The sequence below is a fragment of the Gallinula chloropus genome (genome assembly GCF_964237585.1).
Source record: "Gallinula chloropus genome assembly, chromosome: 4".
Lineage (NCBI taxonomy): Eukaryota > Metazoa > Chordata > Aves > Gruiformes > Rallidae > Gallinula > Gallinula chloropus.
In genome coordinates this window covers 81,552,162-81,620,440 of record NC_140088.1, presented here as the reverse complement: position 1 = coordinate 81,620,440, position 68,279 = coordinate 81,552,162, and the positions used below count along the sequence as shown (strand labels likewise).

At 40.2% G+C, this 68,279-nt stretch overlaps 1 protein-coding gene across 1 annotated transcript; it reads left to right on the top strand.

The window, feature by feature from the left end:
- Positions 1 to 32,821: 32,821 nt before the first annotated feature.
- Positions 32,822 to 52,874, top strand: NAF1 (nuclear assembly factor 1 ribonucleoprotein; the record flags this gene model as incomplete). Its single annotated transcript, XM_084264097.1, has 8 exons — positions 32,822 to 33,129; positions 35,338 to 35,473; positions 38,958 to 39,051; positions 42,396 to 42,478; positions 43,495 to 43,655; positions 47,141 to 47,192; positions 50,009 to 50,114; positions 52,284 to 52,874. 8 exons carry the CDS (start codon positions 32,822 to 32,824, stop codon positions 52,697 to 52,699), a joined length of 1,356 nt encoding a protein of 451 aa, XP_084120223.1. The 3' UTR covers positions 52,700 to 52,874.
- Between the last annotated feature and the right edge of the window lie 15,405 nt (positions 52,875 to 68,279).

The following is a 68,279-nucleotide window of genomic DNA, read 5'->3' as shown; positions in this document are numbered from 1 at the left end:
CCATCCATGATTCTCCTGAAGAACATTAACGACAACTTCGTGACACAAGTGATAGATGAGCTAATGAGAAGAAATTATCTTCTAAACCTCATATTTGCAACAGGGAAAGGCTTGTCAGGGATGTGAAGACAAAGGCAGCCTTGGCTGTAGTGATTGCTGTAGTTCAGGATCCTAAAAAGAAGGAGGAGGGCAAAAAACATGATCACAACCCTGGGCTTCTGGAGAGCAGTCATTAGCCTCTTCAGGGATCTGCCTGAAAGAATCTGATAGGATAAGGCCCTGGGGGGAACAGAGGGCCAGGCAAGCTGGTTGATATACAGGGATTGTCTTATCCATGTTTGCAAACAGTTCATCCCAGTGAGCAGGAAGTCAAGCAAAGATGCCAGGAGAAGCGTATGGATGAACAAGCAGGTCCTGGCAAAACTCAAACATAAAAAGTAAGTATACAGAAGGTGGAATAAGTACAGGTAACATGGGAGGAACAGAGACACTGCTTGAACATGTGATGATGGGGCTAAGAAAACCAAAGCCCAACTGAAGCTGAATCTGGTGAGGGACCAAGGCAACAAGAAAGCTGATAAGAAAGGCAGTGGGAAGGGCTTCTGTAAGTACATGAGCAGTGAAAGGAAGACAAGGAATACGTGCATCTGCAGCTAAATGGGGCAGAGGTCCAGTGACACAGAACATTGAAAAGGCAGAGATACTGTATGCTTTCTTTTATCACTCTTTGCCCATTTGACCAGCCTTCAGAAATCCTAGGCCCTGGAGACCAGGGGAAAGGCAGAAGGAAGGAAGGGATACCCTTGGTGGGAAAGGATGAGGTTAGGGAAGACTTAAGTAAACTGGACAAAAATAAATGCGTTAGCCTGGATGGGATGCAGTCTTGCCACATGGTGATTAAAAACTAATCCTGGAAACCATTTCCAGGCTCATGAAGGACAGGAAGGTAATGAGGAGTAGTCAGCATGGGCTCTCAAAGGGGAACTCATCCAACCTTATAACCTATGATGAAGGCTACCTTACTAAGCCACGTACTGGATTCATGAATGAGGGGAGAGCAGTGGATATTTTCTACCTTGACTTCAGTAAGGCTGTTGACATGTTATCCCATAAGATTCTTATAGACAAGCTCATGAATTATGGGCTGGATAAGTAGGCAGTGAGGTGGGTTGAAAACTGGGTGAATGGCCAGGAACAGAGGGTGGTGATCAGTGGCTCTTTTCAGTGGTGTCTAGTGACAGGACCAAAGGCAACAGGCCTGAAACATGGGAGGCTCCCTCTGTACATCACTTTTTTATCATGAAGGTGACAGCACTGGCACAAGTTGCCCAGAGAGGTGCTAGTGTCTCTCCAATTTGAGATATTCAAACCCCATCTGGACAAGGTCCTGGGCATCCAGCTGTAGCTGGTCCTGCCTGAGCAGGGGGATTTGGACTAGATAACCTCCAGGAGCCCCATCTAATGTCAACCATTCTGTAATTCTATGAACTGCAGCATCAGAAAATTATTCACAGAATAGAACTTCTCTCTTCAAGTTAAACTCGCAGAGAAGCTGTTTTTATCTCCAAGTTACGAATTATTACATATTTCTATTTCTAAAACTTATCTATTGGCAATCATATTTACTACATTGTAGCTACTGCTAGTTTTCCATTTATTTTACTCCAGTGTTGTAACAGAATGTTCTCAAATGTCAATTCTTTAGACACCTTGAAAAACAGCCTCTGATTTCACTGATCTCTTAAAAGACACCCGGCTCTGGCAAGGTCTTGTTACTTACTTTGAAAACATTCAAACACTAACACATGTATTGCTTTTACTAATCCATTAAGCAAGATCCAAGTAACCTTTCATGCAGGTGTTGCCATTTACTTCATTCTGATAGTAAACCCTTAGATAGATCTGTTAAACTATATTTGATTTATACACACACACTGGTGGAAAAGCACTGAATATGAGAGTCAATTCGTACAGTTGAAGTCTTACACGTAGGGTAGGAAGGCTCTGCAGAAGGATCTGGACAGGCTGCATCGATGAGCTGAGACCAATTGTATGAGGTTTTAAAAAGCCAAGTGCCAGGTCCTGCACTTTGGTCACAACAACCCCGTGCAACTCTCCAGGCTTGGGGCAGAGCGGCTGGAAAGTTGCCTGGCAGAAAAGGACCTGGGGGTGTTGGTTGACAGCCAGCTGAACATGAGCCAGCAGTGTGCCCAGGTGGCCAAGAAGGCCAGTAGCATCCTGGCTTGTATCAGGAATAGTGTATCAGGACTTGACAAGTGATTGCGCCCCCGTTCTTGGTGCTGGTGAGGCCACTGTGTTCAGTTTTGTGCTCTTACTATAAGAAGGGCATTGAGGTGCTGGAGTGCATCCAGAGAAGGGCAATGAAGCTAGCAAAGGGTTTGGAGCACAAGTCTTATGAGGAGTGGCTGAGGAAACTGGAGTTTTTTAGCCTGGAGAAGAGAATGTTGAGGGGGGACCTTGTCACTCTCTACAGATACATGAAAGGAGTTTGAAGTGAGGTGGGTGTTGTAAGTAACTAGCAATAGGATGATAGGAAATGGTCTCAAGTTGCATCAGAGGATATTATCAGATTGGATATTAGGAAAAATTTCTTCACTGGAAGAGTGGTCAGGCATTTGAACAGGCTGTCCAGGGAGGTGGTGGAGTCACCATCCCTGGGGGCATTCAAAAAATGTGTAAGTGTGGCACTCCAGGACATGATTTAGTTGACATGGTGGTATTGGACAGACAGTTGGACTTGGTGATCTTGGAGATCTTTTCCAACCTTAAAGATTCTAGGATTCTGTGATTCCTTTTGGGGAAGACCAGGAGCTACGCAAGTAAACAATTTTTATCAATGTCCAAGTAAGAAGAACAGAAAACTCACTCTTGCCTGCCCTACTTGGCAGCAGCCAGCTAGCCAGTGTTTATAAGGGGCACTGTTAGGCCCGAGCAAGGCCGCGCAACATGGGAGCGAGGACCATGGGTCTGAGAGTTGTGGGCCACAACCAAGAGTTGTGGTGTTAGTCTGCATGGGAATAGGAGGGGACAGCTGAGGCAATTTGGTGGGCTGAGCAGCAGATACAGGGAATAGAGGCATGGAATCCAAACCTTAATAGTTTTCTTTTTTAGAATAATTGGTGGTAAGAAATCTGTGTTAATTATCAGTTTCCAGGCCCAGCTATAGTACACGTTTGTCACAGGTTTTGGTGCATCTTTTTTTAAAATAAAGCTCACACTTATTTAAATAGTAAAATCTATTTTAACACAGTTCCTATATTAGAGACAGAACTTGTCAGTGAAGGTGCTGACAGTACAAATTATTCTTTTGCAGCTCTAAAGCCAGCTGAATTTGAAAGAGTTCTGATTGCTCTAATATACTTTCCTTACTTGGCATAATACATTTTTTTAAAATGCTACAGATGAAGCAGTGTTTCTGATGAATATATATATGCAATACTACTAGCTGCATAATAAAAACATGAGTGTTATTCATACTTTTTTTACTAAAAATTGGTGCTAACCCTGTCACATCAGATATTGCCATTTGATTTCTCACAGAGTTTTCTTAGAAATGTGGTGCTGTTTGTACAATGACTGTGATTGCAGCGAGGCAAAAGAAAAAAAGTCTCAAACAAAAACTCTCTGTTCCAAAGGTATATTTTTATATGATTTCTTAAACCCTCCTCCCTCTCCATCAAACACCTCTTCAACTCATGTTTTTAGTTCAGAGTAGCAGAGAAAGTTCTGATGACTTTAAAAACCTCACTGAAGGCCTCTACCCTCACTAACCCAGCCTGAAAGCTGTGATGATTTTTCAGTGCTTTCTCAACAAGGATACTTGCTAGCAGGAGCATGTAATTGGACTTTGAACTACTCTGCTACTGTGCCCTGCTAGCCTGAATTCAATAGCAGACAGGACTGCTTTAATTAGACAGAAACTGAAATATTCCTGTTTAGAAACATCTTACACACGGTACCATTTCTAGAACAACAGGAAACTTTTTGTAAGACGAGTTCCATGTGATCCTGGGTTTAAGAAGCTCTGTCTCCATTTCCTTTCAGTGTTGTGCTTGCAACTCTTTACAATGACCTTCTCTATTCCCATTGCAAGCAGCCAATATTGCAATCACAGCAATTATGGTCATGCAGACCTCTTGTAGGTATCATTCAGGATTAAGCAATCCCTCTCCCCACCTTCCTCTCTTCCCACGCCTACGCACCACAATCGTTTGTCATAGTGAAGGGTAAACTAAGCTTTGGCATTGATCAAGCTTAATAACAATAAACCTAACAATAAAGAAGGATTTGATTGAGGGAATTGGTCCAATTTATCACCTGGTTAAACAAACACTTGTTCTGGTGTGAAGGGCAGGGGTTAAGGGGGGGGGGGAAATGACTGAGGATGGGAATGCACAGTGCTTAGGCTGACAGTGCTACAAAAAGACACCAGTCAAACAGTGCTCTCAAGTTGTAATAAGGAAAATAGTTGCTAATCTATCAGTGTTAGCTCTGACCATCGATGAGGTCTAGTATTTTGGGTGGCCGTTATTGTGTGACGAGCTGTTTTTTCCAAATGAAAAGATTTGACATTGTCTAGAGCCTGGAGTGCTTTAAATGAGTCTGCGCTTTGATTTAAGCTTTGCATGCTGACAGTCATTGCCTTTCCACATAGAATCACCTTTCAAGCCCTCTACTCTGTAGAAGCTGTTAGCTCTGTTCCAAGAAACACAATAATCATGGAAGTGTGCATTTTCTAGTAAACTCTTAAGTGTGTGCAGTGATCCATGGTGTGGGGCTCTGGATGGCAAAGGCTGGTAGTTCTGTGATTTATTTTTTGTTTTCCTTCATCTGGAAGCTACATGGAAGAAAAAGATTGCTGCAGGGCTGCATCCAATGAGTAGAGAAAGAATTATGCCCTTGAGTCTGAGGAATTCTATTCAGGAAACTGCACTGGTCCAGATTCTGTTTGAGGCATAGACTAAGCCATGTCACTAGCCCTGATGCTTCAGCTTTCTCTTTTGCTTCTGGTATGCAAGTAGGTTCAAACTGTCTTGCTTAAATCAGCGTGGGATACTTTTACCAGCAATTACTGTGTTGAACCACTGTGAACTCACAGCTCACCTTGAGAGCTCTAACTCAGAATTGATTTGATTTAGCTAAGCTTGACCTATGAAATCATATATGACTCAGCCTGTCTCCCATGTAAAGTACTCAGAGCCTATAATATGTGATAATAATGAACTGTTTCTAAGTATGAATTTATTTACTATGCTCTCTGAGGCTGGTTTATCTCACATTTAAGTTTGAACAGCAGGATTTTCTTGAAATAAACAATAACTCAAACCTGAAATGTGAATTTGCTTTAGCAGAGTTTCAGAATGGTCCCTAAGATACAGTTGTGCACATTATACTCTTAATATCCAGTGCTGAGGTCTTTTAACTGACTGTATTAGCAAATGTATAGGGGTGTGTATCTGGATTACACATTACAACTTTTGCATGTAAATTTGTAAATAAATGCATACAAGCCCCTTGTTGGATTGGAGAGATCCTTTTGAATAGAAGACAAGCAACTGCAGTAAAAATCTAGAGGTTTTTAGAATACTGTTACTTCTTAACTTTTCAGAAGTTTCACAGTAAAATAGAACTTGACTTTGGCACAGAGTATTCTGTCACATACTTGAAAACTCATTTCTTAAATGAACCCTCAATAGCCTGGTGTTTTGACTAAGGCCTTTTTTCTCAGTTAATTGTTCTTCTTCATAAGACAGATAGAAAATCTAAGAGGTCAAAATGGGGTTCCTCTCTGGGTTCAGTACCAGTTTTGCCAGAGGAAAGAGTAGTAGGAGTTGCTGATTTTGCTTTATGGCCCATACCTATTGGTATTGTGCTAACATTGGCATACTCCCAGGTGTTCTCCTTTTCTTCTGTGACGTTTGTTCCATCATTTCACTTCTGTTCCATTCCTCTTTTAAAAGTATTTTCCTTTTTCTGCCCAGCCCTTCAAATGATCTTACTAGCTCTCTCACTTGCAATTTGATGACCAGTTTTCTAAAATTTAAGATAGATTTAATGAAAGTCATAACTCTGACTTACATACAATGTATGAAATAAACCCAGCACATTATTAACATAACCTTTTAAGAGAAGAAATTTATAGTATTTTCCAGAAATAATTTATCTCTTTGCAGTACCAGGGCTTTGGGTTTTTTGTCCTTATTTTTTCTTTATTCAACAGTAGTTACAGTACCTACAGGGTCCATTTAAGTTTATACTGTATCAGAAACACTAAAGGCTTAATTTTTCTAGACTTGGACACCCAGCTTTCATTAAAAGGCAGTATGCCATGCATTTGAAATTCTTTTTTTGCTACATAAACATAAAAGTAATGAAGATAAAGAAGCAGAAAATCCAGTGTCACTAGAAGAGATCTTGGAATTCATGTTTGTCACTGGGTCAAACTATTCTGTTCTTGGGATAGCTAAATGGAGGCCAAAGACCAAAACACCATATCTGGGATAATTACCCAGCTGCCCTTCCCCAAGATCTACCCAATGTTTGTTGCATTAGTATTTAACATGCAGCATAACCCACACTGTCACAAGCATGTAAAAGAAGTCAGCATGAATTGTAATCACACCTTCCATTATTTAAGCAGATGTTAATCACTAAAGACCTTGTTTATGTGCCAATCATTAAACCTTTTCAGAACTCAAAATTATATGGCTTGTCTAATAAGAGATATGGCAATGTTTACCTCCAGTCCTGTACCTTGTCTGCCATTGGGACAGTCCCAGTTATGCTGCAAATGTGTTTCAGATAATTTAGGTAACAGCTGTAAACAGATGCCTTTTGTAACCTGAGGGATTAAGATAACCAGCCTACAAACTGTCAGTGCCCAAAACAGCTGACCCATTTCTGTTCCCATGCTGTCTGTTCCTCACTGTCCGCTCCCATTGAACTCTTCATATAGAAATAAAACCTACTTTGCATTTCAGATATGGTAACTTGATGTAGGATCAGCACAGGTCTTATCCCTAGCCATTTATATCAATGGCTTAGGTTTTGCCTTGCTGATCCCCTCTGGCAAATTTTTTAAATTGCTTTGAATTTATAATTTGTGATACTGGGAGTTTTAAATGCAATTCCAGGTTACATTTGATTGGCGTTTTACTTCATAAAGATGCATTGATAATCCAGTCCTTACCCACTCTTGTAAATCTTAGATGTTACATGCAGTTTCACAAAAAGTTACATGCAATGTCACACATTTCACCCTTTTACTGTAAATGAAACCCATTTTTCTTTCATGTTTTTTTCATGAAGTATCTTGCATTCCATCATTGTGGGTGCTAAAATATTATTGTCGTATCACAGAAATTGTGAAATACAAAACTTTAAATAGCTGGGTATCCTATTGGCTTCTAATATCTTCTGAATAATGGCATGGGACTAAAAAGCCCCATTATGACAATTCTATGCAGAACGAGGCAGGAGAAATAGAAAAAAGATGCAGAATGTCTGTACTGTCACCTTTCACCTCCTCTTCCTAAAGGAGTCAGTAACTCAAGGAAAAAAAAAGCATAACCAAAGGCACTGCAAAGGAGAAATAGCAGAGAACTTTGGGAGCTTGACTTTCAGGCCACGTTCTTCTCAAAATCTGTAATAAGTTGCTTTAAAATATCAGCTTGCATATTGCCTAAGGTCAACATGACTTCGGAAAATTAGAAAAAAATTGTGATATATGTTCATTTTTCAAATCTTTCTGGAAAACTTTTTGAAAAAACTAAGGTGAAAAGTAGAGAAAGTCATAAATCCCTTGCAAATGACAGTTCTCTTTTCACTAAGCCAACTCCCGTCTTTGTATACAGCTTTTCCACAGCAATTCTCACCACACATGCCATTCACACTCTTTTCTGTGATTTTTCACAAAAAAACCCAAAGTACAGTATCTACTGTACTTGTTCTGTGGTGCTATGTATTAGAATGTTTACACAAGAAGGAATAAGCTGAGAGATGTGTGGGCGATAGCTTTGTTACTGTAGAAAGACTAAGCTTGAGAAATAAGCTCCAGTCACTATGGCAATGAACTTAAACTTGCCAGGTGCCATTGTAAGGTTTTTAAAATTCAATTTTTCCTTCCTTTTTACCACAACAATAACATACAAACAATGAAGGAACAAGTGAGTGTTGGTTTACAGCCCAATTCTGCAAACCACATCAAGAATAATGCACAGATCCTTTGGTGCTGGAAAATGAAGAAGAACTGAGACAGAAGGGGAAAAGAGGGACAGTGTCTGCACATTACTTTGACAGTTTTTCTTGACAATAGTTTTTTTAGCTTCAGCTGTATAAACTTTAAGGTCCTTTCCTTCAGCTGATACCTAACAGCTAACTCTGAAGTTCGGTGTACAGTCATGAAATTACTTTTCTACTTATTTCTTAGTTTCAGGCATGCAAGTGAATGTTATAATTCCATCATTGAATGTTATAATTCAGTTATTGAAACTACCATTCCCATTGGGACTGCTAACAGGACTATTGGTAAGCTCTCAGATATTTAATAAAGGATTTAGTAGTATGCAAGCAACTGACAGGTTGCAGAAAATTGCACTTTTTCTTTAAAGCTGAGCCATACTAATAGTGAACTGCTAGCTGAACAATGGATTCAGACATCAGTAAAATAAAGGTGGCTATGATTCTATCCATCCTCATACATACATACATACGTACATACATTTAACATGCAATGTTATAGAAGGTTTTTTGTTTTATTTTAGTCTAATAACCTTACAGCCATGGTTATGAAATTGTTCTGGGGAAGGATTTTGAAACTGTAATGATTATTTTATTAGTATCACTTACTCTTTTTGGAAATGGAATGCGTGGCAGACCCAGGTTTATTTTATTGCATCTCATTTAATTTTGATGATACCTATCGCTATCATTTAGATTTGTTTAATGACAGTGAAAAAAACACAATACAAGATTCCTAAATATGCCACTTCCCAAGCTGTTGTGCTCTCCTCTGGGCTCTTTTGTGGGGAAACAATGCTAGAAGAGACCCCCTGGGTTATAGATTCAAGTCCTCTGCCATAGCTGAGTTGCTCTTTGGTCTACATGTGTGCCTTTCCAATTGATGTAGGAATGAATTTCTATGGCTGTTATAAATCGAACAGTCAAAAGTGCTAGAAGTAATCAAAAGGAGCTAAAAGTGAAGCAATTTGCTTTTGTGTTACCAATAATTTAATTTCTGTCTGTTAGCTGCAAAGAAAAATTAGATTGAGCACTACAAGCATTGCAGTTCAGGCTGACAAGCAACACAAGTCCTCAGTTTTACAGCACTGGAAGTTCTCTCTCAGCTTTTTAAAGGAAGAGGATATGTACTGAGGGGACACACCAAAACATTAACAGGTTTGATGAAATAAATACCAATATTTTTTGTCCATTCCTGAAATTCTGGAGCTGACAGTTGGTCAGTTAGTTATCTTTGTTCCAAACACAGCTAGTGCAACATTTTGTAAGATCAAGCCCTCTAATAAAATATAGCACAACAAGTAGTAATCACATTGCTGGTGAGCTGCTGGAAGACATTCAGATGCCACAATAACGCTGTAATCAGCTCTCAAGAAGAACAGGTATAAATGTGTAACCTAATTGAATTTCAGGAAAGTACATATTTTTATAGTATTACTTTCTGCTTAGTCTTAAATGATTATTTATACAATCAGAACTGTCAGTTACTAAAGTAAATAAATGTAACTGGTCCCTCATCTCCTCTGTTTCCCTGGCTACTGTGTGTGCAGTGCGTCAGTAAGGGCAGTTAATATCTGTATGTTCAACCTACTGTTTTTCTTCCTTTTATCTCCCTTATTTGTGGACCCACAGGTGATCTTTTCCTTTATTCCATCAAACCACAGTTTTCATTATACTGGCAGATGCCATTAGGCAACAAGGAAGCTGATTGCTGAGTGTGGTGAAAATAATTGCTTTTGAGTCCATCAGGCCCATTTAGGGGAATAATTGTGTTTTCTCTGTTTATAGTGCAGAATTCAGATGGCCAATACTGAGATGCTCTCAATTTTTTTAACTGAAAAGAAATTATTGATTTGCTTATGAACACCAATATCTTTCCCAAAGTCAACCACCCAAAATCAATTTTTCCATTGGTTTTGACAGAATGACACACTTTTAAAAAGTCTAAATAAAAGAACCACTACTTTTCTTTTGAGGTTGTAATTCCTGCTTATTATTGTGTACCATAAGGATCTAGATAATTTCCTGAAAATCTTTTATTACTTAAAAATACACACCACCCACCACCAAAGCCCCTTTGAATGGAAAGCAACAAGGGGTTCATTGCAGACTGAGTAACACAGAATCTTTTTGTGATGTTGTTTTCAGGGTGACAGCTCATGAATGATCCATGGGAAGTAGCAAAATGACAGCTGATCAGGGATTAAAGAGAAGATTTTGATTTCTGTTTTCACTGTTTAATTTTAATGTAACATAAAATCCAATTGATTAGTCTAATCAAATGGTAAATTCAGAATCTTAAGTTTTTAAGTTAATGACTATATTAATGTTCAGGTAGGAAAGGGTAGAAAGCATGTTCCAAATAATTTAATATTAACAAAACTCTCAAACCCCAACACTTCCACAGGGATTCCTTCCAACTTTAAGTTATGACTTTTCTGAAAGCTTGAATAACTCATAGAAAAGAGCAAAGCTGAATTTATGGAGATAATATAACTGTCTCACCTGTCTCCATCACAAATAGATTGCATTCATCTTAGCTGCCCTCTCCTTGATTACATTTCATATTTGAAATGATTATTATTCTGAATTATTTCCTGTTTGAAGTATAGATTTTTCAAGTCAATCTGACAGGTATGCACCTCACTGAGGTGCCTAATTGCCTTTTATACTGGAAAATATTGCTTAATAAATGTGCTTTCTAAACCCAAACTGATTCATATATAAGAAAACATCTTGACAAGATTATTTCTCAGTGTTCAGCACAAGGCATGTAAGTGGTATGAGATCTGAAGACTAAAGAAATTAAATCCCTGAGCACCTAAAAATCTCCTGTTAATCTTCTAGGAAAAATACTTCTATGTTAGGACTGAGGCTATGTGTTTCAGAAAAAAAGCCTAAGGATATTATGTGCTCAGAGACTCTGTTTTGCCCAGTCTCCCCAGCTGGGACTGTAACTAGCGCAGCTGAAGAATCCCATCAGACCAAATGCAAGGCAGTCTGAATAGAGACTATGTTGGAAGTGTTACCCTTCGCTTGTTGCCATTCTATGAAAGAAAACAAGAGCTCGGGTCCAGGACTAAGATATTTTTCAAGCCTTTAGTTCGTTTAACTACTTCCAGTATTCCTCCTATTACTGAAACCCAACCACTTTCCTTTCAAAGTAACTGCTGCAGTGCATCTCGGTACTGCCCATTTCCTTTGTCGTTTGGAATAATCGGTTCTAACACTACAGCAAAATTAAAAGATGCAGCACATTCAGCCTTTTCTGACTTGCCTGTAGGGTAACATCACACAGTGTGGAGATGCAACACTCATCAGCCCAAAAGTGGAGTTAAACCAAGGATATTTACACCTCTGGAGGGGTCAAAAGCGCCCAAAGGAGAGCAGGTCCAGAGAAATACATGTGAGCCTAGGTAAGGCAGTGTATCTCTGGAAAGGAGCAGGTAGCATTAGTACAGATGCCATAAGGTTCTTGTAGTCTCTTACAAAGAGCCTGTAGTTCAAATGTCAGTCTTGTGTAATACCAAGATAAATAATTCTCAGTGATAATTGCCAGGAACGCTCCAGGTTATCTTTTAGTCCAGCGTGACCTAAGCATCTTATTAAACAGTATGTGTTTGTGGAATTCTATGAAACTCTTGGTATCTTGTTTGAAAAAAAAAAAAAAGAAAAAGGTTTTGTTCTCTAAGCGTGTTCCCTTCTCATCAATAAACATCTTTGCACATTTGGTTTCTCATTAGTTTCTAGCATTCTAGTGGAAATAAATGTCATAAGATTGTTTTTTCATGCTAAGTTAATATGCTGGTTTTACAGACTGGAGGATACTTTCTCAGCAGGGAAATAATAATACTGAAAACAATGGATTTTTCTTAATGACATCTAAATCTTCCTAAGATATCCAGGGCTTCAAGCCAAACCATCCATAGCAGGAGTTTGCTTCCATTTCATTGTGTGTGTGACAATGATCCTCATTTTACTTTTAGGTGTGTAATTAGAAATATCCAAGAGCTAGCCCAGTTAGTGTGGTGAAATAAGTCCTTCCAGATACCTACACAATACCTAGAACCAAGACAGGCTAGTTCCCATAAATTCTCAAGGTTATGGTATTTTCAGAGATTACAGTGTAACACTGGCCACTTTGCAGACTTTTGGTAAAGTGAAAAGCTAAACAATTTTGTGGAATTTTAAAATAAAAGCTATATTAGATTCCACATTCAATAGTCTTTTTCTCTGTTTCAATATCAGAATGACTTAACACACAATGGATATAAAGCGGAGCAGTCATCTTTACTGTTATAAACTTTCCTTGATTTAGTTTCCCCCCCCCCCTTAACCTGTCTTTAATGAGTGCAAGTGAAAATGCACAAGGGAGGACATGGGGCTAACCCTACATCGGTCCCATTTAGGGCAGCTTGGGGTTTTTTGGGGGGATGTGTTCAGTAGCTTTGTTCAAACCAAGTTTGACCTACATCGGTAGTTCAGGTGAGGATGCTGAAAACTTCAGAGTCTGGGATAATTGCACAATCCTGTACAGCTTGTGGACAGGCTGCTCAGGCTGTGTGTGAGCCACAGCATCCCTGCCAGGTAAGATTCATGATGTGCATGCTAGCAGACATGGCATCTTTCAGGTAGGAAGGTCGATCTTGCAGTTGTGAAACTCAGCGTGGATTAAGGCCATGTCATCACCTGCATCTCTGACTTGAGAAGCTGTGCTGTATGCCAGGTGATACTACAGGTCAGAAAAATACTGTCTGGCTTTATAATTCTAGACAACATGCAACATACAGTAAATAGGGACTTCCAGTGATTTCTTCCCAACCTATATAAATGCAAATAAATGAGGGACATCTGTAATACAACAGTTGACGTTTTCCTGTACAAGTGCTGCTTTGAATCTCAATCTCGCCTCATGCATTTAGCTGTCGGATGCTTCAATACCATTAACTGAAATGAGGTAGGTTACATTAGGCAAACAGGTACCAGTAGTTTTCAGGAAAAAAATAATCTAAAATTAGATCAAATTGCCAGAATTTAAGTTGTCTGTTGAACTTTAACTCTTAAAAGATTCCTCTTAATATGCTTTTAGAAATGGGAGACACTGGCTATGGTGTTTCAAATAATATTTATTAAGTGCTTTAAATTTAAAAATCTTTTATTAGGAATATTTTCATTTAACATTCATTGTCATTTATTCACATTATTGTTTAATGTGATTATTTAACATAACATTTATGAGAAGTTACTGATTGTAACTTCATTAAATACCCTGAATCCAGCTGGTTTCATCACTGTCAATATACTTTTATTTTTAACCCCTGAGTTTGATTGCTGTAGTTGGTAGAATTTAAAAACAGAAGTAGAAATGTTTCAAGTCCTAAATGATGATAATTCACTATTGTAAAAATATTTTTCCATGTAAAATAAGTACTATCAAAATTTGTTCACTGAGATCAGGAAAGGTGAGGCAGTATCTTTGGAGAGCCTTCTTTGCCAGAAGAAATTACTGCCATATCAGTAAAATGCTAATAAAGATTCTCATTTTGTTGAGCACTTACTGCATTGAACACATCTCCATTTTTATCTACTCTTGCCTTCTTACATAATTTTAATAGATTAGAATAATGCAGTTTTCCTTTGGGGAAAAAAATTTAAAATAACTTTAATTGATCTAAAATTTTACTTTAATTTCCTTCTTCTGCCTTCTCCTTTACTCTCTACTCCTACTCCAAACAAAGTTCAGGGCACTATAATTTGTTATTAAAAATGTAGCATTTGCAAATCTCCTTTTATTTCAGACTGTTTTTTGTGCTAAGACTTTCCTAAAAGCAGGCCCTCTGTTTCTTAAAAGGGTTTATAATCCATATTTTGATAGTGTCTCAATTTTAATGCTTATTTGGAAAAGAAAAAAACTGCTGAAAGTGAAGTAAATCAATTTTCAGGAACCATGGTTGCACCAAGAAATCTTGTTTAATGTAAGAAATATGTCCCTGTGTACCTTGCCTGGCAATAGAGAGCTCCCGGATAGGAATTGAAGCAGACAATTAATTTGATTTAGTTTTATGTTATTTTAATTATGCCAAAATGATATAAAATACAAATAAATTTGAGAACATACCTTTTTCTTCCATGGTTGCTAAACTCTCTGCTTCTCTGATACAACCAGCACATAAACAAGAATATAAACACATCCAGCTTCTTTTTATCCCCGTGAGCCTGCTGTTGCTTTTCACAGTTTACCCTCAGTTTCTGGAAGTTTGGGGTTCACACTTAACATGGCAGAGTGTATCAAGCCAGTCAGTTTTGCAAAATGCCTTCAATGCAAATTGGTGCACTCTTCTGCCTGGTAGAAGAATACAAACCCAATCATTTGGTCAATGTACTGATGACTCATATTCTTTTACTTTAATTGTGCGTCTTAAACTATCTGACATCCCTAAATGTTGGATGTTCTGATGTGTGGCTACAGAAAATAAGAATTTTTCAAGACTATGGAATCTTTTATGCCTTACCCTGCAGTAAGGTATTCAAAGGGAATCCACTTGAGAGTTGGTCTAAGAAAATTTGTTCAATTCCACACCACAGCAGACTAGGCAAGTGCACACGTACCAGATTTCTGGCATTTTAATAGTAATCTCCATACAGAGAAGTGCTTTCTGAACTGCACTCGTTTGGTTTATTGCTGTTCCTTACTGCCAGAATAGAGATTAAAGTATCCTTAGATGTATTTCTGCCAAAACCCAAATTCCAGAACTGGAAGTAATTGTTACCTATTCAAACTGGTGCCTCTGTTGTCATCACACTTCCTTCGAAATTCCCTTCTTCTGATTCTTATGCTCATGGTATAAAGCACAGTAATGAAACTACAGCATTGACAACAGAACAACAAATCATAGCATTATTAATAGAAAATGTGCCAAACAAATGTTTCTGAGGGTTTCAAAGCAGCCTGTATACACAGCTTGTTGTAGGAAGCAACATGACATAATTTACTGTTTAGAAAAGTTCCTCTTTTCCCTTCCTGCCTTTATCCAAGATGTGAATTTTTCCCAGGCTGGCTATCGGTGCAACATTTGGAAGCATTAATGTCTTTGTATTGCTTAGAATGATTGATAAACCTTAGATATTTTATATTTTATATATATATGCTCCTTATTTTACAGTGATGATGCCTCTAGAAGAGCTGATACGATATCCATGGGACCATGGTCATATAAATCACAAGTGACAAGCAATGCAGTGCTTTTTTATTGTTTTTCTAAACAAAGCAGCAGTGTTGCATATAGAGTAGTTTTTCCAAAGAGTTCTCTGGGGAAGCTCTTGCATGTTTTAAAATCTTACATCTGAGCAATATTGAATCCTGTCAAAGAGATCTTGGGCAATGTGTCACTCCAGGCTTTACAGAATCTGCAATGCGCTTGTCATCTCTAATGAATTAAAAATCACCTTTTCACCTATCTTCTGGCTTCCCCAAACTTAGAAATTAAGAAGCCTTGTTACTTTTTATTCAAAGATAGTCAACAGCCTCCAAATCCTGCTTAATGAATAGCTACCACTTTAAATGGGGTATTTAAACAGGGTATTGTACAGCCTAGAGAAGAGAAGGATGTGGGGGGACCTCATTGCAGCCTTCCAGTACCTGAAGGGAGCAGAGAAACAGGAGGGGAATCAACTTTTTAAAAGGGTAGATAATGGCAGGTCAAGGGAGAATGGACTAAAGCTAAAGGAGGGAAGGTTTAGATTAGATATTAGGGGAAGTTTTTTACAGAGAGAGTGGTGAGTGGCTGGAACAGGCTGCCCAGAGAGGGGGTGGATGCCCCGTACCAGGAGGTGTTCAAGGCCAGGTTGGATGGGGCCCTGGTCAACCTTGTATAGCTCCAGGCCTGGAGGTTGGTGGCCCTGCCTGTGGCAGGGGGGTTGGAGCTCAATGATCCTTGGGTACCTTCCAACCCAGACCATTCTATGATTTTATAATTGCATCTGAATAACAGAAAACATTCTGTGAAGTTATGCATCTTAAGTCTCTTTGGGAAGGGGAACATTTCTCTCCATTAATCCTTCAAAATGCTTTTCAAATTTCATGACTGCCATGTCGATCTTGCATAAAGATCTCTATGGGATTCCACAGATGATCCACAGATAATGAGATACACAGTTCACTGCTATTTGTACTGCACTGCTGACTGATCCGTGCTGGCTCATCCAGTAGCCTTATGTGGACAGCATAGGAGAAAATGGTGAAAATAAATCCCCGTAAGAATCTAAAAATCTGACTTTTGATGAAGAACAGCTATTTCCTACCATTACTTTCTCTCAAAAAGGAATGAGAATTGTAACTGGGCAAATAGCATGCTGATATTTCAGCATGTGTGTATTTAAAATGTGTAATGAACATTTAAATAGTGTGTAGAGCATTTAAATTTGTGTAACAAAGTGTCCATGTAGTCTTCCTAACATAGTTTTATAGTAATGATAACTTCTAGTCAAAGACTAAATATGTCAAACTTTTGTTTGTGTTTTTTTTTTTCCCAAAATGTTTGTGCAGAATTTTCATCATAAAGATTCTTGCAGCACTGGCAGGAAGATTCACTCATGCTGTCAGAAATAGGATACAAAAAAAAAAATACATGTGTTTGTATACAGAAACCTCAAAACTAAGAAACATATATTTCAAGCGTTGGATTCTCCAATTAATGCATAACAGGAAACAGTATTTTCTTCACTATTTCAAAGCTGCCAACCTAAAAAAAAAAGTAAAAGGCAACTTTAGCTCATTATTTAAGTATATATTTTTAAAAGTGTGCTTAGTACAAATCTTGTATTAATTTTATAACCCTGTAGAAGAAATAGAAATTTGCCACAGTATTCTCCCAATTCAGGCCATAATGGAACATAGCTTTCTGTGGTAGTTCATGTCATTATTGCCATTGGACACAACCTCATGGAGGTTCAAAGTCTTTCACCTGCCTACATTTGCTACAATCAATTAAATCTGGTTATTTAAAAAAATGTGTAAGGGAAAAAAACCATGCTGCCTTCAAGCATTTCCAAGGCCACAGAAAAGAAAAAGCACAATGGATAATTGCATATACTAAATTGCTGTTAAAATACAACAAAGAATTTATCTAAAAAGGGTTTTTTACCTTAGCTGAAGTGTAAGCTATTTTTCTTATGTAAAATAAGACCCCTTCCCAAAATGCCAAATCTTGAAATCCGTGGCACTCCACAGTTATTTGCCTTTTCCCAGTATCTCAGGTGGCCACCTACTAGCTTATCTGTATTTTGTTTATTAAACAAGAAACAAGACCAGCTCATTAACATGAAGTCTGTCACACTAGTGGAGGCAGTACTGTGTGGCTGGAGAGGATTGGGTCTTGGTCTTTTTTGCAGATATTTTCACTTAACTACCACGTTCCTCTTCTTGCTGATGTAAAGTGAAACGAGGCAGTAAGTATGCCAGGCAGCACTGGGAGAGGAAACTTCTGCCCTCTCTTCAAACTCCTGATTTTTTGAGCTCCACAATGGAGACATGGCAGTCAGTATATCATGACAAAAGTCCTCTGTGCTCTTCTCTGACATGCTGCTGGAGCAGCCAGCAGAATTTCACATTTTGGTCACTCAGTGCATTTTTAAGTCATAAAAGAAAGTGGTGGTTCCAACACACTTGCTACCTACACATCACCTGTTCATCTTTGTTTTGAAAGAAACCCAAAAATTTGAAAAGTCAAGCTAACTACAGCCTTCTGGGAGTGGCTGATGAACCAGCATTTCCCATTGTACTATCATTGGCATCTGAGTTGGCTTATGAGTTGTTATGTGAGGCTGTATCACACCATGTTATAAACTGATATTACAATCAGACTATATATAAGAGGATATAATGCTTTCCATAAATCTCAGGTTTCACGTAAGAGTGTGAAGTATGACCCCATATCTGTATTTGTGTAATTCAGCAACCTATTATGTCCATTGTCTGTTGCTGATGTGAAATATCAGTGTCATCAATTCTTAGAATTCCACTTGTATAATTTTATATTTTCAAGGCCTTGCTTACTTAATAAAAGCTGATATTCTCTTTCACTGGGCCAGTTCTTTTCTCAAGGACTTTATGTGTGTCCTTCTATTCAAGTATAAATTTTCTGGTATCTAAAGTGCCACTCATTTCTTCTTTTCTCTGATTTGACCAAAAGTACATGGTTCAAGGCTGTCTGCGCAGAGTGCAGCATTAAAAATGTTAACAGAAGATTTTTCAATTAAACATAGTGATTCTCTCAGGAAAAAGCTCCATCAGCAAGGCCTGTTTATGGACTTAAGGGTTTGAAGCTTCACAATGAGAAGCAAAGTGCAAGGCTTAAAGTCATATATTGTGGCAGCTGTGCACAAAGTTGCAGGTTATGCTGTTTCCAGGAGTGAGAGGAAAGATAGGGTGTGATATGTCAAAACTGTACCAACAGCACTGAATCCTCATCCCAGAATTCTTTCAGGTATATGGGACCCTACTTCACACAATTTCTTTTCAGGGAAACGAGGCCCTACTTTTCCTTGCTGTAAATAAAATTAGGAAAAGAAAACACATTAGTAGTTCACTGTATACATCTCTCTCTGCAAAAGCACAGCTAAATCCCCCACTCCCCCAAAAGCATGAGCCTCCAGAAACAGATGTCATCCTTACAAGGCTCTTGCACCTCTGACCTAGACTGCCAACAGAGCATGAAGGCCCATGAACAGAGATCTGGACCCAGATTCCTTGCAAGGCAGAAGGCCCGAGGCCCAGGGTCCTCAGAAAAGACACCCCTGAGTGACATTTGTCCTGGGAAGAGGGTCATCAGTCTCGTTAGCCAGTGCCATGACAGAGCACCTTGGTCACAGGCCAGAAGAGCAGACAGCCAAGCCCTGCCTATAGGAAGGCCACCCTGCTCCAGGTGACTAAAAAGCTCTCCAGTGTGCCAGTGAGGCTCTTCTCAGCCAGTTTTTTGTATCTCTCAAACAAAAAAGTCCAGGAAACCAGTATTTGAAAAATCTGGAAAATATATCAATATATAAATATTGTCTTTTTCCAAAAGGCGATAGGCTGGTGCAAATTTATTTAGATTGTACGTTAACTAAATGGAGATCAGAAAATGAAACACTTTATCTGTGAAAACATTTTAATTCAGAACAAGTAACTGTAATTGGTGAATTTGTCTTCTGAACATGTTTCAGATAGGACTGTACCATCTGGAATTATCATCAATTTGATGAAATGCCAAATTTCCAGTTTTTAATTCACTGTTATTACTGGAAAGTATTTGATATATTCTTTATTTTGGATTCATGACTAATATCACAATGTACTTTTTGCAGAACAAGAAGGAAAAATTGCCTAAAAAATATAGCTAGCTATTTGTATTTTTTGTATTCTTGTTTTATAATTAAGAAGCCTCTAGGAATGTCTAGCTGAGTGATTGCTGCATTGCCTAAACAAAGTCTTCTGCAGCATGGTTGGTGTTTTGGTAATTTTCTTCCTGATCCTGGTCAGCTTCATATAGACACCAGCCGCCCCTCCACCACCAGTGGTTTATTAAATACATAGTACTAATATGCAAATAAAATCACAGAATAGTTTTACTATATTGTGTAGCAACAGATGAAAGAGAAAGAAGTGAGTTTAGATTATATGTATGTGGCAGTAAAGTAGATCAGAGATATTTTTATTCCTTTTAGTATTGTCCTTCGAACAACTTCCATTTTCTTATTTTCTGTACAAGTTACTAAGAGTAAGTGCAATAAAAAAAGATTAAAAATATAGAGAGAAGCACTCAAATAATGTAGTTGCAGAATTTCTGCTTTACCTTCATACTTCAAATTTACTCAGTCCTGTGGCTACCTTTGATTTTTTAAATTTGACTTTACTATATCTATGTGAACCATTATAAAAATATTCTACTGCTTGATCACTATCCCCTTAAATAATATTGCTGTCTTCTGCTCTTGTATATTATCTTTTCTCAAACAGTTTCTTAGGTAGCTTATCGTTCGTTTATCCACAAATTAGAGCTTCATATGTCAATGTCACATACATCACAATGCTGCAGTCTGACAGCTAATGCCAGCAGTGTGCCCAGGTGGCCAAGAAGACTAATGGCATCTTGGCTTGTATCAGTGTGGCCAGGAGGTCCAAGGAAGTGATTGTGCCCCTGTACTCAGCTTTGGTGAGGCCACACCTTGAATACTGTGTTCAGTTTTAGGCTCTTCACTGCAAGAAAGATATTGAGGTACTCAAGTGAGTCCAGAGAAGGGCAACCAGCCTGGTGAAGGGGATGGGGAGCAAACCTTACGAGGAGTGGCTGAGGGAGCTGGGGATGTTTAGCCTGGAGAAGAGGCTGAGGGGGGACTGTCTGCAATTACCTGAAAGGAGGTTGTAGAGAGATGGGTGTTGGTCTCTTTGCCCAGGCGGGGGGAATGGTCTCAAGCTGCACTACGGCAGGTTCAGATTAGTCATTAGGAAAAAGTTCTTCACTGAAAGGGTTACTGGGCATTGGAACAGGCTGCCCAGGGAGGTGATTGAGTCACCAACCTGGGATGTATTTAAAAGACAGGTAGATGAGGTGCTTAGGGATATGGTTTAGTAGAGAACAGGTATCGTTGGCCTCAGTCTCAAAGGTCTCTTCCAACCTAGTGATTCTGTGATAGATTAGCTTCTTGTTCACAGTTACTTCTCTTTCAATTTTAACCACAGTCAGATTTCCCCTTGCTACCATGGCTATTGTCTTGTTCTAGTGTTTGATGTTCCATCATCACAAGTCTAGTGGTTTTCTCTATGGGAAAAAAATGCCCTTTCACTGTTTCATTTCTCTCAATCTTCTTAAATCTGTCTTTTTACCAGCCTGTTTGTCACAATGGCTGACTTGTGCCTTGTAGGCAATCGCTCTTATTCCCAGTGAGTCCAGTCAGTTCTCTCTGGCTCTACAGTAACCGATTCTGATGGTTGTGTGGCATCAGATCTGATACCATTTGTACTTGCCATTTGTACTTTCCCACTCTTGTACTGAGCTCTTCAAAGTACAGATTCCTACCTCATTGTCAGAGAGAAAGGATCAGTACTACTATTAAGTTAAGGCACTCTGTTTTGAGTTCTAGAGACTGGAAAGACGAGAAATCAAATCAGAAGCACCAGTTGCCTGAATGAATAAGATGTAGGTTGAAGACAGAAGGAAGTGAATCTGAGGAAATGGCTCAATTTATAAACTTACTATTTGAAGTTTCTCTTCTTTTTCATCTGCAACTGAAACTCCTTCCTCTACTCTGACACTGAACAGAAAGGATGGCTGTCTAAAAAGGCTAAAAAGCAGGCACACACAGCTGCCTTACTGTTGTGTGTCCATGTAGCCATTTTGTGTAGACATAATTTCAGATTTATGTGAATAAAGAGCTAAATCATTTACAATAAAGAGGCATTCCCGGATGAACAGAAAACAAATGAGCATTTCTGGATAGTATTTCCTTTGAATTTATTGAGTTACCAGTGTAAGCAAATCCAGTGAAGGAAATTATTGGTCCTTTCTTACTTTTACCAGACAGGGCCATGATTTCTTAAAGTTCAAGAGTGTCACTTTCAGGCCATGAAATGAAGGATGCCTTTCCTTTTCTGGAATTGAGCTCTAATTATTTATCAAGATGTTCATCATAGGGTGTGAAATCAGATCTAATGTCTCTCAATGATTTGCTAATATTTTGTTTCTGTACTCCAAATTTTTGGATTCTTACAGCGGTCTACTTTTGGAGGACCTTCTTCCTCACTTCTATCTCGTCTTGTCCCTGAAGAAAAGTGGACAGTGGTCTAGTTTCTATGATTCAGTCTCTAGAACTCACATTATCTAGCAAAGTAAGTTCTTGGATGGGGGCAGTACACATTGGTTTGCAATGAACACATGGCTTCTGAGGGGAAGGGGATGAACTTATAGTGAAATTTGAAATTTCCACACTGTCCCAGCGTATATGGAGGTTTTCACCCATAAAAGAAGATAATGACAGAAGGTAGTACGTACATCCATAAGGAAGACAAAGTCCTAGAATATCTATATTCACAATAACAGCTTGATAGTAAACAGGATCTGAAGAAAAGATGGCCTGAAAGTATGAAACCTCCCAACTGTAGATATATTGCATACAGATGGTAAACGAGGATAAATCTGTTCAATTGTAACTTTTGTTACCATATGACCTTTTTTCTTAGCTTAATCAATAAAAAACCTAATATTTCTCCAGTTTTATCTCAATACATCTTGAACAGTAAAAAAAGGTTATTGCATATCTCCAAAATTCAGAAAGCAAACCTTAGATACTGGCTGTCAAATAGAATTTTGAGATATTTTAGTTTATCTAAGCAATAAGAGAAATGAGATTAAGGGATATAAGACATTTCCTGGAAGAAACTGAAATCCAATCTGAATATGCTGCATGATGTGTCTTGTATCACGCTCGTTTGGTTGGGGGTTTTTTTGGTGAGAGGCACCCACTAATTATCATCATTGAAATACAACGTGGAATGCAGATACTGCATTCGTTTTTTCAATAAAAATGCTTTGTGCTTTAGAGTGCCATATTGTGATTGAAATTAACCTTCTGAGTAGGAATAGCAAAGCATTTCTGAAACAGATTATTTTTATTGTTGGCTAAGATGCCTATATGTCTCTCAGGAAAATTCTGCACAGAAACAAGAGTAAATATACCATGCAGCACATGTATTAAGTTTGTCTCTCAAGCAATGTCAAAGCAATTGCTTATATATTAATAAATTGTCTGATTATGTACAATCTGAGTGTGTGACTTTGTGTACAGTAATTCGGACCATCCCTTCTGTGTGTGACATAGCGTGCAGATCAGGCAGAGAGTTCCTGTGCAGTAGCCACTGCTTCAGGAATTCTGGATACTAGGATGTCTCAGAGGAATTGGGCACTCAGGAGCTACCTCTCTGGGAAAACACAAAAACTTCTGTATTGGTTCAGGCCAAAGACTGCTGCAGAGAAGTATCCTGTCTGCAGCCTTGGATGATGGTGCTTGTCTAAAGAAAAAACACAATTAAGAAAGCTCGCACAGGTGCTCCTAGGCTGCAGCAATCTGCATCTCAGGACCTCTCTGAAGCAGCACCGTTATCTTTACAATTAATAAAAACATCTGGTATCCAAAAAATTGTGTGGAAAGGAATTCCAAACCTCAATTGGATGTGTTGTGTGAAGGACCATCCTTGCCTTTTTTTCATTTTGACCTGCTTCATCATGCAGGTTTTAATGTTTTGTCATTGTTTTAATTCTACTTCTTATTGTCAAATTTTGTTTCTTATTCATATCCCTCATAAATCTCTCTGACAATACCTCTGGGTTGTTTGTTGGGTTTTTTTCCAGATATAAGAAGGCTCTCTTTTTAGTACAGAATCTTCCCTATGCTTGTTCTAGATCTATTATATCCTTCCTAACATGATGGATTGCATACAGTATTCAAGATACGGAAGCACAGTCCATTTACTCTGCAGCATAATTTTTTTTGGTTTTGTTCTCTGGTATTTTTTATGTTGTTTCTTTCTTTTCTGTCTTTGTCTTTCTCTTTTCCCTTTTTCTGGATTCTTACCAAGTGCTCACCCAGCTAGTGTTTTAAGAGACCTATTTGTTATACTCCTAAGGGGTCTTTCAAGACTTGTAGTAATCAGGGCAGAATCTGTTGTAGCATCTGTAAAATCCGGGCTGGTTTGTCTCATTTGTATGACTTTACAATTTTTGCTTCTGAAATTTTCCTACCTTTTTATCACCCAGCCACTCAGTCTCTCAATGCTCTTCTGCAATTCTTTAGTTACCTGTATCTATATCAATATTTTCAAATATTGACCATTTAATGCTTTAGGTTAAGAAGCTTCACTGCCAAATTGGCAGTTCATGCTTCCACATATTCAAAATTCACTTTTAAAAATGAATCACCAAATACACCAGAGACCAGAATTTGGAAGCTCTCACAGAGTTTCAGAACACATGATTTGGGACTAAAATAATAATAATAAGAATTACTTTTTACAGAGAGATACTGGCTTGAATAAAGGGAGAATGGATATTGGCACTGTTGATCTCATTTAAACTGTACTTCTCCCTTTGCCTGGTCAAATCTGAGGTAATTCATGTAAAAAATGGGGAGAAAGGTTTTCATCATTTCATAAGGTCTGTTTTACTTTCTTTCTGAGGCACTGTAGTAGCACTGCTTTTCATCTTACTGTACAGTTCATCAAACAAAAAGAAGTATTTTCCATTTCATGATGATGCAGAGAGTGGATGTTTTTTTAGTCCTTCTGGACCAAACATGAATTGTCTGAGATTGCAGGAGACTGGATTTGATGAGCCATGTCTCTTTTACATCTCTGTTCCTCAGCTCCCAAAGAGCCTCTGTATCTACAACAACAAATTACTCTTTAAAAAAGTAAGATAGGATCAAGTCAAACAAAGCAGAGAACAAGGAAGGGGAGGGAAGAACAGAGAGCATATTAAGCTCCTGGGACAGATGAAGGGGCAGTGTGAAACACAAATTCACTGGATGGGAAAAGGGAGGAAAAGCCAAGGCAAGGAATTTTAGAAATTCTGTGTAATGTATTAATTCTAGCTCCACTTTCCACTTTCCTTAGATCATTGTGGTATATTGGGTACAATTTGTTTATGCAATATAAAATGTGCTCGCTTGTTCTGATTCTGATGACTGTTATTTCAGAATAATCATTGAGTAAGTGTTCTCCTCTGTGTTTGTTTCCATGTGTGCCTTACTGGTGATTTTATGAGAAGGAAACTCCATCTACAAGATTTTCAATTCTGTCTGATGACACTGAGCTCATAGGCACCATAATTTCTCTCAAGAATGAATTCTATATTTTGTCAGGTCTGTATTTCTGTCATTTCAAAATGACTATCTACAGACATAAGTTTTACATGTGAGGTTTGCAGTTCACTTGTAGCTCTTGTGAGGGACAATGCAATGCTGATCTCACCTATCAGTGAGGAATCAGTAAGAAGATTTGAGCACTAAGGCAGTGTGCTTTCAGTATCCATTTTTGCTAGACAGAAAATCTTCTGTTTTCTGAGATGTGTTCATTTTTGTAAGCTTTTAGTATTGGTTACTTTTGGTTGTTTTTTTCTTTTTTACGTACAGAGAATTATAATTGAGACAAAGGTCACATGGACATTGGTTCCATGTGGTTAAGTCTGAATCCAAGGGGAAGATCATCATATTACAGTCAAACAGATAAAAAAAAAATCAGTGCCTTTCGTGTAAGGAACTCCCTGAGTACCAAAAGAAATGTGAAGACCAAATGAGTATGCCTAAAATTCTTCAGGGAAAATTAATTTCCTGAAAGCTAAAGCTATTCAACAATGAGTCTAAATATGCAACTTTATCACCCGCTGGTCTCTGGAACCTTCGTGTTATCTTGTTAGGCTGCCTTCCTTGGATGCTTCAAATAAGTGCCCTTCTGCATTTTTCCATGCAGAACAGTTTTTGTTTCAAAGTGAATTTTTAGAATTTTTTTTTAGTCATTTTGTTATTCTGTTCCTTAACCCCAACTAGTCTTTCCTCATGACTGGGAGGAGGCAAAACTTTCACTTCCAGGACCTTGTATACCGTCCCTTAACTCTGTCCCTTGGCTCTTCTTAGGTCTTGAAACTTCACATCCCACAGCACATTTATGCTGATGCTAGTATTTGTGAGGCCACACAGTGAAATGTGGGATCTGCGGCTGATCTGGCCAAAAACTAACCAGGGGGTGGTGGTGGTTTAATTTTCACTGGATTTCCCTGCCCTGCCTCACTCATGTCTGCAGGAATGCTAGTGCTGGCACAAAGAACAGGGCAGACAGAGAAACAAGGGAAGGGGAAAACCATCTATTTTACTGGCAGTGCCAGTTTATGCTGCACTGAAGTTATGAAACTACAATGTAAGAAATACAATCTGAGATGTCAAGTGTGCAGAAATCTACAGCAAAACATCTGAATACAGGGAGAAAGATCTTTTAGATTCAATTATTACTTAAGTGGATTAAAAATGACATTCTTTAATTTCTTCACGAATTTCATGCCTAATGCCTGTCGTATACTGACACTTTAATGAGCGCCTGTCTACCCAAAACATTATTGCAAGCACAGAAAGAACGCCAGGCTGTGCAGCCAAAATGAGACAGATTGGTTGAGAGTACATGTCAGGATGGAAAGACAGGTCTTCCAGGTTCCAGAGATAGTCAGTGACTCTGGTAGTCACAAAAACAACTTCGCACAAGGCTGTGGGAAACGTGCCTGAACCACAAGTATTTACGATAATCAGATAAACAACCACTTTATCTGATATACTAGAACTTGCTTTCTTTTATTAAGGGCACCATAGAGAAGTCACACTCAATTTTACAAAGCATATTAGTCTCTCCAGATATGACTCCCTACAAACTCCAATACACCCGTTTCAGCTATGCAGACATTTGAAATTTCTGAGCTATTTATACATACCAGAATAAATCACATTTACAAATGCAGCTTGGATGCAGTTGGTTTGACAACTAACCAAGTTGGGTTATATGGATATAATTTAAAATATTGCATTGAAATCACAACTAGAAAAAGAATGTAATAGACTGTAATAAAAGTGTTGATAAATTAATGGTACAAACTCTTAGAATAAGTGGAGGTGAACCAGTCCATCCATCAACAAAGGGATTTGGATTGCTATTGATGAAATTGGCTGTGAGCAACTCAATTGTCTGAAAATTACTGGCTATATTTGGAAGAATAATGTAAAAGAAAAATATGGGACTATACGATAAAGTTGTGTATTTTTCCATATTAAAAAAATTATTTTTGGGAAAAAGTCTTTAATCCTTAGAAGTCATATTGTTTCCTTTCATCTAGTTATAAACTGCCCAAAGAAAAAACTAAGGAGTTTCTGTAATTTAACTTTGTACAAGAATTTAAAGCTTTGAAATGAGTAAAACATTCTGTACTGTAGCTATTTTAATCTTGTTTCAGAACTAGATATCTCAGCTGTGCAAGCTATAATATTGATTCATCTGAGTGGAATGAAATATGAGTAGCAATAGTGATACAGAAAATTCTGTTGATCTGATTTCTTCCCTCCCACTGCTCCACACCATGAATGCTTTAACCTCCAATATTTCAATTGATGAGTGAACAAAATTAAAAGGCTCTGAGATTGGAGCAGTAGATTGAACACCATTGCAAACTTAAGCCCATAGTTTCCCCTTGAAACTGAACTAAATACATGGAACAACATGAATGTATTATGGTATGGGGGAATCGGAGTCATCACTATCTGATACAATGAATAGCCCACCTACCGTATGAGCGCCCAGGCATCCCTGGACAAAGCCTGCACTGCAAAGTGGCATACAGGCATATTAATATGGATGTGTCACCAAGGATTGTCTAATAAAGGAGAAGTGCTGATAGCTGTCATTTTTTCCTGACCTTGTTTGGAAAGCAATGTAATAAGTCAGTCTGTGTTTTCTTTCGGTTCAATGTGTGGCATCAACAAGCAGCTTAAGGCTCCTTCTTGTTAACAGCAAAAATCAGTTTTCTGAAGGGAATTTTTTGAGTCTGCAAATGGAACCAACCATTCAAAGAAAGTTTTAAAGTGGTTTGTTCAATTCCCTGCAGGTATTATTCTCAGATGTTAAGAGTAACGACTCAGATGTCATCATTCTACCACTGCTGGTCATTTTAGAAGATACATTCAGCTCATGTACTTACCTATTTTCATAGGTCAAAATGAAAGGAATTTGGGAGACTATTACAGAAGTTTTCTTTCTTTCATCAATTTAAAAAATGATGTATTGTGAGGAGTGATCTGAAGTGCCATCCTTTTGCTCTGGGTCACTTGGAGCAAGTCTACACTAGAAACTTGGAAGAGCAGCTAAGGCACAGAGGGTTGTGGGTTTTGATACCACTATGCTAGCAAAAAGCCCTACTGTAATTGCAGTTTTGCAGGTTCAAAATGCTTTTTCCAATACCATTATTCCAGTACTCATCAAAACCATACACACTCTTCTGTCTTTCTCTTTAGAGGAGAAGGACTAGTGCAGACCTGAGCTCAAGAGCTGACCAGCTCTATAACTGTGCCCGCATAATATGAATGAGTAGCAAATGCTGTTATGGTCAGTGCTGATGAAAAGGCTAAATCAACATTAATGGAATTCCCATCACCTCTTGGCCCAAAGCAGAAAGAGTGTCATCAGGAGAAGAAATGAGCTTCTGACGGGTTTTTTATTTGATCCCATTGCAGGATATTAGATAAGAAGGAAACAAGCATTTCTGTTAATCCATTCAATGCTGTACCTCTGAATCTGTAAATGGATTTCCCAGAAGTTTTATCACCTCGTGCTACCTGCAGACCACAGTTAGAGTCGTGAGGAGCAATTTGTCACTATGATCTGTCTGCAGCTTCAGTGAGTAATGCTACAGTTGGGTGAAAGGTAAATTGCATGGTAATAAGCAAGGGAAGAGGATATTGCAATTGAAACCATCAGGACACTGTAACAAATCACTTTCAGATTCTATTTTTATACACCTTTAAAACAATATTTCCAAGATTTTCTTCTGCTTGTTTATTATTTTATATTAAAAATAATTCTTAAGTGACACAAAAATCTCACTGAAGATCTAAGTAACTGATTATACTGATGAGTCACTGAAACTGGTTACAGTTACTGCCATCAAATTTCCTAAATAAACCAATCTGAAATTTTTTAAAAAAAGTTCCCAGAAGTACATTTTTCAGATTTACTATGTTCCTTCTATTAATTAAAGCACACTGTTCTTATACCACCTATAGTCTCTGATATCACTATCATCCACTGGAATATGAAAACATAAAATGTATAAATGATGAATGACACAACAGTATTTGTTTTCATATTTCAAATATATTAGGAAACATGACTTCCTTTCTTATTCATGCCTTTTCCTCTTAAGATATAAAAAGCAGCATACCAAAATCTCCAATTTATTCTCCACCTTCAAGTTCAGGAGAGATATTGGGATGCAACTATGTCTTTCAATGGATTCCTCAATTGCATCCAAAGAAATTCACTAAAACATTGTAATAATAGTTTAAAAGGTGTCATTGTAGCTTTAGAAGTATGATGGGAACAATTACACACCCGCCTCAGCTGCAGGAATAGATAAAAGAAATGTAGGAAACAATACCTCCAGAGAGCTTCATCAAAGAAAACTGGAGGCAGAAAACAGGCCAACAATCACTATTAGCCCTGCCTTGACAGATGATGTATCCCAGTCCCAACAGTGACATTTCTTAACTGCTCAGACCTTGAAAACAGGTGTTAGAACTACTGTGCTTCAAGCGTTCATCCCTGGCTGAACAGAGGATGGTGTTTACTATGCATCACGCCTTTCACCATCCTCATTTTAAGAGAAACACTATCTTACACGTTCTGCTGCAGGGTTTGCATGAAATAAAGAACCTTCTTGTCTGAAAGATGCTGCCAGATCTGCACAAACACAGAGGAAACTGTCAAAACACAATCCAGGTGCCAGAGTACGGCTATGAAACACTTACTAAAATCCTTTAAAAAGCAGTGAAGACAGGATTCAGGAGACAGTTGAGGGATTTTACTTACATAAGTGCAAAGTGGAGACTACAGTATGCTTTTACATTTGTGAGAGGTTTATATAATTCATTCAACTAATTTAGTCCTACATTGTGACATCAATGATTTTACCTGTGACTGGGAAGGGATCCGGCTGATATAAAGGCTTTGTCTGCTTTGGGGAACTAATTCCCTCCCAGTCACACCTTGAAAGGTCAACTTTCTCACAAAAACTCATGTTATCTTGTATTACAGTCCCTTGAAAAACAATCAAATCAAAACCCCCTCAGTCTAATAATAAACTTGCTTAGTTTTAAAACAAAGCTTGGTTTTCCAGGCTGTGTTTCTACAGGACTGGGTTTTAGTGAGATTCTGCCACTACTTTAATTGGATATGTATCTCATTTCTGTCACTTCACTAGGGATGAGAACATATTTGCCAGTGAGACTCAACAGAAACCACTTTTATAATAGTTCAATATTTAAATCTCTCTGCAATTGGCATCTAATTGTCATTGCTATGTAATTGTATTAATTTCTAAAGGCTGCTTGATTATACATAATTTTAGATAACTGTAAAAAAATCCAAACCTGCTTAATTACATTATATACTTATCTGTACATGTTTAATTTTCCTACTAAATAAATTCTGCTGCTTGCATCTGCTATGTCAGGTTGCAAATGAAGAGTGGAACTACCAGAGAAAGTCATCTGTGTGTCAGAAGCTGCCCTCAGCTGGGCAGTGGGGTACTGTGTGAGACTCTGTGGGGTACTTTGGAAGCACTCTTGTGACAGGTTTTTCAGCACAGCCTGGACATTCAGGAGAAGAATGTGTGCCATTTGAGCTGTGGGCATGCAGTTCTCTCATAGCTGGAGGGGACATTTATTACATGGAAAATGCATCATCCTCTCCTCTGCTCTCATCAGATATTCAAGTCCCACTCTCTTTGGCACTACCAGCATTATCACATGTAACTCTTTCATGTATTTATTTATGAGGCTCCTCCTTGTTGCGCTCTGCTGCTCACTCTCGCCTGGGAGCAAAGACAGCCTCAGCTTTTGGTTCAGAAGCCAGGCCAAAGGACAACGCTCTGTGAAGGCCAAGAACACACAGCATGGGCACAGGGCACAACCATCAGGTTGTAGTTTGGAGTCTGTAGGCTCACAGTCAGTGACTGACCACCAGATGATGCTTATCTTTGAAACATCTTCTGGGTTTTCCCATGGGTAAGTTGTGTTCAAGATAAGACACGTGTCCTGTCTCCTGAGTTATTATCAAGGGAAAGAGCTTTTAGTCACCACACACAGTGGCTGGGAGAGGGCAGGGGAAATTCCTCCTTTCTCTTCCACAGGACAAGATCCTGTGTGCGGCCAGATCTCTGTATGCCCAGAGGAAAGACCAAGACGCCAACATACTTCTCCACAAACTTCTGCTGGGCATTGGACAAATGCAAAAAAACCCTTTAAGCTCCAAACCAAAGGATAGTCATGGTGAACCTGGAGTATAAATGGACAATTATGTTGTGGTGAAATGGTTTGGTGATCTCAAAAATGTGGTTAGGTTTTCTAGAACTGGGTATTATTATAGAGTTATAGGTTACTATAGTAACTTGGTATTATAGAGCTCGTCTTAATTTTAATTACATGAATCTTCTGTGTGTTATCAGCATATTTATAAAATATTGAAGCTAATCTGTCCCAATAGGTCCCCAGCAACCTATTGCTATTAATAACTGTATCCTTGGCTGCATCAAAATCACCATGAGCAGAAGGTCATGGGAGGTGACTCTCCATCTTTACTCTGCTCTTGTGAGGTCCCATCTGGAGTACTGTGTCCAGCTCTGGGGTCCCCAGTACAAGAAAGACATGGAGCTCTTGGAGCAAGTCTAAAGGAGGGCCACAAAGATGATTGGAAGATGGAGTACCTCTCCAGTTAAGACAGGCTAAGAGAGTTGGGGTTGTAGCCTGAGGAAGGCTCCAGGGTGCCGTAATAGCTGCTTTCCAGTACCTGAAGGGGGGCTACAGGAAAGATGGAGAGGGTCTTTTTACAAGGGCACGTAGCAATAGGTAACTGGAGCACCTCTCCAGTTAAGATAGGCTAAGAGAGTTGGGGTTGTAGCCTGAAGAAGGCTCCAGGGTGCCGTAATAGCTGCTTTCCAGTACCTGAAGGAGGGCTACAGGAAAGATGGAGAGGGTCTTTTTACAAGGGCATGTAGCAATAGGACAAGGGGCAGTGGAGTTATGCTGAAGGAAAATTTAGATCACATATTTGTAAGAAATTCTTCTCAGTGAGGGTCATGAGGCACCGGAAGTTGTCCAGAGAAGCTGTGGCTGCCCCTGGATCCCTGGCAGTGTTCAAGGCCAGGTTGGATGGGGCTTTGGGCACCCAGGGAGGGTGTCCCCTGCTCATGGCAGGGGGTGGAACTAGGTGATTGTCCAACCAATTGTGTGACTCTACACAAAGCAGCAATAACCTTTAGCTCTGTCTTTCAGGTGAGCCTCATAGAAACAGAAGTAGGGCTTTTGGTTTAAATAAGCCATAAAACTGACTTAGCATGAAGATTTAAGCAAGCACAACTTATGACAAGACTCATTAACACTGCCTTCCATCAGTTTTTAACAGAACGGCTTATTTTAACAAGGGTCCAGACCAGCTAAATATCAGAGGCTATTACTGCTCCCAGACCCCCAATCCCGCTGCCCTTCCCCACGGACACGGCCCCTCAGCAGACCCCGGCTACCCCGGCTGCCCCTCCCGCCGTCACACTACGGCGCGTCACAGGAGGACACGCCCCTCCCGGGGCGCGCTCCATGGCCTACGCATGCGTCCTGCCCCTCACCAGGCCCCGCCAACCCGAGCGTCTCAGGGCAACAGGAAGTGGCGTGTGTCTGGGGGCGGGGCCGTTAGCCGCGTGGGGCGGCAGGAGCGGGAGCTCTGCGCGCCGGCATGGAGGCGCAGGCGGAGGTGTTGGCGCAGATGGAGAGCCTGGCGTTTGAGCCCAGCACCGGCGAGCCGGGCGAGGACGGGGTGTCGGCCGCTGAGGGGGCGGCGGGCGAGGGGCAGGCGGCGGGCGAGGGGCAGGCGGCGGGCGAGGGGCAGGCGGCGGGCGAGGGGCAGGCGGCGGGCGAGGAGGGGGAGCCGAACCCTTCGAGCCCCAGGGAGGGCGGTGGAGAAGATCAGGCCCCCCTGCAGCCGCCGCCGCCGTCGGGTCTCAGAGGGCTTTCTGCCGCCCCCCTCTCATCGGACTCGGACAGGTGGGTTTGGCCCCGGGGCGCTCCGCGGGTCGCTCTTTCCTCTCAGGTCTCTTCAGGCGGCGGCGCGTGTGGCCCGCGGCTCTGCTCAGCGTGCGAGGTGTCCGAGCCGCCTCCTGCCCCGCTGCTGCGGCTGCTCGCTCTCGCTTACCCGTTGGAGGTGGCGTTTTCCGTTACATTCCGCTAGAACTCTTACTGTTGAATTCACAAGCTTCCAAAATGACGGGTGTAAGGGGGTGGTGTGAAGGCGAGTTGGCGGCCTGTAGGTTGGTTGGGCCACCGTGACCGGTTGAGTGTTGTTTCCCATGGCCTTCATAGGCTGCCCTGCATCACTTGTGGCCAGATGCCAGCGGTGTAATTGCTGAAAAAAACCTCAATGTAGGATTCAGATTAAAGCACCTGCAGGTGTTAATTTGTGCCCTGATGTTGGCATCTCCGTGGAAAAGCTCATTCTCAGCCTGTATGTCCCTTATGAAGGGCTCCATCCTTGCAGCTGTGCTGTACTGTCCAGTATAGTTCTTGGAAGTTACCTTAGGTTAGGTGTGGATTCTTTCAGTCCTAGAAGCCTGCACACTTTGCCAGTTTCAGTGACTTTTGGGCCTTTGCAGTGAGGTGGGCATATGCTCCTTCTAACTGGTGGAGGCTGATAGGAAGTCTAATGATCTCTTAAAAAGAAGATACTGACCTTCATTTACAGTTAGTGGGTTAAAGCTTGACTATGGAAATGTTTTACTTGCTCAGTTCAAAGTTTTCCTGGATCATGAAATGATGGAGAGCAAAATTCTCGATCTATGGCAAGGGGCTCCACCTGTAGTCTTTTTTGATTCCAGACCTTGTTACACTGATGTTCAGATGAAGGTTAAAGATAAAAATTTCATAGCTTTAACTTATTTAGCTGACGACATGTACCTCAGATTTTTTTTTTCTTTCCTTTTTTTTTTCCTCCTTCCACTGGTTGCTCTTTGCTCCTGTAACTCATTTTTGTCTTTCTGCTATGTTGAGTTTTTTCCAAGAAGAGTGTATTTGGCTTTTTTTGGAAGGTTTGTTTGGAGAGATGTGCCTATTTGTTGTCTTTCCTGTCAGTGTTTGTTGGAAAAAAAATGCAGCAACAGGTAATTGGAAGCCACCCATTTGCTTGTGAAGAAGAGAATGCAATACCAAATCATCTACAAGGAAGTGCTTTCTGTATTTTACATATTACGTGTTAAATGCTTTTTTAATGGGCAGATCAGGTAAGAAAGGATAGGTGCAGTTTTATAAAAGCTTGCTTATCTCGGTGTGTCTTTATGTGAAGTTTGTAATGTGGTTTTTCAGTCATCGTTTGTTTCTTCCACCAACCCTTGAAGAACTTGGACTTTTGCTCAAAGAAGTATTTTGATATTAATAAAGACTTCTCTTACTGTGCTTTTAACTTTAACTATTAAGATTCTAAGACAAGAAACATCTCTTATATGCCAATAAGATAAACTGTGTGAATATGTGCTAGGGGAATTCAGACAGGCCATAAATTATGAACTAGTCTCTTTTATCTGCAAAAGTTAGATTTAGTTTCTTAGCCTTCATAGTGCAAGATGCATTGCTTGTACTAAATCATTTCTTGACTTTCATATAGTTTTATGTCAGTGTTGGGGTTGTAGAGTGACTGTGAGCTATAGCAAGTAGTTTAAGTGGTGCATAAAATGGAAATATGCTGATAGTGCATAGACACTGTGACCCTTATTTGTCTATATCTAGATACTGTACTGAAGTAACAACCATCCTGTGACTAATATCCCTTGCAAACCAATGGATTGTAGGTCCCAAACTGTGACTGTTGCATATGCCTGACAGAGGCAGCTATGCTGGTGCTGGACTTCTGCATGGGGTAGGCAGTGGGAGTAACTGAGTAAGGTGAACTTAAAGGGGTGATTGCTTTTGTGCTGCATGCCCTGTGCAAGAGTGAAACAATGGGAACGCAGGAGAGCCACTGTAGTTGCTAGTGTTTGCTCTGAACTGGCAAAGCTACTACTGTTCTGAGACTTTTTTTTTTAACCACCTTGTCCAGTGGTTTATAGGTTCAGGAAAGATTGCTCCTCTTATGTATACAAATGTATACATTAAAAAAACCCAAACATATCTGGTAACCAAAGGTGTTTGAGCAATGTATAATTACACCCTTTTTATCTGTAATGTAGAAGTATATATTCTAACTCTGGTGTTTGTTTTATTCAGTGATTCGGATTCAGACAGTTCATCAACTACATCCTCCTCTTCGTGCTCTTCTTCAACAGTATCTGAAGATGATCATCCAAATGAGAAGGATAACAGGTCTTACTGTGTTAAAACAAAAGATGAGTTGCCTATTGATGTAAGTATTACATGTTACCTCTTAAACCTTCTTCTAGTAACCCAGCTTAAAGTATTTTTACTGATGATGGTTTTAAGTCATTGCAGTACCTCATAGTTGAATGTACATGTTTACACTAGTTGAGACATAGCACAGTTAATAACTTAAAATGTCTTATTTTTCAGTATATTAAGACCCCTCTCAATTGAGGTTCACAGCTCCTTTGAGGTTCATATTTTTATAAAATCACAGTTGTAATTATTGAAAGCAACTGAATTTCTGAATACTGGATATTTTAGTACATTTTTTGTTTGTGTGTTGCAGGCTTTCATCATCCTTTCTCTACGTGAGAGACTTGAAGGTCTGATATGTTTTTCAGGCCTATTTCAAATGTTTAGCCTTGAGGTACAAATGTGAAATGTTGTATTGAGCATCCCAGAGGTTCAGGTTGCATTGCCTTTGCTCACTTAAGCAAAATTATTAGAGTGATCATAGAAATGGATTGTATTTGTTTTATTCTTTGATCCTTTTTTTTGCTGTGGCACTGTTTTATGTGTTGCACATCAGAACCTTAATCTGCATCAAGATACTTTCTTTTGGCTTTGGTTTTCGTGAATAACATTCTTTTTAAAGTAATGCTGCCATTATTCCTCTTTGTCTCAAAATTAGGAATGAGTTTTAGTAATGTGTGAACAGATGATTGGCTATGCATCACTTGTAATAGATTACAAATGGAAGGATAATATGATACTGATTTCAGTTTACAGTGAACAGTGTCTGTTTATCTGCTTCTGTACATTTCACTCTGTAAGATCTGCTTTCTGGAATGTGTGTGTCTCTCCATGGGCTGCAAGTGCTGGCAGACCCTTGCTCCAGTGCCGGTCACACATGTCCTCTATGTCTCCACCTGCTCCAGTGTGGGGCCTCTCCACAGGCTGCAGGTGGGGTCTCAGCCTTTTCCATGGGCTGTGGGGGGGGACATGTTCAACCATGGGTTTCTCCATGGGCTGCAGGGGCATCCTTTTCTGCGACACCTGGGGTGCCTCCTTCCCCTCCTCTTCCCTGGCCTTGGTGCATGCACAGTTTCTTACATCATCTCACTCCCTTCTCTGGTGGTAAAAAGTGTCTGCTTGCAGTGTTTTTCTCCTAAATGGGATTTCCAGAGGTGCTGTGACCACTGTTGATGGGCTTGGCCTTGGTCAACAATTGCTGTAGCCTTGAGTCAGATGGTGTTTATCCTCTCAGGCCTGCAGAGAGCTTATAGCTGCTTTTTGCAGAAGTCACCCCTACAGCCCCGCTTCTCCACCAGAATCCAGCCACCAGAACTACAACAAGCAGATATGTTGTGATACATTTAAGTTGCTTCAGTGCTCTGTAAGAGTTAGTAATGGAGTATTACATGACTGGAACGCAGAGGCTTTGATGTAGGTTAGTGGCAGCAGCAGGAGGTGGGAATATGTTGTTAATTCTTAAGTGGTGTCTCTAGAGACACAGCAAAGAAAAGCTCTTAGGATATTCTTTTGTCCCTGAAATTACCTGTGATTCTCAATCTTTGATTAACGTTATGTTCTAAAGGAGTAAACATCAGAGCAATCCCTGCTTAGGAGGACTTTGTTTTGAAGGATGATTAACGATAGAACCATTACAGGTGCTTCTGTGACAATGTTTTTGGGGTTTTTTTTTAAAGCACTGGACTTTTGAACGAAAATCTGTGCTCAAATAGATGTACTTAACAGGTACAATTCAACTTTTATCTCATTTATTGAAAGAAAATTGACGTTAGTCTGAAAATGCTTTGTTGATTTGCTCTTCTGTCTCATCAGAGATTAGCTTCAAGTCCAAGTGTTTTCAAAACATTGTCTGTCTTTTAAGTACTGGCCTGATTAATGTAATCAGTTAGCAAAGCTGTAGCTTTTTGCCAGTGATAGTTAATGAGAACTGAAGTTCTAGCAACTCCATTATTTACGGTCTCTTATACTCAGCCATTCTACAGTAACAGAATTAGTCTAAAATGTAGATTATTTTATATAAGTTTGAGGGTATACAATTTGAAAATTGAAATATACCACCTGATGGAGATGAAACATGATGAGTAGTCTTTTACCCAAAAGTCCCCAGTAATAGCTAACTTGTTAAGGTGTGGGTCAAAAATAAAATAAAAGTATTTAACTGGGATATATGCTTATGGCAAAAAACCTGCACGTATTAAGGTGTGGATCTGTTTTAGAAATGTCCTGCTTTGATGTGTAGGAGTGGCAGGTATTGTATACAGCATGGCATATTGGTGCATCTTACCAGTGTGAGATTTATGATGAGAATCTTGTGTCTCTTCCTTTGGCCTTTGACTTGCACTGGCAGCCATGACTGGGTTAAGCCTTAGCAGTGAAGCTGGTTTAATACTGTGCTATAGAAGGGTGTGTTGTTTCTGTCTGAATTTGTCTTGGTTTTCGTGTAAAGCTTTATGATCTGAGAAAGTCTTGACCTCTTTGAATTGCTCTGGAAGCATTTGCCAAGCACTTACATTAAGAGTGAAGATTTATCAGGTGAAGCTTTGATAAGGCAGGATGAGGCTCTTCCGTTGGAGAGGGTTTTTATTTCTGGTGATGATCTCTAAAAGTGTGGATGAGTGCTAAGTTTTAGAGACTACCTCCAAAATCAGAAGATGCTGAATTTGGAGGTAATTCTTACTTTACTTGCCTTTATCTTGTATTACCTATAGTCCATATTGGATTTACATGAGCATAGTATACACATAGAAATCTTAGTTTGAGTGAGTTGGAGGTGGATGATCAGGTCAGTGTTAATCAGCCTTTGGCAGCAGATTTACATCTGAGGAAAAAGTTTCATTTTAATACTGTTTGTCTAGTACTCATTTGTGTATCTGCAGTTTGAAGGTCTTATGGAAGTGTTTGCTATGATTATCCTTGTGTTAAATAAAACTTATGGCTGAAAAATATTTTTCTTTGTATAGGTGGTTGTGATATTTACATTGTAATGGTCTGAGTCATGGCACGAGTGGACAGACACCATTTTGTTGAATCAGATTATACATACCTGATATATTTCATATTTTACCTCTTGGTGTGGATTTTTTTCTGTCTTGCATTGAAAATGGTTACAAGTTGTCAGGTTTTTTTTTAATTGCAGACTCTCTAATTATTGTGCTGTACATGAGAACTTAATTTGTCTAACTTGAAGGTTCAAAAAAACCCCCAAAATATCTATCTGTTGCTCGTTTTCTCCAGTTTAGTAATATTTGCTTCCATGTTACTTCCAGTAGGTTATATATAGAGTAGTGTCTCAATACAAAAGGTGACTTCAGAAGTGACATTTCCCCAGCATGAGTTCATTTAGAATTATTCTGAAAGAGACAAATCAAACTAGATTTTTCTATTAAATCTTCAAAATACTAGGAGGTTTTTCTGATTGTCAGATTTATGCAGCAGCAGATTCATGAATGTCTCAGTGTGAGATTGTATTCTGAATGTTGACTTGTTATTTTCAGGAACTGCCTCCTGTTGAAGACTTATCAATAATTCTGCCTGATGATGTTGAACTGAAGCTCTTTGGGACAGTTTCCAGCATCATTGAGCAGCTAGGTAGGCAAGATATGTTTGATTTATCTAAAATTAATGAAATTTCCATTTGTCTTCTGTGTTAATTGTGCACTTAATTGTTCCCTCAAAGTGTCAGAACTGCAGCATTCTATGTGGTAGGGCAGAGGGCTGCTGAATGGGAACTCGTGACCACCAGATGCTGTTTGTGTTAAATTCCTTTTTGGTTGGTTTATGTCTTCTAAATGATTGAGACACGTATGTGTAACAGTTGCAGTAACTTTCATGTTCAGATATTTTTCATAAAAACACCTTATTTTTTTCCCACCATTTATTATGAACTTTAGATTAATTCTGGAAACAATAAAATTGAGTATTTGCTGTATTTCAAGATATATTCCAGTTACACATGCTATATTTAAATTACCTCCGCAAGGGTTGGAGGTGTATATCCTCATTGCACAGATGCAGTGCAATGCATTCCCAAGTGCTTACTTGTTAATATTTGAGGACCAAAAAAACCCTTGTTTCTTTAGCTAGTGTGTAGTAATGCTTGTTGGGAAATTGGTATATGAGGTATGTGTGTTCATTATTTATTTTTATTCATCCCACTTCTGGCACTTTGACCAAATAGAAGCTGCCAGTGTCAGCAGTCATAGGACAGCATAACTAACATGATTTATAAGTGCTGGAGGCTAAGCTTAATGGGATTGAGACATACAATGACTGTAAGCTTACAATATGTTTCAGATCTACCTGGGCCCTCAGTTTTTGATAGACTAAATTGAAGTTTTGCTGAAGCTGATATTAGTAAAATATCCATACTGTGTTTGGATTTAAGCTTACTTCAAGTGTTCCATTCTGCTTGAACTGTATTCAAAGCAATTTGCTTATGAAAATTAGAAATTAAGTTCAATTTTGAAGTTAAAGTATTTATGTTGAGTGGGGTACAAGAGAAAGCAAATAACCTTTTGTTATTAAGTTATCTTTTACTGTAAAAACCTCCAGGTAATACAGGCAATTCTTTTATGGTAGTTTTGTTGTTGGTTTGGAGTTAAATGTAATTTTATTAATGTGCAGGAAGCTGGCTTGAGAATGTGAAGGTTGTAATCTGGTCATCGTCCTTTTGTTCTACTTTGCCCTTTCTTCCTCACTGATAATAATGGGAACTTCAGAAAGGCAGTTGTCAGCTAAAATACAGTTTGAAAATAAAGTTTGAAAATAAGAGAAACAGTTGCAGCATAGTTTGTAATGATTCTTATTTTTTGATCTAGTATGTGAATGTTTGAACAAAGTTGATTGTTTAAAGACTTCAGTTTGAAAACTGTCCTTAATTCCTATTCCTCCTTGGTGTGTATAACCTTTTCAAAGCCTGTCAGTTTACTGATAGGTGTATTCTTGAGTCTGTATTCTAATTTATGTAACTGAAATATATGCATTGTTGGAATTTAGATTAGTTGGTGAAAATCAGAAAACAGACTCATATTCATACACGAAATAAAGCTGTAAGAATGAAATAAATCCCTAAGATACCTGTTGTATTTCTTCTTCTGGAAACAGGTGTCTTAGTGGCCTCAATTTCAATTATTTTGTGGCCATATTAGGGACTCTGCCAGCTAATTGTGGGTTGGCTTTTGATTTTTGAACTGAATTGATACCTGTGTATACCAGGTTTTGTATCTAGCATGAGGGGAGTTTGAGGTCTCCTCTGTAAACTGCAAATATTATTTTGGCACAACAGTAAGTACCCAGAACACTATGTGTCCCTTTGATGTATCGAAAGTCCCTGCTGTTCCTGTAACAACTGTCCACGTTCATCAGTGTGCAGTGTGTGATAGTTCCAAGTTGGCTGTTTCATACTTTGAGGTGAATTTAGGTCTAGAACAGTATTGGTTCATGCTTGCTTCACAGTACTGAAAGCAAGATGACAGTACTTTCAGTGGACTTTAGTTTCTGCTCAGTGTATCAAAGAATGTAACAGAACTTTTGCTGTGCTTTGCTTCAAGGTACTTAATGAGAAAAATTGGCTGTGTGTTGTAGCCTGGAAAGGAAACAGCTTCAGTATATATGAGAAACCTGCCCTTGGATTGCACTTAGGGCCCCAGAGGAGTAGATGCTGAGGATTTTGTGTGGGTTGGTGTAGGGGGAGCTGTAAGTCAAAGTGGCTGTAGGTGATAATGTGTCTCCTGGGTTTCATGGGCCTGGCATGACTCAATGTTTTCAGAATATTTTTCTTAGCCACTGGAAGACTGGGGGCTGTCTCTATGTGATCAATCGAGTTGTATCATTTTCAGGCTTGCTTGGTGTGTCACAAGGTGTTGACAAAGCTGAAGTTTTTGGTTGATGTGATGTTTGTTGCTTTAAGTCCTGTTATGCAAGTTTAGCAGTACTAATCTTGTTAGCTTTTGTTTGAGTCTGAGTGACATTTGAGTGCTTGAGTGACTTTATTTGATGATGGAGAGGCACTGAGAATGTTTAATTGAGCGTTCTGTTGTTTTAGAGGTTAGAAAAGATTGACATCAGAAGTTTTGACTGCAATGTTGCTAGGCCTTTTTATTGACAGATTTAAGCGTGATTCCTACTGAATGTAAAGGAAGACCCAGTATTTCTGCAGACTGAAGGGAAAAATTGAACTACTACTGGGAAAGAGGGAACTACTGTAAAGATTTCAGTAAAGAATAAGCTCTCTATATCTCTGAATGTGGGAAATGTAAAAATGAAGTAGCTTGTGTATTGCTATGTGTTTAATGGGGGAAGAATGTACTTCAGAGTCCAGAGTGTTAAGTGTGAAGACTTCATATTTTGAGCTACTAGAATGACTTGCTTGAGATTATATGACACTGAATTGCAGAAATGTATTTCCAAATGTGTATCTGTATACATGGAAGACACCACCTGTGACCAGACTGTGGACATCTTTTGTGTTCTGGTCCAATTCTTGTGGCTTACTAGAAGAAGCTGTAATGAATAGCTATCTCCATTCTTTTTTCCAGTAAGAGTTTCATTTGGAATACTAAGAAGGTGTAATATATGCATGCATCTGCCTTCAAAATGAACCAACCCCAGATCACTGATTTATTGCTGTTAGGCACTTAAGAAACATCCTGGATAAATACATGTGACACATGTATCCAAGACTTCTCTTTTGTGTCTGTCATCTGGTCTCTTTTCTCTGTCCCAGAAAACAATAATTTTATAAGAGGATCTAAATCTTACCACTCACCACTGGAGAAGGGGTGTATGATTTTAAGTAGTTTTGTGTGTGCACAAGAATTTTCAGGTGAGGTCTGTGAACTTCAGTAGACAAATAGTTTTGTTAGATTTCTCTGCAATTAACTACACACTGTCATTGAAAAAAGGTCTAATTGATTCTTTTGTTTCCATTTTAGTAATAATTGAATCACTGAGAGGTCTACCTCCAGTAAACGAGGAAAGCATAATTTTTAAAGAAGATCGTCAAGCAGCAGGAAAGGTGTGTGTGAAGCATAAACCCCTGTTAATCTAATATAGAATTCCAAGCATTCATTTATGTTCCAACAAGTAGTGTTGCAGTTGACTAAAGATTAATGTCTCATTGATAACTTTATTTTTCTTTGGCTTTGACTCTTGCTGTAGTCATCTCTCTTTTTAATCTCAAAAATTCCAAACCTGAAATTCATTGCATCTTTAGCAGAAACTCATCACACACTGTAATTCTCTTATTTTGTGACAGTGCTTGTGGAGAGGGAGAGGTTGCATTCAAGTGTATGGTGTTTTGAATAGCAAACAGGCTGTGCTCTTCTATTGCAAAGTCTAAAGAAATTAGAGTGAAGTTTCAGAAAAAGTGGGGAATATTTACATATTTACCCTCTGTAGCTCCAGTTTGAGGCCAGTGTGCACATTATGCAAGTACAGTGAGGAACACTTGCTGAGAGGGGTGTTGCATTGAATTTTTGTATGCTTTCTGGGGAAGGAAAGCCATCATCTGGAACAGTAAACTATAAGATCTTAGAATGCTAGATGTGAGCAAAACAAAAAAAACACAGCCTGAAATTGCAGACATTCTGTACAGCATTTCAGAATTCTCTGTTCCCCCTGGAACTGGGAGACAGACAGGGGAACTGACATAAAGGTCTCTTGTCAAGATGAACTTGGAGGAATAAATCATAAGGAAATTATTCCAGGTGTAAGTTATTTGAAAGCATAGTGGAGAGAGAAGAGATTTGACAAAAGGAAGGATTACTAAAGTACAAGAAGCAGACAGTGAAAGCAGTGCAGTTGGGTGGACAAAGGCAACATCAACATGCAAGAATTTTTCCATAGGTGGGGAAATACACTGTTAAAAAAAATGTGGTAATAAAACTAAAGCATGAAAGTAACTTTGTCTGGTGTGGTGTTTTGAAAAAGCAAGTTCTTGAAAGCATCTTAAAACTTCATGGTGTCTATAAAGAAATCAGCTGTCTATTTTTGGAGGTTGATTTAAACATTTTAATTTTGTTTGTGTTTCAGATATTTGAGATATTTGGTCCTGTTTTACATCCCTTTTATGTGTTAAGATTTAACAACTCTGAGCATATTAAAGCAAAAGGTATTAATGTGCAAGATAGCATGTATTTTGCTCCATCAGTGGAGGACTTCACCCAGTATATATTTGCAGAGAAACTAAAACAGTGAGTCTGACTTCTAATCTGGTTATAATGTATTTTTTAATATAGCTAAAAATACTGGAATAATGTTGAGTGTTGAGTGAGAAACTGTAGGACTAAGCTTGACAATTTTTTTCTGGTTTTAGGTATTCTCAGCTGTGTTGTGAAGGGTACAGAGTAGCTGTAAAGTAAAAGCTTCTAAAGGGTTATAATTGCTAAAGTTTAGTAGCTTCTTATTTTATTTAATATCTTAAGCTTGCTGTTGTTGTGTTACTTAAAATGTCATAACCAGAAAAAAATTCATTGATACTTCCCTCCCCCACACCCCGTCACACACATACATAGGCTTTGCAAACTGAACTTTCTGGATCTTGTTGCTCTTGAGATTCTTGTTTAATTTTATAATTTATGATAAACTTGTTTGGATTCTGAACAAGGTTGTGTTTATTTACTATTTTTTGTTTCATGTTACAAGGCCAGAACTAAAATTTAATTATCAGTGAATCTGTTATGCTGTTGGAGAATAAGAGCTCCATATGAAAATTACCTGCTGTAAATTAGGAAGGGGGGGAGGGATTTGAGTGGCAGTGTAGTATGATGTTCAGAAACTCCTCAGTAGTATTCATGTGTCCCAGTCTGACTGAGGAAATTAGCATGTATGAATAGGACTTATTGCCATTTAAAAGGAATTGTATTCAAAGATGCAGAATAAGAAAAAAAGCATAATAAATGACGGGTAGACATTAGTGTTCTAATTATTGATGAATAATTGTCTGAAATAACTATAAGCTAAAAAAATCCTTTGTCATAAAGTCATTAGTTCTGATCTGACTTGCAAATTTTTTCTGACTATAGCAAATAATATTGAAGTCTGCATTAATTGTAACTCTGCCAGTATTTGGTGTGAATAATTTTTTTCTTTAGTCATGCATGTAGCCAGGCCTGCAGAAGTCTTGTCTTTTTTTTTTCCCCCTTTGTTTTTTTTTCTCTCCCATTTCTTTGGAAGTGCATATTTTTTTCCTTTCAGTGAAGACCAAAATAGATCACTTTCTCACCCTGCTGCTTGTTTGTTTTTCTGCAGCATTTTGATGCCAGCTGGTCTTTGATTTGTGCCATTAAACTTTGTTGCTTAGCACAGTAACTGTGCAGACTTTAATCATCTGCTTACTGCATAAATAACTGTGTGCTGTACTCAGCATCTGAGACATGAGACTTATGTTTTACTTTGTTACATGCTTTCCGAGTAGTTCTAGAAACTAGTTGTTTTTTGGTAGTTCTTTACTATAGTAGGTGGTACAGAAATGAACACTAGGTAAGACATTACACACATTCATGACTGTTTCTTGCCCTGCATTAAAATAAGCAGTGTGAACACTTGTGTAATCTGACATAAACTGTCATTTCTAAATAATATGATTTGAACTACATTTCACTGAAACAGCATTTTATTTTGGAGTTCTATCAGTAAATTTCCTTAAACTTTTGTGAGGGAATTGGGACTGTTTGTTGAAGCTGCCTTTTTACAATGTAGGCATCATTGAAAATGAGTTTTAAAAAAATCTGTGCTATAAAGGCATAGATAGTAGGAAAGTTGAGCTTCAATCAGTGCTTTACAAGTAAACTTTTGGACCTTAGCAGATTGTGAATTTGATGACCAGTAATTTCTGTGTTCTGCTTTTCCTTAGTTTGTGTGCAGACCATATTATAGACTTAAAAGTTTTAGAAGCACTGTTCAAAACTCTGATGGTACTTTGAAAAGAAAAGGAATCAGAATTAAGATCTGAAAGAAACCTTAAGTTTGAAGCTTTTTATGAAATCTGGTATGCAATCTGCTTGCATTGTACAAAATTGCAATGCTATGAATAAGCCTTAAACTTGATAGCAAAATAAGTGAAAGTATAGTGTAAAACGTCTTGAATGCAAAACAGTTTTTCACTAAAAATAGATTTGTGTTGCATTGCCTGAAACACAAAGTAATTCTAAAGAAGCTCATGTATTTTCATGATTCCTCTGAGTCACCTTTTATTAGACTTCCAGATTTTACAGTATCTGGGTTCAGAACTCAAAGAATTAGTCTCTTGTTCTTTGCAGAAGATTATTAAGTATCTTCAGGCATGAAAAGTGGTTTGTGCTTTGCTAAAAATGTGGAAGGCTGCCTTGGGAGAGTGAGATAAGCTGCCTGAAGAACATAGAATTTTGCAGTCAGTAGTACTACATATTGCCTAGTGACCACATGTTGTGCATGCTGTGGTATTTCTAGCAGGTATGTAGTGCCTCAGAAATAACAAGATGAGGAGTAGAAACAAAGAAGTTAGTTAATAATATAAAAAAAAATAAACCATTAACTTTTCATCTTCACATAGGTAGGGACTTTGCTGCAGCTGAGAAATACTCACATAGAGCCCTTATCTTCCTTTCCTCCCTGTAACGTTTGATTCTAATTGAACTTTTAAATGGCTTGCATGCTAATACAATTTGCTAACTACTTGGTTATTAGAGCACTGATAAGAGTTCTCTCACTGAACACATTGCTTTTTATAATTATATGGTTCCATTTTGGAAGTAAGAATTTTCAGTCTTGCATTATTTTATATAGTTTGCATAGATAGGGATCATGTCTTGACATTTCAAACCAAAATACATTAAGTTTGCAAGCTGAGTGGAAAAAGCCTCCACAGACTTTAACAGCATAATTTCAATTTGTTCCACAAATCTATTGCTAATAAAATAAATTACTTGACTTTTTAGTGAAGTTCTTAAAATGGTGGGTGAAATAAGTGATACCATTTCAAATTAATTTTTGTTTGTCAGGCAAGGCAATTGAGTTTTGCTTCCTTAAGTATCTTTTACCTTTTGAATTTTAATTTTATCTTTACAACAAAATAGAACATGAAACTTAATTATCTATATGACACTGTATTAATAGAATTGTAATCCAAGCTTAGAGGTTTTTTTATCCAAATTCACTTTGATAGACGTGTTTAAGGAGTGTTGTACTAGATTAGTTTGTTGTTCTCTAACTGGAGATACGTGTTCTGAAACCAAAAGGCCAAGAAATCTCATGACTGCAGGCAGCATTTAGCATAAGAAAGTTGCAGTGAGTTACCTCAATTCAGGTTCAAAGCAATTCAGGTTCAAGAGAATGTGGTGAGAGAGTATTGGCCAAAACTTAGTGTTAGCTCTGTGAAATGTTTGGTCTTCAGTCAAAGAAGAAAGATTTTTCAAGGGACATATGTAGTCAAGGCCTAAGTTGACACAGACATTACTGTTCACTTAGGAACAACATTAAAAAAACCCAAATGCCTCTTTTAAAACAGGCAGCTCGTGATGTAGGAGATCTGATACCTTTAAGAAAGTGTTACCCTATTTGCTACAATACAGTTCTTGTACATTATTTATATTCTGAAATATTTTGGTACTAGGGGACTTGATGTTTCATAGTCTTTGTGTACCATCTTGATTATCTAACTTGGTTTTTGGTTTTTATTTTCTTTGTTTTTTTCTTTTAGGGAAAAAGGTTCAGATGCATCATGGAAGAATGACCAAGAACCACCACCTGAAGTAACTATAGTTTTGTGGTTGTTTGGGGGTTTTTTTTGGGTTTTGTTTTGCTGGGTTTTTTGGGTGGGGGTTTCTTGTTGTTGTTTATTGTTTCTGACTACACAAGATACATGTAGAAAAACTTATGTGCAGAGCAACTAACTAGCTTTTCTAATGCAGGCAAAAGTTGGGTATACCTCTCTTCATTGAAAAGGTCATGCTTTTCTTGGATAGTCCTCACAGTCAGTGTAGAGTACTAGTTGTCTTTTTTTACATTTTGCAATTGGGAAAATCTATGTCTTCAGTTCTTCTGATTCTTCAAGAACATGTTTGGCAACCTGAATGTTCAGGTTCGAGTAGCAGTGCTTTTACATTGCCTAATTTGCTTCTGCTACGGGGATTTTGTCTTTGCTGTTCTTTCACTGCAGGTTTGTCTTTTACCTTGCCACAAGCAATTGTTTGTCTTTAAAGGTCTGTTGGTACTCTGCAAACTGTACTACTTGGGCGTTTAAGATGCCTTCTTTGGAGTAACTTGATGCCTCCTTCATTGCATTCTTTGAACAGCTTCTCAGTAAGGTTCCCCCACTGTTTCCTGTTATAAAACACTAGTTTTATGAGAAATGTGCTTCTATACAAAGGTAATCATCCAGGGTCATGTAGAAGTGAGAGCTCACAATCATTGACCTGTCTTACTGTAGGCTATGTAAAGACTTCTTCAGTGACATCTGGGCTTCCTTTACTCCACTCTATACTTGTGATGACTATTCTTTTCTTCACAAAGAATTGCAAGACTGGCAGTTTTACTGAGGTGCTTTTATGAGATTTTTTTTTCTACCTCAACACTTGAGTTATTTTTGCTTTCAGTTTCTTCTTTATCTTACCTAAAATAGGTGAGAATCCTGGAAACCTTGTATCTATCATAGTATCCTTAAGACATCTTGCTTATCTGCTTGTTTTGAGTCTTCCAAAAGCTTGCATGGTTAGCATAGCTCTAAGCTATGTAGAATGTGCTATAATTAAATGGGAAAGATTTTTTTGTGGGTTGGTTTTCTTTTTAGTGTTCTAGCCAATTTTAGAATAGAATAGACTGTTCTGGTTGGAAGGGACCTACATGAGCATCTAGTCCAGCTGCCTGACTAATTCAGGCTGACCAAAAGCAAAAGTGTGCTGTTAGGGGTATTGTCCAAGTGCCCCAAATGCTGACAGGCTGCTGGCCTGTTCCATTGTTTGACCACACTCTTGGTAAAGAAACGCTTCCAGTTGTCCAGACTGAATATCCCCTGGCACAGCTTTATTGTTGCATGAACGTTAAATTAATCCATGATAGGCCTTTTCTGCTTGCTACTTTAAGGTAAATGGTAAGTGTTCCTTTTCTGGCGGGCTTGTAATTAGCCCAGCTTAACTGTGGACTCAGCAATACACTTTCTCTTGGCCCTGTCTTTGGGGTCATAGGATGACAAAGTCTGCTCTGTATGCTGCAAGGATAGCAGAGGGAGGTAACTGCATTTTCTCTATGAGGCAGCTTTTATGGACTGTCACATGGAGGTTAGCTAGCAATAGAAGGTACCTGTTGTTTGTTATTTCTACTCTGCTGGAGAATGGCGTATTGAAGTCCTTAGAAAAAGCAGATGATTGTACTTTGTGGTTGTGGTATGTATCACCTTGTATTTCCATGTGGCTTTTTTTTTGAGTAAAAATGTATTCCGGTTATGTAGAAGAGGAAATAGTTTTATTTGTAATTGACTTTTATGTGGATTTTTTAAAACGCTGTTTTAGTGATGTGTTTGAGATCAGTGTTCTTTATATAAATACAGCAGCACATCTCTAAGCAGAAAAAGCCTTTCTTTCAGAATTGGAAAGGGGGTACAAACCCTACCTATCTTTTTAAATCATATTGAGGAACTGTTTTGCAGGGAACTAATAATGCTGAAAGATTAACAACTTTTCCTCATACTAAATGTAAACTAGGATTCTATAGGTAGCAAAGCCTTGTGTAACAGGAATGCAGTGGCATTGAGTCTACAACATTCTCCAAAGCTGAAAATTCTTTTGGAATAAGGTTGCTATTGCAAATCTAATGAGAACAGGGTTACTAAATATGCTACGGAAATTTCCAGTTTAGACTAGAGATATATTTTTAATGCAGTGTAACTGTGCTAAGTATTTGTTGCCAAATTAATTTTTTTAAAAATCAGTATCTTAATTTATTGTCTACAGTTTGCCTGTTGAAAGCTCTTCCTTGGCAGTAACTACAACTCCCTTAGGCATTCCCTCAGTTACTGCTGTATTACTCTTTTCCTCTTGGTTTTGTTGAGACAGGTAAACTCTGTGTCTATTAGGACTACTTCATGGGAAGTGAAATAGAATTCTTGGTAGACTTTCCTCTAAATTACCTGTGTGGTCCTGAAGTCTTCCCTGCTGTTTTTGGGAGTAAGCTCTTCAAGATCCACATACAAGTCACTTTTTTGAGTGCTTGAATCTTGTATGTTGTGCAATAGTTGAATATTTTTTTCTAAAGAACATCTAGGCAATCAAGTTTGTGTTTGGTACTTGAATGCTGTTGTGTTAGGAAAACTAGAAGGAATAACTGAGAACTGTGTAATTGTCTTAAGACAAATTTGTGGAATGTTAAGTTATTGTGTTGAGAAGCCAGCTGAACACATGATGGATCTGGGAATGCGAAATAGGAAAGTGCAGCTTGAATATTCTTCTAAAGCTGACTGCAGGATGTCTTATTTTCTAAATAATGGTTATTGCTAGAACTGAAATTCCCTGTGCAGTCTTCATATGGCTTTGTTCTTTGTTCTCTGATTTCCTTTATTTTTTTTTTTAAACAGGCCTTGGATTTTAGTGATGATGAAAAAGAGAGGGAGGCGAAACAGAAGAAAAAGAAGCCTCAAAATCAAGGAAGGAAGAAACTCAAACCAGAAACAAATGCATCAAGTGAGTGAATGCTATGGGAGAATGCTTTTATCTGTTAAGCTGAGTTTGAAATACACAGTTACAGCTATCTTAGTTACTGAGCTTTCGTACAGCTAATCAATACTTCTGTGCTCGTCTGAGTGGTATTTGTGAATTGGTGGGTACATTCCTTATTTTCTGACATTTGTTTGTCAGTTGGGAAGAAACTACTATAGGTTTGTTTACCTAACTATGTACAGATTTTCACAATATACACAGCCTTCTTCACTTTCCTTTCTCCTGCTATTGACAGATCTGTTCCAGGTGTATGCTTGAAGTAGTGCTCTGTTGGCAATAACCAAATCTTCCTGTGCTTCTCTCATGCTTCTCTACTGACAAAACCTTTTGCTTTTTGGTTGCTGTTTTGGTTAAATCACATCCCTCTTTGTTCTCACTGGTCTACTTCTGTTGCTTGCTTTTCTCCCCACTTCCTTAAAATACTACTGAATCTTATTCCCTCCTCTCTGTCTCTCCTGCTGCTGCTGTTGGGTTTTTTCACTGTCTGCAGCACAGGGCTTCCCCCCATTGGTTTTCTTGGGCTAACTCCTTTTGTGAGTTTGCTGCTCTTCCTTTGTAAAGCTGCTAGACATTGGGCCCTGTTGTACCCCTTTTTCTCTTGATCTGCAGAGTCAGTAACTGTCCTGTTAACCATTTTACTCTGTGTACAGTACATATGTCCATTGTAACCTTAAAATAAAGCTGTTGTCTGTCTTGGATTGTTTTCACGGTCCTTCCTTAAGGGAAGGATCTGAGTCATGCCATACTTTCCCTTCATTGGTGATGGTTATTTTCTCTCCTGGTTTCTGCTTATCTAGCATATGGCATGTTTTCCATCATCTCCTTATTCTGCCAGCTTATTGCAGACCTGTCTTTGCCTAGGGCTTGCTGAAGCTGTTACTGAACTATATTCCATAACTGAGAACTCAACAGGAGGAACTGTCTCAATCTGTGAAGGGAGAATGGGTTATGCTTTGCGATGTTTTTCTGTAAATAACGTGGTATAAATCAACATTCTGTGCAATTCAGTTTGGCTGTGGAATTCAACATGGATATCTGGCAAATTGAGACATAAACTCAGTCTTGCTTGGTTGTATCTTCATAAAACTCAGTGTATTAAAATTTGCTCATTGTTACATTTTTTGAGAGGAGAAGGAAGGACAAGTGTTAACTCAAGTACTTTCATGTCAGTGCTTCTGAGACACCTCCATGCACCAAAAGGAGTCTTATGTCCTAGTACTCCATGAAAATGAGTAGGAATTTTGTTATCCAACTACCTTTCCGACTTAGCTTTTCAAAGTTGAAAATGTTCTGTGTAGTCTAGTGCCAAGGATTAGGTCCACACAGGTTCCTGAAATTCACAGGTTTTGTGCTGTGTTAATGTCCCTAAATACCTTTTTGCTGCTAGCCCTAAAATCGTTTCAAGATCATGTTTCAGTTTAAATTCTACAGCCTTCTGAGTATCTTATCATCTCTTTGGAACATTTTTTAATATTCCATTAATACTCTTATGATGCTTATATAAAGTGGCAGTACAGTTGTTATGAACCTTACACATATGCCCACAGTGATCTGTACAGGGAAGAAATAGTCTTTGAAAGATGAATGCTGAAACCTAATTGGCTAAAGGGGCAGGCTGCCTTTTTCTAATAGAGTTAGCTTATTTCATTAATTTCAGTTTAAATAGCTTCATGTCCCGTGTCTATGCTGTAATACTAACTCAGGTCTGAAAGCTGTATACCACTTCAGTGTAATGCAGTGTTAATTTATCTTCAGTTTTAAAATGTGTAGCTTTTAAGTCTTGTTTTAGATCAAAGCTTCCAAAATACTCAGTGTTCCCTTGATTCATTAATACAAATGAAAATGCCTGGAGGGAAAGAAAAGGCAATTTATTTTTTAATGACTGAATTTGCAACCCCTAGTATCATCTTTTCTCTATTACTCTGATAAAACAAGATGAGTTACTAAACAGTAGACTTACCAGTATTATTTCATTGTTTATGTATTATTTGCTAGTATTATTTGGGGATAAGATTATTTTTCAGGTTTCCTTGACTTCAGCTTGAAAGATTTGTGAGGACTAAATCTTTCAAAAGATAATACTAAAACTGTATGTTTTAATGTATTTGGTGATTTTTAAAATTTTTTTTTAAGGTGAGAATAAAGGACTTCATCAGTCAATGCAACAGCCTGCTTCAGGTTATTCAAGGGGATACCGTGGCAGAGGATTCTCCAGGGATTCATTTCCTCATCCTCCTCCGTGCCCCCCGGGTTTTTTGAGACCTCCAGTGAGACCGCCACAGCTGTACTCCTCAGACAATAGAATACATCAGGAATCTCCAGTGCTTCCACAGCCTCATAGAAAGGAAAATATGATGATGCAGCAGTATCCTTATCCTCCTCCAGTTTTTGGTTCCGTTAGCGATATGCATCAATTCCACCTTCCACCTTCAAATATGAATATGGTTTGGACAGGCCCAGACACATACAACTCAGCGTACCAATTTTTTCCACCGCCACCTCCTCCACCTCCTCCAGATAGCCATCCTTCTCAGTTCAGGCCTTACTAAGTTGCCATAAATGTGTATACAGAGAACTGCAGTTTAAAGAGAGGAAGCACAGTCTGCCAAGACTGTATTCCCTTATTTTGGAGTTCCTTTATGTCTTTGCAACAAGTAAATGAGGAGTTTGCTTTATGGGACATCTGTAGAAAACTATTTTTTTTCTATGTATGTTTCCTGTTTCAAAAAAGAAAACTATGATAAAATCAACTGAATATTAAATAATGTTTTATTTTTATATCTACTAGTTTGGGATGATAAAATAAAATCTTTTTGGAAACCGCTATGAAGTGGTATAGAATATTTTGTAATAAATTTAAGGATTTACATAACTGCTGTCTAACAGTGATGAGGATATATTGCATAGATGGTATTTCAGTATTTTAAGTGTGGTTGCATATTGCTATATAAACCATCTTAAATCCTGCAAATTTTGGAATCTGTTAGCATGGAAACTAAAAAATCTGACACCTAAATTTTAGGCTAGGTTTGCCACTACTTACATATGGTATATATTCCTCTTACCCAACTTAGAATGTTTTGTTCGTTGCATATTAAGTGAAAGACTGGAGCTGGGTGGTCTTTTTTTAAGTAGCTGGAGTAGCTAGATCAGAATTTAGGCCAGATTTAGTCTGTCAGATTGTGTCCTACAATAGCTGTAGAAGATGAGCTTAGTGATTAGATGTTGGGCAGTTAATTCTATAATGTAAAACTGCATGATATAGGGAAATTAGCATAATTTCTAGCTTGTCGTTGCTCATAGTGCAGAAATGCCCATGGATACATAAGGTACAGTATTCTGTCGGGGAGGAAGGAAATATGCTTGTTAAAATTTGTATCCAAAATGCAGATAATACTAGATTGCTCTTTCCTTGTCTTTAAAATCTGTCTTTCAAAATTACAAGGTTCATCAGCTCCCCCAGCTTGTTTCTAGGAGGGGACTGGAACTGTCAACTAAAGATAGCCTGGAACAATCTCCACCTCTCCAGAGGGTTGGTCCTCCAATTGTACCTCATTCATCTCCGTGGAAGTGGTTATGACCAGCTAGAGTGCAAACCCTGACACTGCATGAAGATTTTGCAGAGGGGGTAGGGGTGGCGAGGAAGAAATAACTGTGGAATGAAGACATCTTAAAGATGACTTTTCCACTGGAAAATCAAATTATTCAAAATGACTTTTGAATCCTTAATCAACAATGCAATTGCTTTGAACCATGAAACAGAACTGATAGAAGTGTGCAGTATGTATTTTTGTTCTCCAACTGATACTGGCCTCATTACTTTGAATATGTATTCAAAGGCTAATTAAGCTCTGGTTATGTTACTTAGACTTTATTTCCAAATAACTTAAGAATAGAGGAAAAAAAATAATAGAGGGCGGTACTGTCTTGTCAAGATGTTGGTACTGTGTATTATAATTTAATTTCAGACTTCTAAAGTTTCCTGTAATATACATAAGTAATAATTCTATTCTCTAATATATCTAAAACTACTATTTTATAAGCATACAACTTAGCAGTTTTTATAGATACCAAATTGTACAGAAAACAAGTACTGTACAGTGGCAACAGAATGTTTCAGAACATAAACCTGCTAATGTTTAACTTGGTTCTTGCAGATTTATATTTTTTCCAGTGATAGGAACATCCAGTTCTAGCCTGTTGCAGATGCTTACGTGTGGGGGAGAGAAGGGGGTGCATTTCTGTCTAAGCTGTAGTCCAGCTATCACCATTGCTAGTGATGTGTCACAGGTGTGAGTAAGCTCAGTACAGACTTATGAGACTGAGGCTCAGCAGGCTGGCTTTGAGCTTTCCTTTACTCCCCTGGAGCTTGCTCTTTTACTTGGTTTAGCTATAACAGCATTTGTTAATGACCTGGTGGGTATGTTTCACTTGATTTGTATGAACCTTTTTTTTTTAATTCCAATGGAATACACATAAGGGTTTTTATAGACAGCAGGAGCAAGTAGTGATTCTGTGTAGAATGGAGTATTTCTGCCTTTAAGATAAGATAGTGTAGAGGAGCAGAGACCTGACATAAGAGAAGCCTGAAGCACGTGCTGCGGTGGAGAGCAGCAGTTCCTGGGACATAAGAGACATGAGACATAGGCTGGCACTGGAAACCTTGGGGTTACAAACTACTCGCTGGAAATGCAATCCTGATTCTAGACAAGTCTTGTTTTGATTGTAAGAGAGAGAGGAAATATTTAACGTGTAATTAAAGGTGTGTGTAATTGTTAACAGGCAGATGAAGAAAGAGCAAGATGTTAACAGGTGAGTTACCAAACATAAAAGTGATCCCAAGCTGGTTAAGGGGGAAGAAACTGTCAACTGATGCTCGGATTCAGGATGCTGATGAGTTGCTCTGTGTTCCTGGCACAGATTGTTGCTATCAGCCTCAAGATCCAAAGGGTCAGTTCAAGGAGTGAGGTTGTAGGAAATACAACAATTGTAACTATCACTACTATTGACACCTTTTCTATGTATAGTAATGCTCACTTTTTCCTGCAATAATTGGATCTGGACTAACAACGATTTGGTTGGTCCATTACAATTTCAGTTATGCTAAGGAAGAGCCTCTTTTCCTACAATGTTTTGCTTGCACCAAAATCCAGTGTAAAGCTAGATTAATCAGAATGTAGTTTGACATACATTTATTATGGTCTAAGGAATTTTGTTAGTGCATGGTTGTTAATTGCAACACTGCTCAGTGTGCTGTCCGCTTGCTATTCAGAAAGCAGTGTAAATTTTCAGGAGTCTGGGGAGGTTAGAGCCTGAGGTGTGTTTGCAAGTTCAACTGTATGGGTGCACTTGGTATAGAAAAATTAATGTAATGGAAATACTGGTTTTGTGCCTTAACTCTTTGACAAAATGTCGTTGTTTTTGTGCACAGGCCTGTACAACCCTAACTGTAAAGCCTGGGAAAACTGGCCTGGCTGTTCAGTGGCAAGGAATGCTAGTTTGGTTGGCCTCAGCTATTTGTGCTACTATGTTATGTTAAACACCTTACTACAGTAAAGCATTGGAGCAGCACGCTGTAATAGGATTACAGTAACTCATCTGCTGAACGGCACTCTCTTGTGTCTGGGATGTCTGCTCAGTCCCAGGCACAACAAGGACAGACCCTTGACAAAGGAAGCACTTTAAGGCATCTTCCTTTTTTCTCAGCTCCTGGAAATTGAACAGTAATGAGCACACGGCTCATTTTTTTCATCAGTGCTACTTAGGAGCAGGCTGAGCTTCTTAATCTGAAATAATTTGGTGTGTAATGCACCTTCTCTAGAGATCCTCCAAATTAAAAAAGCCAGCCAGCCAGAAAATAGAAGTGATGAAATGTGAATGATTTAGACATCAGGCCCTCAGCACCAGCACTTTCTCTACAGATCTGCTCCAGCTGGTCCACACTACTGGCTAATGTGTATGTAATTTTAATGTTCATTGTGTACTGCAATAAGTATCATTTTTTGTAGCTATGACTTAGGGCATTACTGTAGTTAATGTTTCTAACACAGGCACACAAAGACAGAAGGGCTTTAAAATCTCTGCTTTTCCTGGCTATCAACAGCATCCAGTCCTGATGCCATTTGAAAATACCAGCAAGCACCTGTTTGCTAGGAATTTCACAAAGACTTATGTCTCAGCACTTGCCAGGCTGTGGTATTAATACACTGATACCGGAAAAGGTGATGAAGCCATTGTTTTGCTGCTCAAAAACATTGGACTATGTTTAAAAACAAACCCAAAACCCCAACTTGCCCATCTTCTCTCCAAATAAAGGCCAAAGGAAAAACTCAAGGAAAAAAAAAAATCCCATGACATGCTTGATGTGTGAAGCAGATCAGCTGTGAGGGAAGAAGAGGCAGATCCCAGCTTTTATGGCCCTTACTGGATGCACTTTAGTCCCTGCGTTAAACCTCCCCCAACAAAACAGCAAAAAAACATCTGAAAACATCGAATCAAAACCTGCCCCCCCTTAATTCCAGAATTTACCTTCCATACTTAGATACAATTTTGCAATTCTGCTGGGTACTCACCCTGTTTTGAATACCAGTAGTCTGAAATTATGCTGTAGGATGATCTGAAAATGAATCAGATTGGAGGAAATAAGGCTGTCATGCCTTATCTTCCCTGTGGAGTAACCTGTCATTTAAGTTTCTTCAACTAAGGAAGCTAACCCACTAATGTCAGGAATACTGTTTTTGCCAAATACATTTATTTGGTATAGAAACACTGATGGTGCAATACAGTATTTAGATTTTGCTGAATTACTAGGATTGAGGATTTACTAAATTGTTAGGTGGCTAGAACCTTACAATAGTTTGCTTTCATTCAATGAGGTATAGTTGGAAGTCTGTAAAAGCATCAAAGAAGAGAGCCTTTCTTATTTCATAGCTATTCTTACCTCTGAAAAGGTGAGTAGAGCAATGTCAGCATCAGAAAAGTTTGGAGTCCAGTTCAGAATATTCAAAGGTGGCTCCCACCAACCCTCTGTCTGCACCAAAAGTAGCAGGGATTGCAAACCTCCAGGGCTGTGATGGGTCAGATGCAAGGCTCTTCAGTAGAGTAATGTTTTCTAGTAGGCCAATATTTATTTATGAGTCTCATGAGGTCTATTTTCAAAATCAGCCTGAAGAGCTGCTACAGAGTCCTGTCACTTCTGTGACGTTAGTTATTCCCACTGTAAGATTTAAAGTTTCCAGAGAAAGCTTAAGGGGTGGGATGAATGAAAAGCGAGAGCGGGGAGAAACTCGAGGAAAAGCAGAGGCTTAGAGGGCTATAATTTCTCAAAGGGCTGAAGTTTATAAATAGAAATATGGATTCAGTAAACTATTGTACTGTATAAATGTAACTATAGTAACATGGGAAAATGAAAATGGTAACCTCTTAAATTTGTAAATAAATGAAATTGTTAATTTTCTTGGCTTATAACTCCAGGTTGAGCAAGTCAACAGTGAGAAAGGACCAAACTTTTCCTGGAGGCGAATAGCAAAAGGACAAACACGTTTCTTGGATGAAAATTCTGACAGGTGCTGTGGGGAGAGGAGGAAGCTCACATTGCCACAGGCTATTCTGAGAGATGGTAGAACCTGTGGTCTTGGAGGGATTCAGACGTTGACTTTGCACAAGGGCCTGTGCAATATGATGTCCTTGCTTTGTGTGGGAGGTGTACTAGAGTGCTTTGTGAGTGCCATGCCAGCATAAAGTGTCCTTGTCCTTCTTCTGGAGTTGTGTCTTTTCACCAGAGGCTTTTTGTCTCTAGAGACACGAATAGCCTTGCTTGAATTATTGGTGTTTAGGAAGCCAGGCTTTTCATTTGTGCTATTGTGCACTTTCATTATCCTACAGATTTTTATATCTAAAATATCCATGCTGTGCTGAAAGTTGGACTTGCTGTGGAAGATAATGACTGCTTCTATTTCACTGGATGTAAGCTGATTTGAAGAATTGTTCCTTTATTAGTTGTTTGGGAACTAATGCTAATGAAAATCGCAGTTGCTGTCATTTTCCCTTAGGGGGTAAAACATTTCGTATCATACAATTTATTTTGAGTATCACATCATGTATAACAGTACCCAAAAAAGTTTTTTCTTGTTTTTTTAAATCCAGAACAAAGCAAAAAAAAAAAAAAAAAAACCAAAAAACCCAAACCTGAAACCCCAAACCAAACCCAGAATTATTTTTAACAGATGTTCTCTAAAGAAGGGATTTTTGCACTCATGCCAGGATGCATGTTAGTGCCACACAGATGAAAACTAAAAATAAGTAGGGTTGGTTGTTTTTTTTGTAGTTTGTATTTAATTATTTCCAAGATCTGTTTTTTGTTTCTTTGTAAGTTGTGATGTAGTCAGTTATTCTTGTCTAGTGGGTTTAGTGATGCACGTAGTCTGATTTAAAGGCTTGCTGAGTCTGTGTGGAACAGTTGGTAATAGAATTTGCTATGATGAATGGCAGAAATATGGAAAACACAGCCAAGGATGGCAAGGCAAGCATTACTGTAGGCACAGCACCAGGCTTTTACAGAGAACAGTTTACCTTTCAGGGCAAATGCAAGTAATGTTCGTTCTTTATCTCAGTCTCTTGAAAGTTTACTTAACATTATGGAATGTGGGGTAGTGTTTTGATTAACTCTAAATGAAATCTGGGGTACTTACGGAAGGATGTTATTTTTGGTTTTCCTGTGAATCCAATGCATTTAATTCTTTATGTAATGATTTGTGGGAACACTTAATCAGAATTTTATGTATGACTTCTGAGGTCTAAAATAGATGGAAATTATGCGTAATGCCTGCCACTTATTAGCACACAGCCAGACACCTGTATACATAGAGACTGTGGTGGGGATCTGTCACATGCTCTGCCTTTCCACATGGAAACAGAAATCTCTGTCTTTTCCATTCCCACCTGAGTAATGTGAGTACCCAGGCTCTGCCAACAACTTGCTCCACCACGTGCTGAAACTAATATGGGAGTGATGATGGTTATATCTGTTTCTTTATATTGAGTCTCAAAGGCTACAGTTTGCATTATGTTCTAAATGGGAAGGTTTCACTCTATAAGTTTCTTACAAAGGAAAATAGGACACAAAAACATAGGAATTCCTTAATGATCAAGAATAAACTGCTACTTTATCTCAGACTATGTTGTCATGGAACTTTTGGAAGAAGCGATACAGGCAAAATTTTCTTTAAAGAGGAGAAAAAATGTCATCTATATTCATTTAATACTCTTGACTCAATCCTATGTGAGGTCTGAAATAACAAAGTATTTTCTTCAACACAGAACCAAAGAAAAGAGTACATTTTGTGAGATTGCCATTGAATGTTTGACCAGAAACAGACTTTCTGGAGTATTCAATGTGAAAGGGTACCTAGAATATAAAGACCTATTTAACCTTGATATTGGATTTTCACGTGCTTGATTCCACCATTCCATTGCTCTATATAACAGTGTCCCCCCCTTATATCTGAGCAAACTTTATTAAAAGTGCACAGAGGTGGCATTTTGGTGATAAGTTTTTTCTCAGAAAGCGTGCTCAGCATATCGTTTCTGTGTTTACTCTTCATTGTGATGCATTTATTTCACTAATAGTTTTATATTTATTTGTTATACCCTGGAATCCTGAGTCTCCACTGCTTATGCTGGCACATAGCTATGTATTTGATTTTTGGTACATTCTGCAAGGTAGAGAGCACACAGATATGTTGGGTTTCTTCCTACATCTTGACACCCTACAACACTCATCTCTTGCTCTTCTGTATCAAAACGAAGTGTAGCACCACTTGCATTGATATTCTGCTTTGGGCGACTGGCTGTTTGGGTTTTTTTCCCCTTCCAGTGTACCCAGTGTATGCATGTTATATTCTCTTTCTATTTATGGTATACCTGATTTTTTCTCTCAGTACAACTCTGACCCTGAAATTGCTCAGGCATTGAAGATTTCCATCCCTCCAGCATAAGATGATGAAGTGGTGATATCAGAGTTTGAGGTAGAAACAATTACTGTAGTCTAGAGGAAAGCACAGCCTTCGGGAAGTGATGTAGGTCACGATGCTCTTCTGTCTGTGAGTAAAGAATCCTGTTTGCTATTCGTTTTACTACTCCATTATAATGAAACAAGAAAGACTTGGTGACCTTGGCAGGAAGGGGATTATCATACCCCTCAAAATTGGGGCATGTCTGGGCATGACAGAGAAGGGTATTCATATCATGACTTTGGCACCCTCAGTCTCCTAAACAGAACAACGCTTTTTTCATTTGGAGAAGCAGGAGAGGAAAACCAGCAAAAAGCTATGATATTTATCCAGTTTTGGATTTCTAGGCGAAGTATTTGCTGTTAAGATCAAATTTATTTTGTTGGAATCTATAACATGTTGGAAGATTACTATAAGTAACCATGGAGAAAGTGTCCTTTTACAGAAGCGATGATTCTAGTTTGTCACAGCTATGTCAAGTGTCTCCTGTGCCCTGTAAATTGTTCAGATATTCCGTTTAAAATGCAATTTCTGGCAGAGTCAATCTGGCTACTATGGATGTCAGGAAAACATTAACATTTGGATAGCAAGAGGAATTCAATTTACATTTCAGACAGAGCTCAGGGTCAGACAGTAGAATTCTCTTGAATCTAAACCAGTTAAAAACTTTTAAAGACCCACTTTACCCATTTGTGTGATGTATATGTAGAATAGAAAATGCTTTACTTGGTACTGGGGGGGTGTGTGTGTGTGTGGGTTATTCCTGCAAATGTAATCTTCAAAAATGTTCACTTTGAATATAAGGAGGTTGTGGAGTCTCCATCTCTGGAGATATTCAAGACCCGTCTGGACGGCTGCCTGTGCAGTATGAGCTAGGGAGCTGCTTTGGCAGGGGGGTTGGACCCGATGATCTCTCGAGGTCCCTTCCGACCCCTGTGATTCCGTGATTCTGGTGTGTCAGGAGGGAAAGACAAGCAGCGTGCAAAGCCCTGGTGCGCACTCCCCTGTACTGCTGTGGCTGCCTGGCATTCCTTGGGTTCAATAAAGGCAGATTCCCACATTGTGGGATGAAGGCAGAGAAAGACTAAGCTCTTGATTAGGGCCATGGCAGGCCTCCAGACTGGAAGGAGCAAGACAGAGGCTGAGAGGGCTGCCACAGCTTTCCAGAAAGGCATGGAGAATGAAGGCCGAAGGAGGAAAAGCGCTCGTGGAGTGCAAGGGAATATATGCTCAAGAAGAGAAGACAATTCAGGACACCTCCCAGGAAGACGTCCCTGTAAAAAGTGCAAAGGAGCCTTGGCACATTGGCAAGGAATGGGGAGGCCCTCAGGGGCGGAAGGCAGGGCTTTGATGGGCAGGGCTTTGATGGGCAGGGCTTTGATGGGCAGGGCTTTGATGGGCAGGGCTTTGATGGGCAGGGCTTTTGTGGGCGGGGCTTTGGTGGGCGGGGCTTGAGGGGGTGTGTCCCATCACCCCCATGTCACAGTGCTGCTACTTGGCAACGCTGAAGTCACAATGCCCAGGGGCAGTATAAAAGGAAGCAGCCTGCCCTGCCCCAGGCAGAGCTCTCCCAGAGCTTGAAGAAGATGCCCCAGAGGATCCTGGAGGTGCTCAAGGCTCTCAGGATTCCTTTGGTGGAGAGCCATGGCCAGAGCAAGGGAACATCTTCTGGAGAAGCACTGCAGAGCTCGCCATCCTCACCTGCCTTGGAGCCAGGGGCAGCAGTGCGGCTGTAAGAAATGGAATGGAGAGAAGTTGCAGGGGTCCTGGTGCTTTCCATTACCTGCTGGTGTCCCACCAGGCATCATGGGGGTGACAGGGATTCTTGCCCCCCAAGGTCATTCAGGCTGGGGACATCTGGCCACTCAGGGCAGCTCCTGAAATGGCTCCAGGCTGAGGGAGAAGAGGGTTAGGGCATCTCCTGGGAGGCGTGACCAGCTGGTGGGCGGAGGGAGCCGGTCTTGCTCACATGCTCAGGGACTAGCCGATCGCCAGCTCTGCTGCTGGGGTCAGGAAGGAATTTTCCCCCGGGGTGGATTGGCACTGGTCCCCAGGGGTTTTTTGCCTTCCTCTGCAGCACTGAGCAGGACCCCTTCCTTGTCAGGGCCCTTCCGGCCCATCTGGGCTGGCTCACTGCCTGCTGCTGCCAGTGCACCACGAAGGTGGCACCTCGTGCCCTGCAGCTGGGGGGAGGAAGGCTTTTTTCCCCCCCCGGTGCGCTAGCAAGTGTCCCCGGGGGGTTTTTTGCCTCCTCCACGGCTTTGAGCACAGCCCCTTGCCAGGGCTTCTTTGGGCCCTTGTTGCTTGGGGCCTGCTGCTCATGCTCCACGAAGGTGGCCCTCGTGCCCCGCATCCGGGGGGAGGAATGTCTCTGGGCTGCCAGATCCAGCTCCAAGGGAGGCTGTCTTCTTGTCCTCTGTAGCACTGAGCAGAGCCCCTAGTCAGGGCTCCTCTGGGCCCTTTTGGTTAGGTCCTTGCCTGCTGCTCTGGCACCTCCAAGGTGCCGGTCAGGCCCTGCCTCTCTCGGGCTCTCTTGCCCATGGCAGGTTCACAGCAAGAGCAAACTCTGCTCTTCCCTTGGCTCCATTTCTCCAGGAGTTCTTGCTTGTGCAAAACAGCCTGCAAGTGCTTGAAAGGGCTCTGGACTTGTTTCACCCTCAGGAAGGAGCTGCAGCGTTTCCCCTCTGCCTGCAGGCAATACTGGACCACGGCAGGCACTTTCAAGAGAGCGTTTTCCATGTGTTACTGGCCAAGAAGCACAGTGAAGCAAGTTTGGGAATGCCAGAAGGATGCTTTTGTCATTGCTGGGTGCCATACTTTGGCAAGTATCCCACGGTGCCATCCACCAGCTCCACTTTTTTCGACTTCTCCTTTCATAGTCATCATTGTCTTCGACATCTTTGACATCTTTGTCGTCTTTGTCGTTGTCTTCCTTACTGTCTTCATCATCTCCATCATCGTCTACATCATCACCTTCATCTCCTCTCAACATCTTTGTCATCGTCATCTTTGCCATCTTCTATCATTGTCTTTGTTGTCTTCTTTCAACATCATCATCGTCTGAGTCAGTCTCCATCATCTTCTCCTTTCATCAGCTTCGACTTTGTCGTCATCTCCTTTCTTCTTTTCCCTTCATCATCTTCATCATCGTTGTCTTTTTCTTTGTCTCCTTCTGTTGTCTTTGTCATAGTCTCCTTTCATTGTCTTCTCCTCCCTTCATTATCATTGACATTGACATCTTTGTCTCATTTTCTCGTGTCGTAGCTGTCGTCTCGCGTCGTTGCTGTCATCTCGCATCGTAGCTGTCGCCTCGTGTTGTTGCTGTCATCTCGCATCGTAGCTGTCGCCTCGTGTCGTTGCTGTCGTCGCTCGGTGTAGCTGTCGTCGCTCGGAGTAGCTGTCATTGCTCGGAGTAGCAGTTGTCACTCGGAGTAGTTGTTGTCTCGCGTCGTAGTTGTCATTGCTTGTAGTAGTTGTCTCGTGTCGTAGTTGTCGTTGCTTGTAGTAGTTGTCTCGCGTTGTAGTTGTCGTTGCGCGTCGTAGTTGTCGTTGCGCGTCGTAGTTGTCGTTGCGCGTCGTAGTTGTCGTTGCGCGTCGTAGTAGTTGTCGTTGCGTGTCGTAGTTGTCGTTGCGCGTCGTAGTAGTTGTCGTCGCGCGTCGTAGTTGTCGCTTGTAGTAGTTGTCGTCGCGCGTCGTAGTTGTCGCTTGTAGTAGTTGTCGTCGCGCGTCGTAGTTGTCGTCGCTCGTAGTAGTTGTCGTCTCGCGTCGTAGTTGTTGCTTGTAGTAGTAGTTGTCTTGCGTCGTAGTTGTCGTCGCTCGTAGTAGTTGTCGTCTCGCGTTGCAGTTGTCGCTTGTAGTAGTAGTTGTCTTGCGTCGTAGTTGTCGTCGCTCGTAGTAGTTGTCGTCTCGCGTCGTAGTTGTCGCTTGTAGTAGTTGTCGTCTCGCGTCGTTGTCGTTGCTCGTAGTAGTAGTTGTCTCGCGTCGTAGTTGCCGTCGCTCGTAGTAGTTGTCGTCTCGCGTCGTAGTTGTCGTCGCTCGTAGTAGTAGTTGTCTCGCGTCGTAGTTGTCGTTGCGCGTCGTAGTTGTCGTTGCGCGTCGTAGTTGTCGTTGCGCGTCGTAGTTGTCGTTGCGCGTCGTAGTTGTCGTTGCGCGTCGTAGTTGTCGTCGCGCGTCGTAGTTGTCGCGGGTCATATCTGTCAGTCGTAGTAGTTGTCGTCTTGTAGTAGTTGTTGTCTCCCGTTGTATTTGCTGTCTCGCGTCGTAGTAGTTGGCGTTTGAAGTAGCTGTCGTCGTGCGTCGTAGCTGTCGCGTGTCGTAGCCGTCGCGCAACGTAGCTGTCGCTCGTAGTAGTTGTCGGCTCGTAGTAGTTCTCGTCTCATGTTGTAGTAGTTGTCGTCTCATGTTGTTGTAGTTGTCGTCTCATATTGTTGTAGTTGTCGTCTCATGATGTTGTAGTTGTTACTTGTCGTAGTGGTCGTCTGGCGTCGTTGTCATCTGTTTTCTTTCAGGAGTCCTCGTCTTCTGCCGTCGTCGTCATCTGTTGTCTTTCAGGAGTCCTCGTCTTCTGCCGTCGTCGTCATCTGTTGTCTTTCAGGAGTCCTCGTCTTCTGCCGTCGTCGTCATCTGTTGTCTTTCAGGAGTCCTCGTCTTCTGCCGTCGTCGTCATCTGTTGTCTTTCAGGAGTCCTCGTCTTCTGCCGTCGTCGTCATCTGTTGTCTTTCAGGAGTCCTCGTCTTCTGCCGTCGTCGTCATCTGTTGATTTTCAGGAGTCCTCATCTTCTGCCGTCGTCGTCATCTGTTGTCTTTCAGGAGTCCTCGTCTTCTGCCGTCGTCGTCATCTGTTGTCTTTCAGGAGTCCTCGTCTTCTGCCGTCGTCGTCATCTGTTGTCTTTCAGGAGTCATCTGCATCTGCGTCGCCATTTTATTTCTTCATCATTTTCTTCTTTCACTGCCTTTTTCCTCGTCTTTGTTGTCGTCTCCATTGTCTTCTTTCACTTTTGTCATCTTCATCATCCTCCTCTTTTCATCCCCTTCATCATTGCCTTTGTCACTCTATTCTCCGTCTTTGTCATCGTCTGTTGGTTTTGTCATCTTTGTCTTCTCCTTTTGTCTTCATCTTCGTTGTCTCCTCCTCATTTCATCACCTTTGTCGTCATTGTCTTCTCCTTCTGCGTCTTCTCCTTTTCTCTTTGTCATTTTCTCTTTTCAGCATCGTCGTGAGCTTCGTCCTTGTCTTCTCTTTTCATCATCTTCGTCATCATCACCTTTGTCAGTATCTACACTTTTGTCATCTTCATCATCCTCATCTTTTCATCACACGTTTTTCATGTCTCACTGGACAAGAAGCAGAGCGGAGCAAGTTTGGGAATGCCAGAAGGATGCTTTTGTCATCGCTGGGTGCCGTACTTTGGAAAATAGCCTGTGATACCACACACCTCTTGCTGTCCTCTTCTATTTGTTTTTTTGTGTGGTCCGTTGCAACCCTCCTACTTCACGTTCTCGTTCTGGAAGAAAGCGGGACAGCTCGGCCTGTGTTCTGGCTGCTGCTCTCTGCAGCGCTGGGACTTGCCTTTGCCAGGCTGCAAGGGATGTTTTTTTCACAGCTGAAGACTGCATCAGCCTGCTCCTGTCTTCATGACAGTGAGCACGGGCTCTGAAAAGACTCAGAAAAATAAAACAAAATCGTGATTCCACTTGTGTCCTTTGTGTCCTTTGTGTCCTCGGAAGTGGGTTTGGATCTGAAGAACCCCATGGTTTTCAGGGAAATAAGAGTCTCGCGGTTGGGTGACTTGGGGCCACGAAGGTGGCGCCTCGTGCCCTGCAGCTGCGGGGAGGAAGGCTTTTTTCCCCCCTGGCACGCTACAAGCTGTGCCTTGGGGTCTTTGGCCTGCCTCTGTAGCACTGAGCTCCACCAGGGCTTGGGCAGGGCCAGAAGGCCCCAGGCTGAGCGGAGAAACATCCCCGGGGCGCTGGGCAGGAGATGGTGGGAGCAGGAGCCCCAGGGGAGGAGAGGCCGGTCCTAGCCAGTGAGGCCCACGAGCCCAGCAGCAGCCTGACACAAGGAGACCTGCACTGCTCAGATGCTCTCCTGTAGACATTGATGGCTGTCGGCTGCGGAGACAAGAGTGTTGGGCTGGATGGACCTTCCCTCTCACGGAATACTGCTGTGCTCAGGCTTCTGTGCTTTAGCACGGGGGGTTCTTTAGCTTTCTGCACTCCTTGCTCCGGTTTTGCAAAGTAACCAGCACACGTGTGCCAGAAGGTTGCTTTTCCTAATTTCATGGATTGAAACAAGGAAGTTCCTTTGGATCTGAACGCCGTCCTCAGTAATGTCATCACGCCCACGTTCTCAGGTGGAGTCTGGTGGGCACATAAAAAGCAAAGGCTTCATGAAGTCCTTCTCGGCAGCTCTCGTACAGGCTCTGGGTGCCTCTCAAAGAGAGGCAGTGGCCTTTTAGTGTCGGATGGCCACCTGGCCAGCCAGCTCCTGACCCGTACCAGACTTCCCAGCAGCAGCAGCAGCAACAGCAGCAGCTTTCCCCTTGACTAAATGCCTGCAGAACTCCATTCGGTAACTGTTCCTCACAGTCCCGGAGAGCGCAGTGTGTCTCCACAGGCAGCAGCGCCGTGAACTGCTTGGTGCTGACCCGCCGGTGTCCTGTCTCTTGGAGCTTTGGCAGCACCTGGGCTCATCTGTCACTTTCTCCAAGGAAACCTCCAAACTGGGAGCTGGGTTAGTGCTAGCTGTGGCTATCTTCTGCCCTAGGAGGCAGAGAGCTGCTTTGAAAGCCACCAGGCTTTCATGTTCAAAGCTGGATCCGCTGGTCGTGACTGTGTGGAGCTGGACTCCGGAGGGCTACTGGTGGGCAAAAGCCCCCTTGACACACCTCTCTCAGGCCCCACCCTTCCTGCGTTGCTGTCATCAGATGTAGGAAGGAGTGACGTTCATGGTGGGTCTTTTGAATTGGGGCTGCAGAAAAAGCATCGCGCAAGAAACGCAGGCCTCCTTGTCCGCATCTCCTGGATGTCCTAGCATCCCCGAGGCAGAAAACGCTCTGCCTCACGGTATCCTTCTACAGCCCCCTTCCTCCCTGGCAGCTGAAGCTCTGACAGAAGAGATATTCCCGGCAGCAGGAGAGAAAGCGGTACCATGACATGAGGTGGAGCGCCACGATCTTCTGCTGCTGTTTGGAAACACTGGAGTAGACAAATATCCCTGGAGGCGTGAGTAGGTAACAGGGAGACGCTGTGCCACCGTTGCGATACAGGCAGAAGCATGGCTGCAAGTTGGAGCACAGGAAGTTCCGCACCAACATGCGGAAGATCTTTTACGCAGTGACGGTGACAGAGCACTGGAACAGGCTGCCCAGGGAGGTTGTGGAGTCTCCATCTCTGGAGATATTCAAGACCCGTCTGGACGGCTGCCTGTGCAGTATGAGCTAGGGAGCTGCTTTGGCAGGGGGGTTGGACCCGATGATCTCTCGAGGTCCCTTCCGACCCCTGTGATTCCGTGATTCTGGTGTGTCAGGAGGGAAAGACAAGCAGCGTGCAAAGCCCTGGTGCGCACTCCCCTGTACTGCTGTGGCTGCCTGGCATTCCTTGGGTTCAATAAAGGCAGATTCCCACATTGTGGGATGAAGGCAGAGAAAGACTAAGCTCTTGATTAGGGCCATGGCAGGCCTCCAGACTGGAAGGAGCAAGACAGAGGCTGAGAGGGCTGCCACAGCTTTCCAGAAAGGCATGGAGAATGAAGGCCGAAGGAGGAAAAGCGCTCGTGGAGTGCAAGGGAATATATGCTCAAGAAGAGAAGACAATTCAGGACACCTCCCAGGAAGACGTCCCTGTAAAAAGTGCAAAGGAGCCTTGGCACATTGGCAAGGAATGGGGAGGCCCTCAGGGGCGGAAGGCAGGGCTTTGATGGGCAGGGCTTTGATGGGCAGGGCTTTTGTGGGCGGGGCTTTGGTGGGCGGGGCTTTGGTGGGCGGGGCTTGAGGGGGTGTGTCCCATCACCCCCATGTCACAGTGCTGCTACTTGGCAACGCTGAAGTCACAATGCCCAGGGGCAGTATAAAAGGAAGCAGCCTGCCCTGTCCCAGGCAGAGCTCTCCCAGAGCTTGAA